We start from the raw sequence: 71,856 nt of genomic DNA on the forward strand, positions 1-71,856 counted from the left end.
ATGAGGACGAGAGATAAATCGATCTGAATGGAGAGGGGTAACTAGTGGTGTTCCCCAAGGGTCAGTCCTAGGACCAATCCTATTCAATTTATTCATAAATGATCTGGAGAAAGGGGTAAACAGTGAGGTGGCAAAGTTTGCAGATGACACTAAACTACTCAAGATAGTTAAGACCAAAGCAGATTGTGAAGAACTTCAAAAAGATCTCACAAAACTAAGTGATTGGGCAACAAAATGGCAAATGAAATTTAATGTGGATAAATGTAAAGTAATGCACATTGGAAAAAATAACCCCAACTATACATACAACATGATGGGGGCTAATTTAGCTACAACGAGTCAGGAAAAAGATCTTGGAGTTATCGTGGATAGTTCTCTGAAGATGTCCACGCAGTGTGCAGAGGCGGTCAAAAAAGCAAACAGGATGTTAGGAATAATTAAAAAGGGGATAGAGAATAAGACTGAGAATATATTATTGCCCTTATATAAATCCATGGTACGCCCACATCTCGAATACTGTGTACAGATGTGGTCTCCTCACCTCAAAAAAGATATTCTAGCACTAGAAAAGGTTCAGAAAAGAGCAACTAAAATGATTAGGGGTTTAGAGAGGGTCCCATATGAGGAAAGATTAAAGAGGCTAGGACTCTTCAGTTTGGAAAGAGGAGACTAAGGGGACATGATAGAGGTATATAAAATCATGAGTGATGTTGAGAAAGTGGATAAGGAAAAGTTATTTACTTATTCCCATAATACAAGAACTAGGGGTCACCAAATGAAATTAATAGGCAGCAGGTTTAAAACAAATAAAAGGAAGTTCTTCTTCACACAGCGCACAGTCAACTTGTGGAACTCCTTACCTGAGGAGGTTGTGAAGGCTAGGACTATAACAATGTTTAAAAGGGGACTGGATAAATTCATGGTGGCTAAGTCCATAAATGGCTATTAGCCAGGATGGGAAAGGAATGGTGTCCCTAGCCTCTGTTCGTCAGAGGATGGAGATGGATGGCAGGAGAGAGATCACTTGATCATTGCCTGTTAGGTTCACTCCCTCAGGGGCACCTGGCATTGGCCACTGTCGGTAGACAGATACTGGGCTAGATGGACCTTTGGTCTGACCCGGTACGGCCTTTCTTATGTTCTTATGTTCTTATGATCTAAGATACTTCGACTTCAGCTACGCTATTCATGTAGCTGAAGTTGTGTATCTTAGCTCGACCCCCCCACCCCAGTGTAGACCAGCCCTGTGAAAGCATGTAAAGAATCCAAGCGCTGGAGGACAGGGTTTGGGTCCAGAGCGACCTAGACAAATTGGAGGGTTGGGCTAAAAGAAATCTGAGGAGGTTCAACAAGGAGAAGTGCAGAGTCCTGCATTTAGGACGGAAGAATCCCAGGCACTGCCACAGACTGGGGACTGACGGAGTGAGGGGGATTTGATAGCAGCCTTCAAGTACCTGAAAGAGCAGCAGTGTGGGCTTTCTCCTGGCCACTTTTGCTGGGCTGGGCAGGCGTCCTGGAGGCCTTTCTAGAAGAGAATTGGGAACGGAGTTAGAAAAACCAATGTGAAAACCAGAACCTCAGGTTTAGACTCATTTATTTATAATATTAAATCTTCAATTCTAGTGTCACAGTCAATACAATTGCTTCAGCCTGATAGTTGCCCAAAGGGAAACTTAACGTCTCTCCAAAGGGAGTGGAGAGAAAGCACTTTTCAGAGTCCAAGAGAGACAAGGCAGGTGAGGGTAAGAGCTTGCAGAGGACCAACCTCTGTTGGTGAAAGAGACAAGCTGTGGAGCTAACCCAGCACCCTTCTTCAGTTCTGTGTAGCCTGGAAGGTCGTCTCCTCCATAACCAGCAGTTAGAACATAAGAACAGCCACACTGAGTCAGACCAGTTCATCTAGCCCACTCTCCCGAAAGGGGCCAATGCCCGGCGCCCCAGAGGACCCCTGGGACCAACATGGATACACCACCACCACAAACAAGGTTAAAAGTCAATGCACATGGGAGAAGGCTCTTGTGTTTCATTCCTTATGTGCTAGTCCCATCATGTGGCCACTTCCTTTCTGTTAAAAGCTTTGGTGTTTTGCACAGAAACATTATTTCCCCAGGAGAGACCCAGGAGTGGGGGCTGAATTCCTGTGCCAAACAGTCACTGGAAGGGGGCAGACAAAGGCCTTTAGGATGAGGCGTCCGTCACTGTCAAAAGATCATCTCCCTCCTGCAGGTCACTGGCAGCCTGAATTTGTTCCTTATCCTCCCAGAGTCTGGGGGGTGGAATCAGCACTACCCAGCCCCTCCGTATGTAGCAGGAACAAACACAAACCTGGTCTTTAAAACAAGCTGTCCCCTTCCTCCTCAGGGAAGATTTTTCTGTGATTGAAGTTGAGCTTCAATTCCCCTCTCCTAGGGGCAGGGCAGGTGTGGGGCCAGCTCCCAGTGAGATCTGTTTTCACCATTGCCCCCTTTCAGTCACTCTGGGATGGTAACTCTGCTCCCAACTGTGCGGCAGCTTCCAGCCCATCCACCCTGCTCACTAACTCTGTGGTCATGTGTCACCCCCTTTGCCAGCACACAGAGCCTGCAGGAAAGCTACTCCTGCCAGATGCATTGGTGGTATAGTGGTGTGTGTAGGTGCCTTCTAAGCCATTGATCTGGGTTTGATTCCAAGCCAATGCAATAATGGCTTTTCTCTTCTGTTGTTTCCTCATCTGGAAGTGGTACAATTTCAGTCACATTGTGTTACAATCACATTATCTATAGAATGAAATAATAAATGTGTCAAAGTCCAGCAGGTCATACAGGATGGAGGCACACAAGGGGCTGGAATGTGTCATCTGAGAAAGACAGAACACTTGGAAACCTGCATCTCCCATCCCCTGGCCTTGCGTGTTATGATTCCAGCTCCGTGAGCTGTTTGTATGATGTTTCTGCATAATGGGGAAATGAAGTTTTGAGTCAGTTTTTGCTCCTGCAGATTCCTTTGCTGTTACAATTATAATGACGTGAACAAAAAGGAGGCAAAATAAACATAAACCCCAAATTGCAATACAGGTGGGGAAGGGGAAGATCACGGTTAAGCCAAACACATCAAAATAAAAATTAATACAAAAAAGGGGAGGGGGGAAGAGATCAGGTATGTGGAGATCCCCTTGATATTTGAACTCAAATTGTTAGAATCAAAGTTCAGACTTGACACTGGAAAACCTGCAGCTCCCCAGCTCTGTGAACACCTGTGATGAGCAAGATGGAGTTGGGACACCTGTTCTGCTTCAATAATTTATTTTCTCTCTTTGTTCTCCCCCCCAATTCCTCATCTCCAATGTATCTGCCTTTCTCCTCTTGCTCCCTCTCCCCTGCCCTTTCCCAGAAACTCACACTCTACAGCATTTAGGAAAAGCCAGAGCTCCCATGTTCTGCACATGAGCCTGTGTCAGAGGACGTGTGACCCAGGTCAGAACCAGTCACCAGAACAATATGACCCTTTATGGGCGACTTCTCTGCCTACTCTGCAATTTACATACACCCCACTGAAGGGGTGGGGTACAGCTGTGACTGAGAGGCCCCACAGGAGAAATTTCAGCCCAAAGACAAATGTGCGTGAAATGTTGAGAAGTGAAGAGCCCCCTTCCCCTCCCCCCAAATCCCCAGAACTCTAGTGTCACCCCCATGGCACCAGCACAGGGAACCCAGTGAGATGGGGTTACAGAATACAAGGGGGAGGCAGCAGGGAGAGAGGTGACAGGGAATCTCTCTCTTTCCTTCTCTCTTCACTTTCTGTTCTTCTCTTTCCTTCCAGGAACTGCAGTCACAGCAGGGAGGGGTTTGTCGCTTTATTAGAGATCCCTCTGTGTCATGGAGGCTGCAAATGTCATAGATTCTGTGACTTCTGCAGTGGCCACTGTGGCTGACTCCGTGGCTGCCCGAGCAGCTGGCCTGGGGACAGCTTGAGCAGTGGTTCCAAGGGTGGCAGGAGCAGCCACAGCTCAGTGGCTCCTGGCACCTGTCCCGAGGTGGCCGGAACAGGGCTGGCCTCTGGGGCTCCCCTCACCTGGCAGCATCTGGAGTGGCCGGGGCAGCTCTAGGAATTTGGCTGCCCCAAGCATGTGCCTGCGGAGGGTCCACTGGTCCCGCGGCTCCGGTGGACCTCCCACAGGCATGACTGTGGAAGGTCCGCTGGAGTTGCCTGCCGCCCTCCCGGCAAAATGCCACCCCACGCGCGCGCTTGGTGCATGGATCCGGCCCTGGGAGTGGCAGTGGGTCCCCAGGGCTTCTCCCCCAGCACATGGTGCCACGGGTCCCCAGGACTCCCTGCGCCCACAGCTGGTGCCACGGACCCCCTGGGCCTCCCTCCCCACGATTCAATGCAGGGTATTTATGGTATAAGTCATGGCCGGGTCATGGGCAATGAGCGTTTGGTTTTTGCCCGTGATCTGTCCATGACATTTACTAAAAATACCTGTGATTAAATCTTCACCTTCCTCATTATCGATCAAATAAATCGAATCGCCTCCACCTGCAAGTGGATTTAGCCCAGGACCCTCAGAGTCAGCAGCTGTTACGCCCCCACTGAGCTCTCTGGTCAGGTGTCCTAGCGCTGGAAGCCTCCTGTTTAGATCCTAAAATAGCGTTTTTGCACCAGGGGGGCTGAAATTTTGGACTGGACTTTATAGCTCCACCGTTATTTTACTGAATTGCTTCAAAACAGCAAGTCAAGAAAGTCTCCTAAGTGCCAGGCTCTCTGCCATGGAAACAGCTGCCCCTGCTCTGCAGGAGTCTGTGCGTTCCACACAGCAACATACACACCTGCTCCGCACTGAAGGGGGGTCAGACAGTGACAGGGTTGGTAACACAAATACTTCAGACTATTAACTCCAGGTCCCTTCCTTTCTTTAACCCAGGATGTGCCAGTCAACTGGTAACCATGGTGTTATCTTCACCTTAAAATACCGCTCAGGACATTTTCAGTGAGCCCTGCACCCCATGCCCTGCCTGCAGCCAGCCCCTGTCTGCAGCCAGCCCTGCACCCTCTGCCCTGCCCGCACCAGCTGCGTCCTCCCTGCCCTGCCTGCAGCCAGCCCCACACCCCCTGCCCACAGCCAGCCCCTGCCACACCCCCTGCCCTGTCTCCAGCTATCTCCTGCCGCACCCCCTGTGGCCCCCCCAAAGCCAGCCAGCGCCCACACACCCCAAGCCATGGACACCCTGCCCTGTCTCCAGCCAACTCCTGCCACACACCCCTGCCTGAAGCCAGCCAGCCTGCCCCACACACCCCTGTCTCCAGCCAGCCCTGCACCCCTTGCCCTGCCTGCAGCCAGACCCTACCTCCAATCAGCCCCTGCCCTGCCTGCAGCCAGCCCCATGGCCACTGGTGCCCTGCAGTTCCCAGGGCAGTAACCCTGCACACCTGCTTCAATGAGGGGGGCAGGGAGCAGCTGGGACCCACACATGTGCACACCCGAGGGTGACCAGACAGCAAGTGTGAAAAATCGGGACAGGGAGTGGGGGGTAATAGGATCCTAGATAAGAAAAAGACCCCAAAATTGGGACTGTCCCTATAAAATTGGGACATCTGGTCACCATAGCACACCCCCAGGACTCCTGGGTTCCATTGCTGGGTTTCCTATTGGTTCCACTGCTGGTTGTTTTCCTTTTCCTGGGGGACTCTGGGCAAGTTGCTCCCCCCTCTAGGGCTCCGTCCCCAGCAGGCAAATGGGGATTTCGTACCTTCCCGCTATTGGAAAGTGCTGGGAGAATCCCCCAGCCAAAGCTGCTCTGACAGCGCTAAGCAGCATCTGACCATTCAAGGTCGGAGCACACTGCCCAAGAGGAGAAGTGTCTGGCTCTGGGGTTTCACTTCAGCCCAGTCTAGAGAGAGGGGCCCAGCCATGGGGTTTGACTCAAGAAGACCAAGTCTCCAATTTGTTAAGGGTGTTTTGAGTTCCAGTCCTGTGCTCCAAAGTGCTTGGTGTCAGTTGCACATTTTAGAACGATACTCTCCACTCCATTTTCCAAATCATCATTCATACTGTTTACCCACCTCCACTAGGCCTGGAACCCTGCCAAAGAAGGAAAGAGGCTGGGTTTGGAATTATTTGTTCTTGACAAATCCATGATCCCTCGTGCTAAGAACCAAATTATCCTGTAGGTGCTGCTGACAAACTGAGTGTTTAAGAATATATTCCACTACCTCTCCAGCTATGGAAGTGAGGCTAGCTAGTCTGTAAGGCCCAGGGGTCTCTTTGTTCCCCTTTGAAATATGTCTTGTTCATGGATGGGAAGATGTTCTTTTTCAGGGATCTCAGACGAGAACTGGGACACAACACCTGGTTTGTTAAGGCCACAAAAATGGAGGCAGGAACCTCTTCTCTCCTGCTGGCAAAGAACCCCAGGTACCTAAATATCCCTGAATCGGCTTTAAGAAAGGCAGTGGTTAAAAAGTTTGGCCCCAACCATTTCTTGTTTCCGCAGACTAGACATTTTAGCAAACTTTAGAATTCCTTGGTGCTAAACACCGTGAAACTCTCCTTTCTCCTTCACAGATGGCTTTATCGCCCCTTATCTCACTCAGGCTCAGGACTGCCCAGAGTTCGAGAACTGTCCCTGTTCCCATTGGACAGATGGGGAGGAGCCTGAGGTATAGAGAAGGGAAGTGACCTGTCACGAGATGGATCAGACTGAACAGGTTTCAGACCTCGAGGAGGCTCTTACCTTCTAAACAGGGATGGCTGTTTTCTAGTAAAATCACTAAAAGGGAAGGAGAAAACTCGGAAGAGGTTCCTCCTGGCGCTCACGTCCGTGAACCCGAACACTCTCCCAGTCCTCAAAGAGAGACCTGGAGAAGGAGACTTGCTGAAGCAAAGCCACAGGGGTCTCTGAGGTTTCCCTGGCCCCTCGCCCCATCCTGCCTGGCTGATGTCAGCATCTCTCTGTGAGGTCACCACCTCCCCACCACCTTGGACCAATAGGCTGAGGTCCTGCAAAAGGCCTTTGTGATGTCACTGCCACACCCCTCCCTTGCTGTGCCAATGTCCTGCCCCTGGCCAGGCACTTTGGAGGTTTGAGCTACTCCCTGTGGATCACCCCACTCAAGGAGCGTTCGTTCTAGACAGCAAGCCGGCTAGGCAGGGAAACATCAGACGCTGCTCCCAAAACACTCAGTTTTTCAGAAATTAGTCAACTTTATGGCCAGAAGAGACCATTAGAGCATCTAATCTGACCCCCTGCGTATCACAGGCCTCCTGTATGACACAAGAGCTACTTTTGGGGCAAACACATTCCAGAAAGGCATCTAGTCTTCATGAAATGACATCAAGAGATGGAGAATCCACCACTTTCCTTGGTAGCTTGTTCCTGTGGTGAATCATCCTCGCTGTTGAATATTTGTGCCTTAGTTGTAATATGAATTTGTCTCTTTTCACCTTCCAGCCATTGGGTGTTGATAGGCCTTTCTCTGCTCGATTCAAGAGCCCTTTAATACCCAATCTTTTCTCTCCATTAAGGCACTTCAACACTTTAATGAAGTCACCTTTCAATCTTCTTTTGATCAGCTAAACAGGTTGAGCTCTTTCAATAGCTCACTAGAAGGCAGTTTTCTCCAGCCCTCAGAACATTTGGTGGCTCTTTGCTGCCCCAGCTCCAATTTCACATCTTTTTCAAAGGAGGACACCAAAACTGGAGGCTATTCCAGTATCAGTCTCACTGATGCCGTGTCACCTCCTGTGACGTTATTGACATAATCTGTAACCGTATAGATCACCGTTGCGACGGCTGTTCTATTTGTAGCCAATACTGTAGAAAGATTGTAGCGTAAGGGGTCTATGGAGAGGTTCTGATTGGCTCATTATAATTATGCTATTTCTAGATGTGTATCATTTTTATAGTTGACGTTATGAATTCCTGCTCATTTCCCCACTGGCTGGAGCATGGCTAGAGTGTGTCTGTGGTTAATGATGTTGCTATAGATTGTTCGTTTCCTGCCTTGGCAATTCAGACAGTCCCTTTTCCCAACATATCTCCAGGACATCATTAGTTCTAATAACAGGGGCAGCTTTTCTCTGGGGCACTGAGATTTTTTGGGGAGTTGGTGGCTCCTTTCTTTCCTCACCCTGGAGTAAACTCATAAGAACATAAGAACATAAGAAAGGCCGTACTGGGTCAGACCAAAGGTCCATCGAGCCCAGTATCTGTCTACCGACAGTGGCCAATGCCAGGTGCCCCAGAGGGAGTGAACCTAACGGGCAACGATCAAGTGATCTCTCTCCTGCCATCCATCTCCATCCTCTGACGAACAGAGGCTAGGGACACCATTCTTACCCATCCTGGCTAATAGCCATTTATGGACTTAGCCACCATGAATTTATCCAGTCCCCTTTTAAACATTGTTATAGTCCTAGCCTTCACAACCTCCTCAGGTAAGGAGTTCCACAAGTTGACTGTGCGCTGCGTGAAGAAGAACTTCCTTTTATTTGTTTTAAACCTGCTGCCTATTAATTTCATTTGGTGACCCCTAGTTCTTGTATTATGGGAATAAGTAAATAACTTTTCCTTATCCACTTTCTCAACATCACTCATGATTTTATATACCTCTATCATAACCCCCCTTATTCTTCTCTTTTCCAACCTTAGTCTTCTCTTTTCCAACTCAGCTTTTTATTCCATGGTTCATGTTTTATGGAATAACAACATCATCATGAAGAAAGAGGAGAGTGAATATCTCACTGCCAGGGCTGAAGGTGGCCACGTCCCCTCTGTTTGACCGTTACCATTGCAGGAGAGAAGGTTTCAATGGAATCGAATGCCCTGGCTCAGACAAGAGACACAGGGAGGTTTTGCTGTTCATGGATCCATGCAAAGGAAATTGTGTCTCTGTGTGAAATGGAGGAGGGACATGAAATGCCCACAGGGTGGCGCAATGCCCTAAGCTAAGGCAGGAGGGTGAAGGAATCGGGCTGAGGAATGACTGAAGTGGACTCACCTGGGATTGAAATGACATTTGTTTCTGACAGGCAGTGAGAAACTGACATTAATTCAGATGCAGGGTTGAGGCTTCTTTAGCTGCTTGTAAACTTGAACTTGATTTCCCAGAAGGGAGAAAGGGAAAGTCTGGGGCGGCCTTGAGTCCCTGGCTGGGGTCTCCTGGGCAGTGGAAAACATCCCTTGTTTGGCCCTGCCAAGGGGATCGTGGAGGCTGAGACGCCCCTCGGCTTGGATCAAAGGGGGAGTTGGATGGAATTTATCACACAACCCTCCCTGCTCCCCAGAGCCCCACGGGGAGAAGCTAGAGAAGGGGGAGTCATTCCTCCCCTATGCTCCCAGAGGAGCTGCTAACAGGGCCGTCCAGAGGTGGGGGCAAGTGGGGCAATTTGCCCCAGGCCCTGGGTCTTGCAGGGGCCCCCACAAGCAGGAGTGTAGCTAGGGGGGAACAGGGGGGCTGCCGCTCCCCCCACTGAGCACATTCCCCCAAAGTGGCGCCTTAGTAGGAATTTGGAATAAGGTGGAAAGATCTGGAATTTCCCCCCACACACCTCCTGGGTTGGCAGGGGGTGCAGGTGGAGGGGGCAGAGCCCAGGGCTGGGGTGGTGGGGGGGGTGTCGGTGGGGAGCAGTGGGGGAAAGGGCAGAGCCAAGAGCTGGGGCAGCATAGGGCATGTGGGGAGAGCCCAGGGCTGGGTTGGCAGGGGGTGCAGGTTGGGAGTGGAGAGCCCAAGGCTGGGATGGCAGGGGGTGTGGGTGGAGGGGGCAGAGCCCAGGGCTGGGGTGGCAGGGAGGTGCAGTGGGGAGCCCAGGGCTTGGGTGGGTGCAGCCAAAATTTCTTTTGCTTGGGACGGCAAAAACCTAGAGCAGCCCTGCCTCCACCCACCGTGAGGTAGGTAGGAGCAGATCATTATTATCCCTACTTGAAAGATGGAGAAGCTAAGGCTGAGAAAGGAGAATTGACTTGTCTGAGGTCACACAGCCAGTCAGTGGCAGAGTTGGGAATAGGACCCAAGAGCCCTGATTTTCAAACTCACCATCGGATCTTGAATTTCAGACATGGAATGACCTGAGTAAAGTGCTCTCAGATGAGCTCCAGACCAACAACAGTGCACAGGAATTATTCAGCAAGTATTTGAGGAGAACTGCAATGTTAGAGAGAATCATGAACTGCTCAGAGACCATTAATGCAGAGAAGCAGCAAAATTCGTCAAACATAGAACTGGTTCTGACTTATTTCCTTGGTCTTGAAAGAGACCAACAAGGACCTGAGTCTCCTCCCTGTCAATAACCCCCTGCTCAGCCAATCAGGGTAGAGACTGAAGACTGGAGGCTGAGGGTTCTCACCAGAGAGCCCAAAGGATGGCCCAGGTCACTGGTGGGGATCAAATAAAATTCAGAATAAAATTCTGCCTCCTTAAGCTCGTGTTTTCCATGCCTAGAATTCAACTGTCACCAGATGGATCAGACTGAACAGGTTTCAAACCTCAAGGAGGCTCTTACCTTCTAAACAGGGACGGCTGTTTTCTAGTAAAATCACTGAAAGGGAAGGAGAAAACTCAAAAGAGGTTCCTCCTGGCGTTCACGTCCGTGAACCCGAATACTCTCTCAATCCTCAGAGAGAGACCTGGAGAAGGAGACTTGCTGAAGCAAAGCCACAGGGGTCTCTGAGGTTTCCCTGGCCCCTCGCCCCTGTCCTGCCTGGCTGATGTCAGCATCTCTCTGTGAGGTCACCACCTCCCCACCACCTTGGACCAATAGTCTGAGGTCCTGCAAAAGGCCTTTGTGATGTCACTGCCACACCCCTCCCTTGCTGTGCCAATGTCCTGCCCCTGGCCAGGCACTTTGGAGGTTTGAGCTACTCCCTGTGGATCACCCCACTCAAGGAGCGTTCGTTCTAGGCAGCAAGCCGGCTAGACAGGGAAACATCAGACGCTGCTCCCAATGCTACACTCAGTTTTTCAGAAATGAGTCGACTTTATGGCCAGAAGAGACCATTAGAGCATCTAATCTGACCCCCTGCGTATCACAGGCCTCCTGTATGACACAAGAGCTACTTTGGGGGCAAACACATTCCAGAAAGGCATCTTGTCTTCATTAAATGACATCAGGAGATGGAGAATCCATCACTTTCCTTGGTAGCTTGTTCCTGTGGTGAATCATCCTTGCTGTTGAATATTTGTGCCTTAATGTAATGTGAATTTGTCTCTTTTCACCTTCCTAAAATCAGAGAATCTCAGGGTTGGAAGGGACCTCAGGAGGTCATCTAGTCCAACCCCCTTCTCAAAGCAGGACCAAACTCAACTAAATCATCCCAGCCAGGGCTTTGTCAAGCCTGACCTTAAAAACCTCTAAGGAAGGAGCCATTGGGTCTTGTTATGCCTTTCTCTATGCTCGATTAAAGAGCCCTTTAATACCCAATCTTTTTTCTCCATTAAGGCACTTCAACACTTCAATGAAGTCACCTTTCAATCTTCTTTTGATCAGCTAAACAGGTTGAACTCTTTCAATAGCTCACTAGAAGGCATTTTTCTCCAGCCCTCAGAACATTTGGTGGCTCTTTGCTGCCCCAGCTCCAATTTCACAACATCTTTTTCAAATGAGGACACCAAAACTGTAGGCAGTATTCCAGTATCAGTCTCACTGATGCCGTGTCACCTCCTGTGATGTTATTGACATAATCTGTAACCGTATAGATCACTGTTGCGACCGCTGTTCTACTTGTAGCCAATATTGTAGAAAGCTTGTCGTGTAAGTGGTCTATGGAGAGGTTCTGATTGGCTGATTATAATTATGCTATTTCTAGATGTATATCATTTTTATAGTTGACATTATGAATTCCTGCCCATTTCCCCACTGGCTGGAGCATGGCTAGAGTGTGTCTGTGGTTAATGATGTTGCTGTAGATTGTTCATTTCGTGCCTGGGCAATTCACACAGTCCCTTTTCCCAACATATCTCCAGCACATCATTAGTTCCAATAACAGGGGCAGCTTTTCTCTGGGGCACTGAGATTTTTGGGGGAGTTTTTTTCTTTCCTCACCCTGGAGTAAACTCAGCTTTTTATTCCATGGTTCATGTTTTATGGAATAACAACATCAGCATGCAGAAAGAGGAGAGGGAATATCTCACTGCCAGGGCTGAAGGTGGCCACGTCCCCGCTGTTTGACCATTACCATTGCAGGAGAGAAGTTGTTAATACAATCGAATGCCCTGGCTCAGACAAGAGACACAGGGAGGTTTTGCTGTTCAGGGATCCATGAAAAGGAAATTGTGTGTCTGTGTGAAACTGAGAAGGGAAATGAAGCGGCCACAGGGTGGCGCAATGCCCTAAGCTAAGGCAGGAGGGTGAAGGAATCGGGCTGAGGAATGACTGAAGTAGACTCATGTGGGATTGAAATGACATTTGTTTGTGTCAGGCAGTGAGAAATTGACATTAATTCAGTTGCAAGGTTGAGGCTTCTTTAGCTCCTTGTAAAACTTTTGAACTTGATTTCCCAGAAGGGAGAAAGGGAAAGTCTGGGGCTGCCTTGAGTCCCTGGCTGGGTCTCCTGGGCAGTGGAAAACATCCCTTGTTTGGCCCTGCCAAGGGGATCGTACAGAGCTGAGATGCCCCTTGGCTTGGATCAAAGGGGGAGTTGGATGGAATTTATCATCCAACCCTCCCTGCTCCCAGGAGCCCCACGGGGAGAAGCTAGAGAAGGGGGGAGTCATTCCTTCCCTGCGCTCCCAGAAGAGCTGCTAGCAGGGCCGCCCAGAGGCGGGGGCAAGTGGGGCAATTTGCCCCAGGCCCTGGGTCTTGCAGGGGCCCCCACAAGCAGGAGCGTAGCTAGGGGGGAGCAGGGGGGGCTACCGCTCCCCCACTGAGCACATACCCCCAAAGTGGCGCCTTAGGAGGAATTTGGAATAAGGTGGAAAGATCTGGAATTTCCCCCCCACACACACCTCCTGAGGTGGCAGGGGGTGCAGGTGGAGGGGGCAGAGCCCAGGTCTGGGGTGGCAGGGAGGTGCAGTGGGGAGCCCAGGGCTGGGGTGGGGGCAGCCAAAATTTCTTTTGCTTGGGACGGCAAAAAACCTAGAGCCGGCCCTGCCTCCACCCACCGTGAGGTAGGTAGGAGCAGATCATTATTATCCCTACTTGAAAGAGGGAGAAGCTAAGGCTGAGAAAGGAGAATTGACTTGTCTGAGGTCACACAACCAGTCAGTGGCAGAGTTGGGAATAGGACCCAAGAGCCCTGATTTTCAAACTAACCATCGGATCTTGAATTTCAGACACTGAATGACCTGAATAAAATGCTCTCAGATGAGCTCCAGACCAACAACAGTGACAGTAATTATTCAGCAAGAATTTGAGGAGAATCATGTTAGAGAGAATTAATGCAGAGAAGCAGCAAAATTCGTCAAACATAGAACTGGTTCTGACTTATTTCCTTGGTCTTGAAAGAGAACAAGGACCTGAGTCTCCTCCCTGTCAATAACCCCCTGCTCAGCCAATCAGGGGTAGAGACTGAGGACGGGAGGCTGAGGGTTCTCACCAGAGAGCCCAAAGGATGGCCCAGGTCACTCGTGGGGATCAAATAAAATTCAGAATAAAATTCTGCCTCCTTAAGCTCGTGTTTTCCATGCCTAGAATTCAACTGTCACCAGATGGATCAGACTGAACAGCTTTCAAACCTCGAGGAGACTCTTACCTTCTAAACAGGGACGGCTGTTTTCTAGTAAAATCACCGAAAGGGAAGGAGAAAACTCGAAAGAGGTTCCTCCTGGCGTTCACGTCCGTGAACCCGAATACTCTCTCAGTCCTCAAAGAGAGACCTGGAGAAGGAGACTTGCTGAAGCAAAGCCACAGGGGTCTCTGAGGTTTCCCTGGCCCCTCGCCCCTGTCCTGCCTGGCTGATGTCAGCATCTCTCTGTGAGGTCACCACCTCCCCACCAATAGTTTGTGGTCCTGCAAAAAACCTTTGTGATGTCACTGCCACACCCCTCCCTCGCTGTGCCAATGTCCTGCCCCAGGCCAGGCACTTTGGAGGTTTGAGCTACTCCCTGTGGATCACCCCACTCAAGGAGCGTTTGTTCTAGGCAGCAAGCCGGCTAGACAGGGAAACAGCAGACGCTGCTCCCAATGCTACACTCAGTTTTTCAGAAATTAGTCGACTTTACGGCCAGAAGAAACCATTAGAGCATCTAATCTGACCCCCTGCATATCACAGGCCTACCACAGAGAAAGGCATAACAAGACCCAATGGCTGGAAGGTGAAAAGAGAGAAATTCATATTACAACTAAGGCACAAAAATTCAACAGCGAGGATGATTCACCACAGGAAGAAGCTACCAAGGAAAGTGGTGGATTCTCCATCTCTTGATGTCAATCAATGAAGACTAGATGCCTTTCTGGAATGTGTTTGCCCCAAAAGTAGCTCTTGTGTCCTACAGGAGGCCTGTGATATGCAGGGGGTCAGATTAGATGCTCTAATGGTCTCTTCTGGCCATAAAGTCGACTAATTTCTGAAAAACTGAGTGTAGCATTGGGAGCAGCGTCTGATGTTTCCCTGTCTAGCCGGCTTGCTGCCTAGAACGAATGCTCCTTGAGTGGGGTGATCCACAGGGAGTAGCTCAAACCTGCAAAGTGCCTGGCCAGAGATGGGACATTAGCCCAGCAAGGGAGGGGTGTGGCAGTGACATCACAAAGGCCTTTTGCAGGACCTCAGCCTATTGGTCCATGGTGGTGGGGAGGTGGTGACCTCACAGAGAGATGCTGACATCAGCCAGGCAGGACAGGGGCGAGGGGCCAGGGAAACCTCAGAGACCCCTGTGGTCTTTTTCTTATCTAGGATCCTATTACCCTGTCCTGATTTTCCACACTCGCTGTCTGGTCACCCTCGGGTGTGCACATGTGGGGTCCCAGCTGCTCCCTGTCCCCCTCATTGAAGCAGGTGTGCAGGGTTACTGCCCTGGGAACTGCAGGGCACCAGCGGCCATGGGGCTGGCTGGAGGCAGGGCAGGGGCTGACTGGAGGTAAGGTCTGGCTGCAGGCAGGGCAAGGGGTGCGGGGCTGGCTGGAGACAGGGGTGTGTGGGGCTGGCTGGCTGAAGGCAGGGCAAGGGGTGTGGGGCTGGCTGGAGACAGGGGTGTGTGGGGCAGACTGGCTGGCTTCAGGCAGGGGGGTGCAGCAGAAGTTGGCTGGAGACAGGGCAGGGTGTGCACGGCTGGGGGGGGTGGGGGCTGGCTGGCTTTGGGCGGGGCCACAGGGGGGTGCGGCAGGAGCTAGCTGGAGACAGGGCAGGGGTGTGGCAGGGCTGGCTGTGAGCAGGGCAGGGGCGTGGGGCTGGCTGCAGGCAGGGGCTGGCTGCAGGCAGGGCAGGGTTGCAGAGCTGGCTGCAGGCAGGGCAAGGGGTGCGGGGCTGGCTGGAGGCAGGGCAGGGGGGTGCAGCAGGGGTTGGCTGGAGCCGGGGCATGAGGGGCTGGCTGGAGACAAGAGCTGGCTGCGGGCAGGGCACGGGGTGCGGGGCTGGCTGGAGGCAGGGCAGGGGGTGTGGCAGAGGCTGGCTGCAGGCAAGGCAGGGGGTGTGGGGCTGGCTGGAGACGGGCTGGCTGCGGGCAGGGCAGGGGGTGCGGGGCTGGCTGCAGGCAGGGCAGGGGGTGCGGGCAGGGCATGGGGTGCAGGGCTGGCTGGAGACAGGGGCTGGCTGCAGGGAGGGCAGGGGGTTGAGGTCACACAGAAAATGTCCTGAGAGGTATTTTAAGGTGAAGATAACGCCATGGTTACCAGGTGACTGGCACATCCTGGGTTAAAGAAAGGAAGGGACCTGGAGTTAATAGTCTGAAGTATTTGTGTTACCAACCCTGTCACTGTCTGACCCCCCTTCAGTGCGGAGCAGGTGTGTACGTTGCTGTGTGGAACGCACAGACTCCTGCAGAGCAGGGGCAGCTGTTTCCATGGCAGAGAGCCTGGCACTTAGGAGACTTTCTACACTTGCTGTTTTGAAGCAATTCAGTAAGATAATGGTGGAGCTACAATGTCCGGTCCAAAATTTCAGCCCCCCTGGTGCAAAAACGCTATTTTAGGATCTAAACAGGAGGCTTCCAGCGCTAGGACACCTGACCAGAGAGCTCCGTGGGGGCGAAACAGCTGCTGACTCTGAGGGTCCTGGGCTAAATCCACTTGTAGGTGGAGGCGTTTCGATTTATGTGATCGATAATGAGGAAGGCGAAGATTTAATCGCAGGTATTTTTAGTAAATGTCATGGACAGATCACGGGCAAAACCCAAAAGCTCATTGCCCATGACCCGGCCATGACTTATACCATAAATACCCCGCATTGAATCATGGGGAGGGAGGCCCAGGGGGTCCGTGGCACCAGCTGTGGGCGCAGGGAGTCCAGGGGGCCCGTGGCACCATGTACTGGGGGAGAAGCCCCAGGGACCCACTGCCACTCCAGATGCTGCCAGGTGAGGGGAGCCCCAGAGGCCAGCCCTGCTCCAGCCACCTCGGGACAGGTGCCAGGAGCCACTGAGCTGTGGCTGCTCCTGCCACCCTTGGAACCACTGCTCAAGCTGCCCCCAGGCCAGCTGCTGGGGCAGCCACGGAGTCAGCCGCAGTGGCCACTGCAGAAGCCACAGAATCTATGACTTTTGCAGTCTCTGTGACACAGAGGGATCCCTAATAAAGAGACAAACCCCTCCCTGCTGTGACTGCAGTTCTTGGAAGGAAAGGGAAGAACAGAAAGTGAAGAGAGAAGGAAAGAGAGATTCCCTGTCACCTCTCTCCCCTGCTCCCTCCCCCTTGTATTCTGTAACCCCATCTCACTGGGTTCCCTGTGCTGGTGCCATGGGGGTGACACTAGAGTTCTCGGGATTTGGGGGGAGGGGAAGAGGGCTCTTCACTTCTCAGCATTTCACACAAATTTGTCTTTGGGCTGAAATTTCTCCTGTGAGGCCTCTCAGTCAGAGCTGTACCCCACCCCCTTCAGTGGGGGGGTGTGTAAATTGCAGAGCAGGCAGAGAAGTCGCCCATAAAGGGTCATATTGATCTGGTGACTGGTTCTGACTGGGGTCCCACGTCCTCTGACACAGGCTCATGTGCAGAACATGGGAGCTCTGGCTTGTCCTAAATGCTGTAGACTGTGAGTTCCTGGGAAAGGGCAGGGGAGAGGGAGCAAGAGGAGAAAGGCAGAGACATTGGAGATGAGGAATTGCGGGGTGAAGGAGAGAACAGAGAGACAATAAATGATTGAAGCAGAACAGGTGTCCCAACTCCATCTTGCTCATCACAGGTGTTCACAGAGCTGGGTAGCTGCGGGTTTTCCAGTGTCAAGTCTGAACTTTGATTCTAACAATGTGCGTTGACATATCAAGGGGATCTCCACATACCTGATCTCTTCCCTCTCCCCTTTTTTGTATTAATTTTTATTTTGACGTGTTTGGCTTAACCGTGATCGTCTCTTTCCCCACTTGTATTGCAATTTGGGGTTTATGTTTATTGTGCCTCCTTTTTGTTCATGTCATTATAATTGTAACAGCAAAGGAACCTGCAGGAGCAAAAACTGACTCAAAACTTCATTTCCCCATCATGCCGGAACATCCTACAAACAGCTCACGCAGCTGGAATCATAACACGCAAGGCCAGGGGATGGGAGATGGAGGTTTCCAAGGGTTCTGTCTTTCTCAGATGACACATTCCAGCCCCTTGTGTGCCTCCATCCTGTATGACCTGCTGGACTTTGACACATTTATTGTCTCATTCTTTAGATAATGTGATTGTAACACAATGTGACTGAAATTAAACCACTTCTAGATGAGGAAACAACAGAAGAGAAAAGCCATTATTGCATTGGCTGGGAATCAAACCCAGATCAACTGCTTGCAAAGCACCTATGCACACCACGATACCACCAATGCGTCTGGCAGGAGTAGCTTTCCTGCAGGCTCTGTGTGCTGGCAAAGGGAGTGACACGTGACCACAGAGTTAGCGAGTAGGGTGGATGTGCTGGAAGCTGCCTGACAGCTGAGAGCAGAGTTAGGATCCCAGAGTGACTGAAAGGGAGCAAAGGTGAAAACAGATCTCACTGGGAGCTGGCCGCACACCCGCCCCACCCTTAGGAGAGGGGAACTGAAGCTCAACTTCAATCACAGAAAAATCTTCCCTGAGAAGGAAGGGGACAGCTTGTTTTAAAGACCAGGTTTGTGTTTGTTCCTGCTACATACGGAGGGGCTGGGTAGTGCTGATTCCAGCCCCCAGACTCTGGGAGGATAAGGAACAAATTCAGACTGCCAGTGACCTGCAGGAGGGAGATGATCTTTTGACAGTGACGGATGCCTAGTCCTAAAGGCCTTTGTCTGCCCCCTTCCAGTGACTGTTTGGTACTGGAATGCAGCCCCCACTCCTGGGTCTCTCCTGGGGAAATAATGTTTCTGTGCAAAACACCAAAGCTTTTAACAGCAAGGAAGAAAAGGAAATGGCCACATGATGGGACTAGGACATAAGGAATGAAACACAAGATCCTTCTCCCCTGTGCATTGACTTTTAACTTTGTTTGTGGTGGTGGTGTATCCATGTTGGTCCCAGGGGTCCTCTGGGGCGCCGGGCATTGGCCACTTTCGGGAGAGTGGGCTAGATGAACTGGTCTGACTCAGTGTGGCTGTTCTTATGTTCTAACTGCTGGTTATGGAAGAGACGACCTTCCAGGCTACACAGAACTGAAGAAGGGTGCTGGGTTAGCTCCACAGCTTGTCTCTTTCACCAACAGAGGTTGGTCCTCTGCAAGCTCTTACCCTCACCCGCCTTGTCTCTCTTGGACTCTGAAAAGTGCTTTCTCCCCACTCCCCTTGGAGAGACGTTAAGTTTCTCTTTGGGCAACTATCAGGCTGAAGCAATTGTATTGACTGTGACACTAGAATTGAAGATTTAATATTATAAATAAATGAGTCTAAACCTGAGGTTCTGGTTTTCACATTGGTTTTTCTAACTCCGTTCCCAGTTCTCTTCTAGAAAGGCCTCCAGGACGCCTGCCCAGCCCAGCAAAAGTGGCAAGGAGAAAGCCCACAATGCTGCTCTTTCAGGTAGTTGAAGGCTGCTATCAAACCCCCCTCACTCAGTCAGTCCCCAGTCTGTGGCAGTGCCTGGGATTCTTCCATCCTAAGTGCAAGACTCTGCACTTCTCCTTGTTGAACCTCCTCAGATTTCTTTTGGCCCAACCCTCCAATTTGTCTAGGTCGCTCTGGACCCAAACCCTGTCCTCCAGCGCTTGGATTCTTTACATGCTTTCACAGAGAAAAGAGCACATGTTCCATGATTTCATAGGGCAGAGTTTTGTGCTATCGGAAGCTTTCCTGTTTGAATTTGACAGGTGGATCAACATAGATGCACATTGTGATCCTTCTCAGGGTGCTGAGGGCTGTGAGTCTCCTTGTTGCCACCTGCCACAAGAAAGAGGGAGTTTTGCATTTGGCAGCTGGATGTTAGTGACCAAACTCACCAGCCTGCTGGAACTCAAGGACCCTCCTCTGAGCTACAGCAGCCACCCTAACCTCTGAGTTCCTTCAATGTGTCCCCCTCTGGGGTCCAGCCCGGATCCCCAGATACTCGGTGAAATCCCAGATCCTGTCTTCCCCAAGTATCCCAGATTACTAGTTTTACTGTGGACCATTGCTACTGTATCTCACACAGCACCTGAGTACAGTTATCGAACAAGCAAAAAATTTATTTCACAAGGGATAGAGATTTAAAGAAACAAACATGAGTGATGGAAACCAACTTTACCAACTAAACAAAGGCAGAAAGTGATAGAATAGAAAGACCAGCACAAAAAACAGAGAGAGGAACAATAAGATACTAAAAGGACAATGGTTGGAACTCTCCATTTCTCTCAGTCTTTGGATTGATGGGTACTAGTGCTGTAGCAACAGTTGAGGAACCAGGGTAAATTAAATCAAATTAACTTTTCAAGATTAGCCATCATTTCCTGTACGACTAACAAAACACAAAAACAAGACAACTTTCAGTTTTCCAAAATAATTCAGATTATCACACAGTCTCTCACTCTTTAACCAATGACTTCCCCTATAATTTCATTTTAATTGGTAACAATAACATATTCAAAGATCACAAATTCTTGTCATATATGTTAGTTTGCTTTAATCCCATTGCCAACAACTGAACCCTGGTTCTTATTGTGGTTTGTCCCAATGTCTGTCCCAACCACTTCTGTGAGTTCATATATCTCAGGATCTTCTGCCATTTGTGTTGGTAGAAGGGGTCTTCTATGTCAGAATGTTTGCATCATGGAGAAAAATACCTCTCTTTTCACACTTTTTAATCTTTCAAAGTAGGAGCAGGTAGAGAAGTAATGTAAATGCATAAAACACAAGAGAAACCTCTCTGGTCTACACTAAAGACATTTATCGGGATAACTATATTGCTTAGGGGTGTGAAAAATCCACACAGCTGAGCAATGTAGTTACACAGCCCTAACCCCGTGTGTAGATAGTGCTACATGAGCAGGAGAGCTTCTCCTCTCAACATAGCCACCGCCGCTTGCGGGGGCTGGACTAATCAAGTCTGATGAGAGAAATCTCTCCCATTGGCTTACAGCATCTGTTATTGCAGTGCTACAGCAGCACAGCTACATTGGTGCAGCTGTGTCATCAGCAGCTTAATTGTGTAGCCACAGCATCAGACACAAAACCATAGAATCAGGACTCAACATGCGTGTATCCGGAAGTCTGAAATTGGAGGCTGACACATTTGTTGCCTCATTGGTTACCATCATTTCTACGGCCTGAAAGTCCTTCTTACCCAACCAGGCAGCCAGTTTGGGATCCACAGGGAAGGACTGTCCTATGAAGCACTCTATCTTTGCATCAAAATAGTGAAGGATGACTGTTCTCAATCTAACCCTGGCATACTTTGGAAGTGTAATCAGTGACACTGAACTAGGAAGTGGAGTTGTACAAACAATTTTCCTTGGGTCACCATAGCTTCCTTTACTGGGGTGGAAACCAAGAACTGGGTGTGGACTTATGGCTTCCTGAAACATGCCCAGCTTTTCTTTAATTCGGTGGCACAGGTCCAGGGAAGGGACTGGATACAGGCCTGGATCAGAATCTTCGTTAGTTACCAGAGCTGGAGATTCTATTAAAAATGGCTATTTTTCTGAAGCTATTACATTTTCAACGGTGGTTTCATTTTATACACATCTTTAGCACCTACAAAGGATAAATTCAACAAACTCCACTTCTATTTCCTCAACATCTGTGTCATGAAGGGCTGCATTTCCCATAGCATAGGATTAGCTAGGAGAGATCTTCTGTAGGGCCTGGGTTACAAATGCTTTGGGAACCAAACACATGGGCATTTTGCCTAGTTCAAAACCACTTACCATGGAATTCTCTTCCCAGATTAGAAAGTGTCAAGTGAAATTCCAGAGCAGGTTACATCTGATTATTCAGAATTGGGACAAGAGCTTCTCCCACCACATTGTCCTCTGATCCATTCAAACCTGCTTCCCTCATCCCTGTCTCAATAGTCAGTTATGTTATTTACAAAATTTTTAGTATCCTAGCATCCCATAATGAGGGAAAAACAGCCACCTTCCCAGAAGTGGCTTTACAATAGATGGAACCTGGGAGTTAAACTCTAAATGATCACACTGTATTTGGGATCCATTTGAATTCCCCTCCCGGGACTTTGACACTTTCATCTCCAGTCATAGCGACTCTGATATAGGATTAAAGAAGTCAAAACATCATCTGCAAGCACAGACAACGGAGAATGCTTCATCACATGACACTTTGAGAAGTGGATGGATAGAATGTGATGAAGATAAACTCTGCTTGGCTCAGTAAAAAGGCAACAGTTCTGCATTGAAGGGGAAGGAGGGAATCTTTGAGTCACCTCATCTCCTTCCAGTGCCACAGAAGCTGAAATTATACTTTTTTCCTGCCCCTGCTCCTCATTTACATATAATTTGAAAAATTCCCAATGTAAATGCTCTTCAGCACAACCCAGAACAATGTGAGAACAACTGGCAAGGATACAATCTGTATCACTGGTGACTCTAACAATAACTTTGCAATACGAGGAATGGTATAACTGTAACGCTCCCTGGTTCCTCATAGGAAGGGCACACTCCAGTTACTTGTGGGACAATAGGAAGAACAAATGGGTCCATCTCAAAAGAGGGTGAACTGCAAAGGGCAAAAATGGGCCACTCATCTGGTGCTGCAAACAGTTCAAAAAGCTTTAAAAGTTACTACGTGGGAATCAGGAAAAGTAAAGTATTGATAGCCCTAGAGATTTTTACAGTGTTGATCTCCCTTGCAGATTTTCTGATGTTTAACATGGGATGAGTGCCAAGAGAAGCTTTTCCCACACTCACTGCATTCATAGGGCCTCTCCCCCGTGTGGATTTTCCGATGTTTAGAAAGGTCTGAGCTGCTAGTGAAGTTTTTCCCACACTCATGGCATTCAAAGGGCCTCTCCCGCATGTGGATTCTCTGATGTTGAGAAAGGTTTGAGCTCCTAGTGAAGCTTTTCCCACACTCATGGCATACATATGACCTCTCTCCTCTGTGGATTGTTTGATGCCTAAGAAGGTGTGAGCTGTGATTGAAGGTTTTCCCACAATCACTGCATTCATAGGCCTCTCCCCCGTGTGGATTCTCCGATGTTTAGAAAGGTCTGAGCTGCTAGTGAAGTTTTTCCCACACTCACGGCATTCATAGGGCCTTTCCCTCGTGTGGATTCTCTGATGTCTAGAAAGGGCTGAGCTCTGAGTGAAGTTTTTCCCACACTCACGGCATTCATAGGGCCTCTCCCCTGTGTGGATTGTTTGATGCCTAATAAGGTGTGAGCTGCAATTGAAGGTTTTCCCACAATCACTGTATTCATAGGGCCTCTCCCCCGTGTGGATTCTCTGATGTTGAGAAAGGTTTGAGCTGCTAGTGAAGCATTTCCCACACTCACGGCATTCATAGGGCCTCTCTCCTCTGTGGATTGTTTGATGCCTAATAAGGTGCGAACTGCAATTGAAGGTTTTCCCACACTCACTGCATTCATAGGGCCTGTCCCCTGTGTGGATTCTCTGATGTACAGAAAGGGCTGAGCTGTGAGAGAAGGTTTTTCCACACTCCCTGCATGTATTTTTTCTCTTTCGCCTGAGGATTTCCTGCTGTGTTGTGGTTTCCATGAGGACCTTCAGAGTTCCCAACAGGAAATAAATTTATCCACTTTCTCCCTGGCTGGTTTCCTTGATCTGTTTTTGGTCTGTGCTGAATCTCCCAGGATTTTCCCTGCTCATGACTCCTGGACACATTCCTTATTGATCTTTGAGATAATGTGTGGTGTCACTGGAAAAGTTATGATTTGCTGAATTTGATTATCCTACCTGTGTGCACATATCATGTTCGTATCTGAAGTTATGGATATTGACTCTGTATCTGTATTTCAAATGTGCTTACTCTGGGTAACACCCACAATGAGCCTTTCAGGTACAACAATGAAGAAGCCAGACAGTTCATGGCTCATCAACAAAGACAATGGACTGTGGAAGAGCTTAGCCTTCCTCTGAATGTTTCAGCCAGCCTGTTAGTCATGGATACTGTGACGCAGCAGGACCTGTGACCAGACCACATGACACTAAACTCCATTTTACTACCTGTATTTTTCCACAAACTGGACTGGGAACTGAGTTTGGAACAAAGGGTTCCTGCCATATGGAAAAGCTACATAAGGTAGGGTGTGACATCATCTCTTGGCCTCATTCCGCACAAAAGAGAACTCCTGGAAACACCTGAGGAACAAAAACTGAAGTGGGGGAAGTGCTGCTCCCAGGGTAAAGGGATTTCTAGCTTGTGTATGGAAACTTGGTGGACTGCTTGTATCATTAGTCAGGGTGAGAAACTGCTAATTCAAATTCTATCCAGCTAGTATGTAAGGCGTAGTTTGAGTTTTGGTTATTTGCTAAATAATCTGCTTTGATGTGTTTGTTATCACTTATAATCACTTAATCTGTCTTTCTGCAGCTAATAAACTTGTTTTATGCTTTATCTTAACCAGCATATTTTGAGTGAAGTGTCTGGGGAAAATCTCAGTTTGGTTAGCACAAGCTTGTGTCCCAGATTGAAGGGAAGGGGAACTATATTAATGAGCTGACATTACAGAGATACCTGTGCACTATAAGATGGTATAATTCTGAATTTATACTACAGCAAGTGTGCAAGGTTGGGGAGCTGGGAAATTGGCTGTTGTCGTCTATCTCTCCTTGAGCGGCTCAGGTAAAGCACTCAGGTAGCTTAGTTGGATGCATGGCGCCACCTGCTGTCGTGTTGGGTGATAACAGGGCCTGGAGAGGCTGGCTGAATCTCCAGCAAAGCAGTGTGAGACGGGCCAGCCCAGCTTGAGGGTTAGAGGGCACAGCGGTTCCCAGAAGCCCCCCAGACTGCCCCCTGCGGGTGACAACCCATGACACCCTAAACTACACTAGTGTCAGCAGCTTTGTCACATCCTGTCCCCTCCCTTTCTCCACCTGAGATATTTCCTGCCTCCTAGCAATTCCCACCCTCCTATGCATTTACTGCTTCTCTCCCTCCAAGCAGAACCCACCACCAGCTCCCTGAGAATCCCTTACCTGAGCCAGCTCCATTGCAGCCATTTCCTTCCCCTTGGGAGGACGGGATGATCTGGAGCAAAACATGGACGTTATTCTGTAGCCTGCTGGGGAGAAAAGGGCAAGGTGTAAGAATTCAGATGGGGCTTTTGTCCATTCCACCAGCCGATTCCCCCCAGCATTGTTCCCTGCTAATGGACATTCTAGGTTCTGCCACACTGTGAAGCACAGAGTGACCTTATTCCAGTACAGGCCGAGCGCCCTCCCACCAGGGTGTAACCCTCTGACACATGGTGAAACCCTCCCAATAACAGTCTTTCTGTTACACTTATCAAGTTTGTGGACAATACCAAGCTGGGAGGGGTTGTAAGTGCTTTGGAGGATTGGATTAAAATTCAAAATGATCTGGACAAACTGGAGAAATGAGCTGAAGGAAAGAGGATGAAATTCAGTAGGGACAAGTGCAAAGTACTCTACTTTGGAAGGAACAATCAGAGACCAGAGAAGAGCAGAATCCAAGGAGTCACTTTGGGGGATTCTCCCTGTCATTGTCCCCAAGGCAGCTCTCTCAGGTTTACAAAGTTGTTTGATGCTCCAGCCTTTATACAGTCTCTCCTGGGAGTGCCCCTTTCATGGGCTGGGCCTAGTTTTAGTTTTCGGTAGTTAACAATCTTGGTTTATTGAATCTCTACCTGAGTTGGCTCCCTGCAGCCATTTCTCTTCCCTGTCCACCAGGCTGGGATGAGCTGGAGCAAGCACATGGACAATCATTCTGCATGTCTGGGGAGAAGGGCAGTTGTGGGCGTCTCACAACCCGGTTTTTAGTTAATTCACATCAAATTCCCAGGTCCCCCTTCCCTGCAGACAGACACCCTAGAGTCTGCCATGCTGGAAATGCTCAGTCTGTTTATTACAATGTAGATCTGGCCCCTCCTGCCAGGCTAAGCCCAGACACATTACAGCCTCCCTTCTCCCTCCCCTCACCCGTAACAAAGTCTCTCTGAACACAAGGCTAGAAAGGCGGGGCAGGAGTCACTGTGAAGTTCCCTCAGACACTGACCCAGCAGCTACACCAGCAGGGGAATATGGAGTCAGGAACTGGCTTTCCCTCTGTCTGATCCTTGTTTTGTTCACTGGAAAGTGGTTCTGCCCTGGGATGCCTGGCCATGTATCTCTGGTGGACTGAAGGCTGGAAATCTCTCCTGCTCATTTCTCCCACACCCCTTTCAGTCTCTCCTTCCCAGTCCTCTCTCCCTGCCCCTCTGGCTGGGACAGTCCACTTCTGGGGCTTTGTCTCCATGGCTGGACTCTCTGGCAATTGCTACTGGGAGGAGAAATGAGGAGAGGGGCTGTTTGTCAGTCACTTTCTTGCCAGACCCCAGCACTTTCCCTGAGGTCTTTGGGTTACCTGGAGGCTTGGCTCAATTTAGTAACAGGACCCAGGGCTGCCCTGGGGGCTAGGACCAACTGGAGAAACTCCCCTGGGCCGGGCAGGAGAAGCAGCTTTAATTCAGGTCACTTCCAGCACAGAACCCCACTGCGGGAGCAGCGGCTGCCAAGCCTGGTCTCCCAGATCACAATGGAGGCTGCGGCCTCCCAGGCCCAGGAAGCTGATTTGTATCCTGAGCAGAGGGACAGGCGTCACAGAACCAGCTTCCCTCCTTTGGCTCTCTGAGGAGGCAGCTAATGAGAGCCCCTCTGGGAGAATTGCTGATCTCATTGCCCACTGTCCATCCCGGAGTCACTCCTTGTCTTTCCTTGGTGACTCCTGGATTAACAGATAAATGAAACCGAGTTCAAGAAAGAATGAGTCAGAATGCTGTGGAAGAGACCATTGTGTGGCAGTGCCAAACCCCTTCCACCTCCTCATCCCCAGATCCAGGACAGGACTGGACAAGTGAAGAAATGGAACTGGAAGTTCCTGCAGTTTCCTCAAGAGGGAGAAGAGCAAAAATCTGTGATTTTACCTCACAGTGTTTGATAAGTGGCTAGAAAGTTATCACAGTGTTTGAGCCTGGCCGAGATGTCGGGCAGTGCTGAGCCAGGATTCCTGGCATAAGCTAATCAGGAGAAAGTAGGGCGCAGCCCCAATTCAGCCATCCCCACAGATATTCCTGGACCCAGCGAGTCCTGGCCCAGTTACCTCGATACCCCTGGAGGCCTGACACACAACCTGAATCTTCATTGCAGGTTAGGAATCCCAAAGGTTCCCACCAAAGACTAACAGCCAGAGACCCCAAAGGACCCCCACTGGGAACTCAGGTCCCTCACTGCCTGCCTAGGATCCCCCGCCCTCCAACAGGATCTGCCCTGCCCTTTGCCTGGCACCCCCTCCTCCCCTGCGGGATCCTGACACTACAGGGGCACCTGGCCAGCCTAGCGCCGGGGATTCTCCCACACACTCTGTGCACTGGGCACAGCAGCGATCCCAGAGGTCTGCGGGAAGCCCAGACAGGAGCCCCTGGCACAGCACCAGGCTCCCTCTAACCCCCTGTCCCGCCTCCCAAAAAGGCCTTACCCGGCTGCTCTGCAGCCAACAGGCCCCCAGCGATACCCACCTCCCAGGACCCACAGCCTCAGGGCTGGGCACATCACAACCACCCCTAGAGCCCCAAATCTCCAGAGACCACCAACCTCACTAGGAGTGCCCCTGCCCAGCCACCCAGAGGCCTCCCCCTGCCAGACTCCCCCTTCAGCGGCAATCTCCCCACACTGCCCCACCCCCACCCAGCAACACTGTTACCTCACCGTGCCTGAGAAGTGGATAGAAAGTGACCACCGCCCCCTGCTGGCCAGTCCCACAGGCAGAGGGGAGCCCTGAGGATAATGTCTGCTTGAACAGGGAGAATGGAAGGCCTGGAGGAGGAGAGAGGACAGGCATGGAGTAAGTAAATGTCCATGGCCTGTCACTGGCAAATAATGGCCACCATGGATCCACACCCAGAGGTGGCTGCATCTTAGCACTGGAGGAAGCAACCCTTCACAGAGGCCATTTGCCATGGGGTTTGGGATACTTCTCAACTTTCACACTGCACTCAGAGTGACCTCCTCATCCACGTTACCAGCTGGAGAAAGAAAAGGGTCAATAACTCTCCCGTTACCAGCTGGGAACCACTGGAGCCCCAAACATGGGAGGGCACCTCTGGCTTTAACGGCTATTAAATATCTGGCTGGTCTCTTTCATGTTAAACATTTTAACAAGAGATAAAGGAGGGAATTAAATGATTCACAAAGGAGTCAGGAAAGATGATCTCTGGAGCAATTTAACCCCTGTGACCTCCAGGATGGGAGAAAGAACTCAGGGCAACAGAGTTCCCTCCCGAAGGAAGAAGTTGCTGGGATTTGAAAACACGGGGAACAGCCCCAAACCAGACAGATTTTTAACTGACATTTGATATCCATGCTGAGATGAAAAGAAAGAGGCAAAACCTGAGCTTTGAGAGCAACGTTCCAGAAATGAAAAGAAGTTCCCAATCTGAGAGATTTTGGATCCATTTTGCAAATTATAGAGAAGAAAGTGGAAAAATCAGAGGATTTTATATCAGTTAGTTGTTGATAGGAGTAAAATCTGAGTGTTTCCACATCAATATTTGATAAATGAATAAAGAGGAAATGGGCAACATTTGCAAACATTTTATATCTAGAGTTCAAGAATCTGAGAAAAGGTGTAAATCTGAGATTTTCTTGGTATTTTATAATTAGAGAAGTGGGGGAAATCTCAGGGCATATTCAACAGAAATAAGACAACGCTACTGAGAGCAGTGGGGCAAATGTTTGGGATTTATTTTTATATGAACCTTTGAGATTTGCACAGAAAATGTGTCACAAACTGCGTATTTGGTAACATGAGAGAAAAACACCAAGATCTGAGAGGGATTTTATATTGCTGTTAACGAACTAGTGGGAAAGGGGGACTGTTGAACTTGGATTTTATCACGACTGTCCAATACATAAACACAAAGTGATGGTTTACCCCACCATTGCCATGGGCAGCAGGAGCCCTGTGTGGGAGCTGATTAAAAGGGCAAGGAGGGGGAGCTGAAAGGTCCTGGATAAGGAAGGGGAGCAGCAGTGGGGGCCAGGCGGGTGACTGGCAACTGATGGTTGGGGGCAACTGTGTTTGGTAGTTGAGGGGGGCAACAACTGGGATTGGGGAAGCGGGGTCTGGGCGGTCCCACGGGGACACGTGCGCCTCCCTTCCAGCGATGAGCTGCTAAAATCTTAACAACCAGTTCCTATAAAAAGTTCTGATTGAAGAGATGTGCCACAGGATGGATTTTTGTACCAATAGGGTTACCATACGTCCGAAAATATTTTCCGGGAGGAATTTTAAAATTTACCACCCAGACAGCGATTTAAGAACCTAAAGCCTGACATCTCTGAGAAAATAGAAACCTGTATGTTAACCCGACCTACAGTTCTTTTTACAAAGATGGGCCTGAACTAGAACTGAGCTCCGTTTCCCATGTGTGGGTGCCGCCACTCCCTGGGGTGTGCTAGGGTGACCAGATGTCCCAATTTTATTGGGACAGTCTCAATTTTGGGGTCTTTTTCTTATCTAGGATCCTATTACCCCTCACCCTCTGTCCTGATTTTTCACACTCGCTGTCTGGTCACCCTCGGGTGGGCACAGGTGTGGGTCCCAGCTGCTCCATGCCCCCCCACCCCATTGAAACAGGTGTGCAGGGTTAGTGCCCTGGGAACTGCAGGGCACCAGTGGACATGGGGCTGGCTGCAGACAGGGGCGTGGGGCAGGGCTAGCTGGAGGCAGGGAGTGTGACACGGGCTGGCTGCAACAGGGGCTGGCTGTGGGCAGGTGGTGCAGACAGGCTGTGGCGGGGAAAGGGGCTGTGTCAGGGGTCGGGGGATGGCAGGGGCTGCGGGCTGGGATTGTGGCAGGAGGTAAGGGGGGTGGCAGGGGCTGTGGCAGGATGGATGGCAGGGGCTGGCTCTGGCCAGGGGGTGCAGACAGGGGCTGGCTGGAGGCGGGGCGGCAGAGGCTGCGGGTGGGGGGAGGTGGCAGGGGGGCAGCTGTGGGCAGGAGGAGGGGGGGTGCAGACACTCACAAAGGGGGAGCAGCTGGGAGCAGGAGGTGGCTGTAGGCAGGGGCTGCGGGGGGTGCAATGGGGTGGCAGGGCAGGGGGTGCAGACAGGGGCTGGCTGTGGGCAGGGGAGGGTGGCAGGGCAGGGGGTGCAGACAGGGGCTGGCTGTGGGCAGGGGAGGGTGGCAGGGCAGGGGGTGCAGACAGGGGCTGGCTGTGGGCAGGGGAGGGTGGCAGGGCAGGGGGTGCAGACAGGGGCTGGCTGTGGGCAGGGGGTGGCATGGCAGGGGGTGCAGACAGGGGGCTGGGGGCAGGGTGACAGGGGCTGGCTGCGGCGGGAGGGTGCTAGAGAAGATTTTAAACTGACGTTTGAGACTCATGGGGAGAACGGGGGAAATCGGGGGAGACAGGAGAGCTGATCATTGGAGGGGATGGGGGGAAATCGCCCCAGATTTTATAGCCCGTGTGAGACACTGAGAGAGAAAAGGGGCAGAACTAGAGAGAATTTGTATCAGGGGCGAGAGGCAAGTGGCACAAACAGGGACAGGATCCAATTAACCCCCCTCCCCCCTGGGAATTTCCTGGCTGCACAGAGACAGTTCAACCCCCGCCCCCCGCAACTCCAGCTTCTCCCCTCCCTGCCTGAGACCCCCCCCATCTACCCCCCCCACCAGGCCCGGCTCTGCACCCCAAATCCCACGGGGGCTGAGGCAGCTCGGAGGCGTCTACCAGGTTCCCGGGGGCCGCGTCACTTTCTGCCCAGCCCCAGTGCCCCGGGTCTCTCACTCCCGGGGGCTGTAGGCAGGGGTGCAATGGGGTTGGCAGGGCAGGGGTTGCAGACAGGGGCTGGGGCAGGGCAGGGGGTGCAATGGGGGTGGCAGGGCAGGGGTTGCAGACAGGGGCTGGGGGCCGGGCGGGGGGTGCAATGGGGGCAGGGCAGGGGTTGCAGACAGGGGCTGGGCAGGGCAGGTGCAATGGGGGTGGCAGGGCAGGGGTTGCAGACAGGGGCTGGGGCAGGGCAGGGGTGCAATGGGGGTGGCAGGGGTTGCAGACAGGGGCTGGGGCAGGGCAGGGGTTGCAATGGGGGTGGCAGGGCAGGGGTCTAGACAGGGGCTGGGGCAGGGCAGGGGTGCAATGGGGTGGCAGGGCAGGGGTGCAGACAGGGGCTGGGGCAGGGGTGCAGACAGGGGCTGGGGGCAGGGCAGGGGTGCAATGGGGTGCAATGGGGGCAGGGCAGGGGTGCAGACAGGGCTGGGCAGGGCAGGGCAGGGGTGCAATGGGGGTGGCAGGGCAGGGGTGCAATGGGGGTGGCAGGGCAGGGGTTGCAGACAGGGGCTGGGGGCAGGGCAGGGGTTGCAATGGGGGCAGGGCAGGGGTTGCAGACAGGGGCTGGGGCAGGGCAGGGGTGCAATGGGGTGGCAGGGCAGGGGTTGCAGACAGGGCTGGGGGCAGGGCAGGGGTGCAATGGGGGTGGCAGGGGTTGCAGACAGGGGCTGGGGCAGGGCAGGGGTTGCAATGGGGGTGGCAGGGCAGGGGTGCAGACAGGGGCTGGGGGCAGGGCAGGGGTGCAATGGGGGTGGCAGGGCAGGGGTGCAGACAGGGGCTGGGGGCAGGGGTGCAGACAGGGGCTGGGGCAGGACAGGGGTGCAATGGGGGTAGGGGTGCAATGGGGGCAGGGCAGGGGTGCAGACAGGGCTGGGGCAGGGCAGGGGTGCAATGGGGGTGGCAGGGCAGGGGTGCAATGGGGGTGGCAGGGCAGGGGTGCAATGGGGCAGGGCAGGGGTGCAAACAGGGGCTGGTGGCAGGGCAGGGGTGCAATGGGGGCAGGGCAGGGGTGCAGACAGGGGCTGTGGGTGGGGTGCAATGGGGGCAGGGCAGGGGTGCAAACAGGGGCTGGGGGCAGGGGTGCAATGGGGTGGCAGGGCAGGAGTGCAGACAGGGCTGGGGCAGGGCAGGGGTGCAGACAGGGGCTGGGGGCAGGGCAGGGGTGCAATGGGTGGCAGGGCAGGGGTGCAGACAGGGGCTGGGGAGGGTGACAGGGGCTGGCTGCAGCGGGGGTGCAGACAGGGGCTGGGGCAGGGCAGGGGTGCAATGGGGGCAGGGCAGGGGTGCAGACAGGGGCTGGGGCAGGGCAGGGGTGCAATGGGGGCAGGGCAGGGGTGCAGACAGGGGCTGGGGCAGGGCAGGGGGTGCAATGGGGGGGCAGGGCAGGGGGTGCAGACAGGGGCTGGGGGAGGGGTTTCAGGGGCTGGCTGCGGCGGGGGGGTGCAGGCAGGGGGCTCTGGGCGGGGGAGGGGCGCAGCCACTCACACGGGGCGGGGAGCAGCAGGAGGCAGCCGGGCACCCACCAGGCAGCAGCAGGAGCCCCAGGGCCAGAGCTCCAAAGAGCAGCAGCAGCAGCAGCAGGGCCAGGAGGCAGCTCACGTGGCTCCTGCAGCGCAGCGCCCCCCGGCGGCCGGGAGGAGGAATTGCACCTTCCCAGCCAGAGCCCATCCAAGCGACCCGGCTCCAGCTCCCCCTGCCCCCTGCCCTGCCCTGGCAGAGACCCGGCACCTCCTAGAATATCAGGGCTGGAAGGGACCTCAGGAGGTGTCTAGCCCAACCCCCTGCTCAAAGCAGGGCCAATCCCCAACTAAATCCCCAAATGGCCCCCGCAAGGAGTCAGCTCCCAGCCCTGGGTTTAGCAGGCCAGTGCTCCAACCACTGAGCCATCCCACCCCCACTCCAGGGGCAGCCATGGGCTGGGGAATGACTCAGGGCAACAATTTCCCACCTACACAAGGACAAATCGCTGCAGATCAAATGGGTGGGAAAATGCCCCTCACTAGAGAAGATTTTAAACTGACGTTTGAGACTCATGGGGAGAACGGGGGAAATCGGGGGAGATGGGAGAGCTGATCATTGGAGGGGATGGGGGGAAATCGCCCCAGATTTTATAGCCCGTGTGAGACACTGAGCGAGAAAAGGGGCAGAACTAGAGAGAATTTGTATCGGGGGCAAGACGCAAGGGGCACAAACAGGGACGGGATCCAATTAACCCCCCTCCCCCCGCCCGCCACTCCCCCCCCCCAGGAATTTCCTGGCTGCCCAGAGACAGTTCAACCCCCGCCCGTGTCCCACCGACCTTCCCCTCCCTACAACTCCAGCTTCTCCCCTCCCTGCCTGACACCCCCCATCTCCCCCCAAACCACAGGGGATCCCCCCACCAGGCCCCGGTCTCTGCCCCCCAAATCCCACTGGGGCTGAGGCAGCTCTGAGGCTTCTCCCAGGTTCCTGGGGCAGAGTCACTTTCCTGCCCAGCCCCAGTGCCCCCCCCGGGGTCTCTCACTCCCCGGGGGCTCCGTGGGAGGCTGGACACCAGGGATGCAGGACGGCAGGAATGGGGGTGACAGGCCTCCTGTTCCTCAGTCTCACGGCGGGACCGAGGGGGTTCGTTACTCTCCGGCTCGGGAGCACTGGGAAGACCCGACCGTGGAGGGGCCGTCGCTGGGGCGGCCCGCGCAGGCGCTGAGCACGTCCTTATATCACTTCTGTGGTGGGAAAAGTGCTGAGGAGATGGAACGCTGAGGGCTGGTTTTGGCGGGAAAAACCGGTTTGGACTGGTTTGAGCCTGTCCCCTGATGGTAAACAAGTCCCCTCTCAGAGATGGAGTCCAGGGGTCAATAGTTCATATGCTCCAGATTGGATCTTATTTTAAAGCCAGTGATTTACTTCATAAACATCTTATTAACCAACTCATTGAACCTGTTGAACAGTTCATACTCCTGACACCTAACAATGAGATAAAAAAAAGAACACAGACAAGCCTTGTCAGTAACAGCTAATGTCCCAACTCTGCGCTTGTTGCAGGGCTGCTGCTCAGGGACGGGAACCTCCTGGCACCCCAGCCTCCACAATCACTCAGGCTGCACTTTCTGCACGACTAGGTGTTGGCTGAGTGGGGCATGAGAATTGGTGGCCTCTGCTGCAGGTGATGGGAATCGCAGGTATTTAAAGCCATGGCCTAGAGGAGGGAAGTGCCTAACTCCAGAGTCTGCAGCTGCCTAGGGCCAGGGCTGAGGATTTAGAGTCCCTAGTGCAGCCATTGCAAGGTTCAAGCAGGCTCAGCCCTGGCATTGCCGCCCCTCCTGCGGCTAGTAGCTGCAGCTGGCTAAGGCTGGCCTCTGGGAACTGGCCCCATGGCTGTAGCCAGAGAAGCTACAAGTGGCTCTGTGACTACTGGGGGCCATTAAGCTAGAGCAGCTAAAGACACTGGAGTTCACCTCAAGGAACAGAGGTCACCAGTAGGACAGGAATGTCAGGGGGAGCAGGGAAAGAGGGAGCAGGTCAGGCTGGCAGAGGGAGCTTCCAGCTGGGTGGGAGCATGTCCAAAGTGGAAAGGAAACAAGCGTGGGGAGAGGTGGTGGTGACCAGGTAGCAGACTAGCATGTAGATGGGAGCAGAGGGAGAGAGGCTGGTGGCTTCAGATTCCCAAGGGCTAAGTCCTGACTTTGGGGAGATGGTGTTTGCAGGTGGCTGGCTCACATGGCAGGATGGCTGCTGAGGGAGGGATCTGTCAGTCCTGATCAGGTGTCTGCTGGCTTTAGAACTCTGAGCTGAGACTAGGATCACATGCGGTGACTGGTGACGTGGGGGGTACTGGAGACATGGCTAGAGAAGGTCTGAATGAGGAAGGAGATAAATTTGTGGGGAGTTTCCTTGATCACTATGAAAGTTCTGCTCACTGTGGACACTGGTAAACCCACATGGGTGTACAGCTAAATAAGAAAACCTGGGGGCTGAGGGAGCTGTGTAGGGCAATGCATATAGTCACGGAGAGGTGTGTGATCAAAATGAAAAATGTCTCTGAGGTTCAGTAGCGGGTATGCTAAGGCACCAATGGCACTGCCCCACCAGGCCCACACTCAGAGCCCACAGTGACTATATAGGGGCCTACAAATATGTTTGGTGCTGAGGCCCACAAAAGGTTAATCTGGCCCTGACTGCCTGAGCACTATTTCAGCCCCACATTTTTGGATGGATCTCCCACAGTGGGAGCTGCAGAGCACTCCCCCCGCCACACCCACCCACCCATCCACCCCCTGGTGTTGGGAGGGGAACAGGAGAAAGGACAAAAGAAGCAAGAGACAAAGAGAAAGGAGGGAGGGAGGGAGGAAAAGGTGAAACAAAAAGGACAAACCCTAATGTCTCCAGTGATTCTGAGGGACAAAATCTCAGGTGCACAATAAAATTCTGCTTCCTTAAGCTCGTGTTTTCCATGCCTAGAATTCAACTGTCACCACATGGATCAGACTGAACAGGTTTCAAACTTCCAGGAGGCTCTTACCTTCTAAACAGGGACGGCTGTTTTCTAGTAAAATCACTACAAGGGAAGGAGAAAACTTGGAAGAGGTTCCTCCTGGTGCTCACGTCCATGAACCCGAATACTCTCTCGGTCCTCAAAGAGAGACCTGGAGAAGGAGACTTGCTGGAGCAAAGCCACAGGGGTCTCTGAGGTTTCCCTGGCCCCTCACCCCTGTCCTGCCTGGCTGATGTCAGCATCTCTCTGTGAGGTCACCACCTCCCCACCGCCTTTGACCAATAGTCTGAAGTCCTGCAAAAGGCCTTTGTGATGTCACTGCCACACCCCTCCCTTGCTGTGCCAATGTCCTGCCCCTGGCCAGGCACTTTGCAGGTTTGAGCTACTCCCTGTGGATCACCCCACTCAAGGAGCGTTCGTTCTAGGCAGCAAGCCGGCTAGACAGGGAAACATCAGACGCTGCTCCCAATGCTACACTCAGTTTTTCAGAAATTACTCGACTTTATGGCCAGAAGAGACCATTAGAGCATCTAATTTGACCCCCTGCATATCACAGGCCTCCTGTAGGACACAATAGCTACTTTTGGGGCAAACACATTCCAGAAAGGCATCTAGTCTTCATTAAATGACATCAAGAGATGGAGAATCCACCACTTTCCTTGGTAGCTTGTTCCTGTGGTGAATCATCCTCGCTGTTGAATATTTTTGCCTTAGTTGAAATATGAATTTGTCTCTTTTCACCTTCCAGCCACGGGGTCTTGTTATGCCTTTCTCTGCTAGATTAAAGAGCCCCTTAATAGCCAATATTTTCTCTCCCTGAAGGCACTTCAACACTTCAATGAAGTCACCTTTCAACCTTCTTTTGATAAGCTAAACAGGTTGAGCTCTTTCAATAGCTCACTAGAAGACATTTTTCTCCAGCCCTCAGGACATTTGGTGGCTCTTTGCTGCCCCAGCTCCAGTTTCACAACATGTTTTTCAACTGAGGACACCAAAACTGGAGGCAGTATTCCAGTATCAGTCTCACTGATGCCGTGTCACCTCCTGTGACGTTATTGACATAATCTGTAACTGTATAGATCACCGTTGCGACCGCTGTTCTATATTTGAAGCCAATATTATAGAAAGGTTGTCGTGTAAGGGGTCTATGGAGAGGTTCTGATTGGCTGATTATAATGATGCCATCTCTAGATTTGTATCATTTTTGTAGTTGATGTTATAAGTATTGGCTCTGTTCTGTCATTATTTCAAACTTGTGATCTGCTTCCGGGGAACACCCCAGACAAGTTGGTGTCAGTTCTGCCTAGCCTGCTTGATGGCCCATTAAGGACCATCAGCTACACAATCGACCCACTGAGAGAAGGCAGATACGCCTTGTGACTCAGCAAAGTATGCAGGGACCTGCCTATGGAGAGAACGCTAAGGTTTTTCTATGCCACGTGCTGGATAGAGTGTCCTTGGGACAAAGAAAGCAAAGACCACATGGCAAGAGACTATAAAAGGCTGATACCTCATCTCCATCTTGTCTTCAATCCTGCTTCATACCTCTGGAGGGACTTTGCTACAAACTGAAGCTCTAGACAAAGGACTGAATGGCCCATCCCAGCGGGGGATGTACTCCAAAGACTTGATTTGAACCTGCAGTTTATTCCATCATTGCTACAAGCCTGAACCAAGAACTTTCCCATTACTGTATGTGAAGGGTTAAAATCCATGTGCATTTTATATAACAACCTGGTCTATGGATTGTGCCAGCTCTTTTCCAGACCCGAAGTCCAGACTATGGTCTAGCCCACTATGACTCTTTTGATGGTTTAAATTACACTCACAGGCACTGATGATAGAGTTACTGAAAGTTTGGGAGTTAGGAGCTGATAGGTCAGTGGTCCAGTCCTCTCACAGATGACCCCGACCCTCTGGGACAGGGGCAGGTCTGAGCTCACACCAAATGCCTCATTGTGGCTGCCAGAATCTATGGGCGGCTCATTTAGTTTACACTGAGGGTTGAGTCCTGCTTCGTGCACCATGTGTGAGAATGAAAATCCTAAACCGCCCTTTGAAATAACAAAAGCAGCAGGACATGTTATTGTCCCTGCCCCAAAGCAGACAGACTGATGGAGAAATGCCATTGAGACCAGGGTAATACTCCACTGCCGTTCTACCTTTTTTACTTGCTAAACTCCCTCCCAGCCTTGTGGGGTCTCAGAGCCCGGTACTGAGCCTGAGCCGAGATGTCTACACTGCAAATTTACCACCCCACAGCCCAAGCCCTGGGAGCCTGAGCTGGTATGGGGCAGCCCTGGGTGTTACATTGCAGTGTGGACATAAGCCTATTGTGTTTCATTTCTTAGGTTCTGCTGCCATCGTGTGGCCATTTCCTTCCCCTCCTTTCTGTCCAAAGCACAGAGCCCAGTTCCTCCAGAGGGAGAAGGACATCTTTCTTCTTTCCTTCCTCAACAGCCCCCTTCCTTGGAGAGCCCTTTGCTGGGGTCTGGGTGGGGAACAGCCGTTTCTGAGGATTAATTTCATATTAATGGTGTTGATCTATAGATTTTACAGCCAGACTAGATCACTAGGTACCTCTGCTCTGACCTGATTCAGAACAGAGTCCAGAGAATTTTACCCAATGACTCCTACATCCACCCCAAGATCTTCTGGCTGAACGAGGAGGGTTCATTCAGAAAGTCATCGTGTTTGGGTGTAAAGGTGTGAAATGATGGGGAAATTGGCTCCTCTCTCAAGTTTAAATGTTGTCACTTCTACATCTAGACCGGGGTGGCCAACCTGAGCCTGAGAAGGAGCCAGAATTTCCCAGTGTAACTGCCAAACGTGCACCTTTGTATGCAACTACTGAGTCAATTGTGAACTTTCCCATCATTGTCCTTTGCTCTTAATCCTGAGGCTATTGCCCCATCATGGGGCCATTTCCTGCCTCTCTTTCATACAGAAGCACAATTTTCTTTGCACAGACACAGGAACAGCAAGATCTTTCTCTGTCCCTTGTGCAAAGCAGGGGGGCAAATTCCATGGAAACAATGGACAAGCAGGGGGCTATGGGCACATCCAGCCCTGTCCGTGAGATGTTCCCTCCCCTCTTTCTTTATGCCCCTGTTGTTATTTCATGGATTGTCTGGGATGGGGAAAAAGCTGAGATCACTCCAGGTGGAGGGGAAAAGAACCCTGAAAATCTCAGGACCCAACCCTGCTACCGGGATCACTGAGGTGCTGGGAATCTGCCTGGGAAAGGGACTGTGTGAATTGTCAAGGTGGGGAATGAATAACAATCTACAACTAGATCCACCTCATTAACCACCGACACAGGCTAATCCTGCTGCCGATAGAAGGGAAACTGGGAGCCATTCTTTGCTGTTCAGCCATGGAAACAGTGACCCAATTGCACCGCAGTGAATGTGCTGGGGAAAGCTAGAGTTTACAGGCAGGTGGAAATAGCAGATCCTAGAAACACCTGGAGCTCCGCACACCACTTCTGCCACCAGGGTGAGGTGTTGAGCTGCTCACAGCATCCCCCACCATGACCTTGCAGCAGGGGATTGCCACCCCGCCAACCCAATGCAGGGGAGATGGCTGAGTGTATCTCTGCACCCTGAGACCAGGGCAACCACTCTCTCTCCCCCACACATAGAATCTGGCCCTGCTGAAAAGTGACCCCTATGAACAAGTCACCTCCAGGAGAGCAGGATTGGTCCTCAGAGAGGGGAATGGGCTTCTCGTGAAGCTTATAGGTCACTGGATGCTATGGAAACAGGAGGGCTCTGAGTGTAACCCATAGCACACACAACCCGCTAGGGGATATAGCTCAGTGGTTGAGCATATGCTTTGCATGTATAAGGCCCTGGGTTCAATCCCCAGCATCTCCATGATCCTTTTTTTCACCCTGCTGCTTTGCTCATGCCCAGAGGGGATGTGGCCCACCAGTCTCCCTGCAGGAGTTTCAGTCCTGCTCAGTGAGGGGCAAGTGACAATTGCATGGAAGGTCTGGGGGGGTTCTGCTCCTAAGTCACCTCGGTACGTTTAAGATTCCCACCTGCTGTGCTGCTTGGGACAATGGTAGATGAGAAGGGCGAATCCTCCAGCACTGGAGGGAAAGGTCCCATCTGCACAGACTGAGAGGCAAGGAAACAGAGGGGCAGGGTTGAGAGAGGTCAGTGATTTACTCCCAGCAGGGGACACTGTCTTTTTGAGTATCAGAGGGGTGGCCGTGATAGTCTGGATCTGTAAAAGGCGACAGAGTCCTGTGGCGCCTTCTAAACTAACAGACGTATTGGCGCATGAGCTTTCGTGGGTGAATCCCCACTCCGTCAGATGAATGGAGTGGGAATTCTGTGCCTGGCTAGCCAACTACAAAAGCAGTTTCTCCTCCCTTGGTGATCACACCTCAACTGCTAGAAGAGGGTCTCATCCTCCCTGATTGAACTAACCTCGTTATCTCTAGACTGGTTCTTGCCTGCATACTTATACCTGCCCCTGCAAATTTCCACTACATTCATCTGACGAAGTGGCATTCACCCACGGAAGCTTGTGCTCCAATACGTCTGTTAGTCTGTAAGGTGCCACAGGACTCTGTCTTTTTGAGGCGAGTGCTGCTGGCTTGAAATGGTGCTGACGATGGATAGAAAAAAGGCTGGAGTCAGTGACAGAGGGGACCACAGAAGGGGAAGGGGAATGGCAGCCCCACAGAAGGTCCTGGGTGCTCAGATGCCCCCAGTTATTGCACCCAGGCCTGTCCTAGAGAGAGAAAAGACACCGAGGGACCCAGCCCCCCTACAGTGATCCCATGGACAAGAACCTGGTTAGGAGTGGGGTGAAGGTTCCCTCTGGGCAAAGGGGAGCTGAAATCCCTCCGTGTCCTGGAATTTAAGCAATGAAAGCTTCAAACCCTGCATGGGTGTGGGCTGAGGTGCATCAGCAGAAGGTTGGGCTGGACAGGTGTGGCAGGTTTGTATCATTTTTGGTGGTGCCCAGAATGGGACCAAGTCCTGCCCCACCTGCCACACACACCTGCCTAAGGCTCTGGGAGAGTTTGGGTGCAGGGTCTGGGCTCAGTCAGAGGGTTGTGGCGAAGGAAGCAGTGTGGGGGGCAGGCTCTTGGAGGGAGTTTGGGTGCAGGTGTGGGGTCTGGGCTGGGGCAGGGGTTGCAGGAGAGGGTGAGGGGTGCAGCATTTACCTCGGGCATCTCCCGAAAGCAACCCGCAGCCCCTAAGCTGGAGGGCGGGGGCGTCTCTGCGCACTGCTGCCCGCAGACTCCACCCCTGCAGCTCCCATTGCCACAGTTGGCAGTTGTGGCGGGGGCAGCATGTGGAGACCCCACCACCCCCACAGTTGTTCTTCTCACAGCTGGCTGATGGGGGGCAGCAGGGGAGCTCCCAAATCTGGGGGGATCTTTCTGTGCCCCACTGTTAGTTCTCCATCCTATCTCCCCCTAACCACGCACACCACTCCCCTCCCCATTATCAGTGTTTTAGAGAGACCCCTCCCTCCCTTTATGGGATACAGACTCTCTGTGACAGAGACTGACTAGGGATCCTCTCTGCATGGCCCCAGTGGGGAAGGAAAGAGACTGGGGGAGGGGGAGAAGATGGGCAGAAGGAGTCTAATGGGGCAAAGCCAGAATAGAGGAGATTTTCTTCCTGTTAAAATGTACTGGAGTCTCATCGCTGAAAAGCCGCATCTTGAGTTAAGTTTGAACCAGCAGCCTTTCAATTACCAGGCAAAGGTGTGAACCACAGAGACTGATAACTGCCTGCTTCCCAAATGTGTTTAAAAAACACCTACAGGGGTGCAACTGGTTAGTGCAGAGGGGCCATCTGTTGGGGTTATGAGTTCAAGCTTTCTCTCAAGCCCTTGTTTCTCTTACCTGTGTAGTTTGTTTTGCCTAATTCATACACAAAGTGCTATAGTAGAAAAAGGAGAGTAAGTTCTAAAATGTAGAGGTGGGTGCATACTTTAGAAACATCGCCCCTATGCTGCCATTAGTTCCATTAGATTGTTTACTGGAAGGGCAAATTGATTTCCTTGCTACTGAGAAAGATGCCAGGACAGGTCTGTGGGCACCAGAGCTCTCTGCTTCTTCCAGCTCCTTCCTGCTCCAGTCACTGCTGTAGGAGGATCCTATATGCACTGAGCCTAAACATTTTCCTGGGCCTTCTTAGCATAGTTGGCAGCATGTCAGTCTCATACTCAGTAGGTCCTGAGCTCACACCTCAGAAAAGACAATGGTTTTCTGCTCTCTGCTTCAGATTTTCTAAAGGAAATCAGACAAAAGAAGCTATAGGAGAGTGGTTCCTAGACACTCTAACACACACAGATTTTTCTAAGGCATTAACTTTTCCTTCTCTGTGGAGTTTGTATTCTCCATAGAGCAAAATAAAACAAAAACATGCAAGTCTAAGACTAATACAGTATGAAACTCAATACAGATAAAATCTCACCCTCAGAGATCTTCCAATAAGCTTCTTTTGCAGACTAGACTTATTTCTTGTCTGGGCCCAATCTTTTCACCTGGTATAGTCCTTGTTCCAGCTCAGGTGGTAGCTAGGGGATTTCTCATGACCTCAGCCACCTTTCTTCTGTTCCACCCCCTTATACAGCTTTGGTACAAGGCAGGAATCTTTTGTCTCGCTCCTGGGGAAAAGCCCCAGGTTTAAGATGGATTCCTGTACCAGGTGACATGGCCACATGTCCTGTGAGACCCCAAGCCTTCATTGTTCCTGGCCTGACTCACAGATGGTGCAGGACAGAGCCATCTCCAGTCAATTGTCCTGGTTAATGGGAGCCATCAAGAGTCCAAACCACTATTAATGGCCCACACTTTGCATCATTACAACAGGACCTCAGAGTTATAGTTCATATTTCTAGCTTCAGATACAGGAATGATCGGTTCATACAAAAAGGCTGAACACACACAGTAGATAATAAGCTTTGTAATGATACTGCACAAGAGACCTTTTGCATGAAGCATGTTCCAGTTACATTATATTCACACTCAGCATATTTTCATAAAATCATCAACATCAAAGCAGGGAAAGGGTTTTACTGCGGCACCTGGGAGCAGTTGAGTTTCATGTCCAGGCTGTGCTATGAGTTCCTCCAGGTTTCCCATGAGCACACAGGGCCCTTAGCGGGTACTCTCGATACAGGAATGGCCCAAATACAATGAAGTGATGGGAATTGCATTTTCCTTTTTAATTTTTGAATTTCCAATGACATTTCTGTTTGTGATTTCGTTTTGCTTCGTATAACTGTGTTTTCTCAAGGACTTGATATTTACCAGGCTAACTAACAGCTAATAACGGGAGACTTCCAAGCAGGGTGTGGGCGAGCGGAAAAGAACTGTAAGAGACGCTGGTTTTCGACCTTGTGTTAGATAAGAATAGAATGCAGATTGTAGCAGAAATTGCTGAGAGAAGTAAGCTATCAGAAAGGAATATGTACAAACAAAATGCAGTTGTTGCTCCTCAGTGTATGTCGCAAAAGGTATAAATGCTTGCCTTAATTGTTTATCTAACCGAGACCTACCTCGGGAGGGGAAACTCTGCCTGTCTGTACTCTCCCGAATAACTGCAGTTGCTCGAAATAAACGGCATAATATAACAACATTTAACATCCCTGTGGTGGGAAGAACATCTCAACAGCCCAATGCTGTGGCATTTAATTTCAAAAGGGAACTATACAAAAATGAGGGGGTTAGTTAAACAGAAATTAAAAGGTACAGTGACTGAAGTGAAATTCCTGTAAGCTGCATGGACACTTTAATGACACCATAATAGAGGCCCAACTTACATGTATACCCCAATTTAAGAAGCACAGTAAAAGAACTAAAAGAGAGCCACCGGGGCTTAACAACCATGTAAAAGAAGCAGTGAAAGAGAAAAAGTCTTCCTTTAAAAAGCGGAAGTCAAATCCTAGAAAGGAGCATAAACATTGCCAAATTGTAGGTGACAAATCTGAGGAACTGTCACAGACTGAAGTGTCACTAGAGCAGGTTTGGGAATTAATTGATAAACTCAACATTAACAAGTCACCAGGACCAGATGGCATTCACCCAAGAGTTCTGAAAGAACTCAAATGTGAAGTTGCGGAACTATTAACTATGGTTTGTAACCTGTCCTTTGAATCGGCTTCGGAACCCAATGACTGGAAGTTAGCTAATGTAACGCCAATATTTAAAAAGGACTCTAGAGGTGATCCCGGCAATTACAGACCAGTAAGTCTAACATCGGTACCGGGCAAATTAGTTGAAACAATAGTAAAGAATAAAATTGTCAGACACATAGAAGAACATAAATTGTTGGGCAAAAGTCAACACGGTTTCCGTAAAGGGAAATCGTGTCTTACTAATCTATTAGAGTTCTTTGAGGGGGTCAACAAACATGTGGACAAGAGGGATCCAGTGGACATAGTGTACTTAGATTTCCAGAAAGCCTCACCAAAGGCTCTTACATAAATTAAGTTGTCATGGGATAAAAGGGAAGGTCCTTTCATGGATTGAGAACTGGTTAAAAGACAGGGAACAAAGGGTAGGAATTAATGGTAAATTCTCAGAATGGAGAGGGGTAACTAGTGGTGTTCCCCAAGGGTCAGTCCTAGGACCAATCCTATTCACCTTATTCATAAACGATCTGGAGAAAGGGGTAAAAAGTGAGGTGGCAAAGTTTGCAGATGATACTAAACTGCTCAAGATAGTTAAGACCAAAGCAGATTGTGAAGAACTTAAAAAAGAGCTCACAAAACCAAGTGATTGGGCAACAAAATGGCAAATGAAATTTAATGTGGATAAATGTAAAGTAATGCATATTGGAAAAAATAACTCCAATTATACATAAAATATGATGGGGACTAATTTAGTTACAACAAATCAGGAAAAAGATCTTGGAGTCATTGTGGGTAGTTTTCTGAAGATGCCCACGCAGTGTGCAGAGGCGGTCAAAAAAGCAAACAGGATGTTAGGAATCATTAAAAAGGGGATAGAGAATAAGACTGACTATATTATTACCCTTATATAACTCCATGGTACGCCCACATCTTGAATACTATGTACAGATGTGGTCGTCTCATCTCAAAAAAGATATACTGGCATTAGAAAAGGTTCAGAGAAGGGCAATTAAAATGATTAGGGGTTTGGAGAGGGTCCCATATGAGGAGAGATTAAAGAGGCTAGGGCTTTTCAGCTTGGAAAAGAGGAGACTAAGAGGGAATATGATATAGGTATATAAAATCATGAGTGATGTGGAGAAAGTAGATAAGGAAAAGTTATTTACTTACTCTCATAATACAAGAACTAGAGGCCACCAAATGAAATTAATAGGCAGCAGGTTTAAAACAAATAAAAGGAAGTTCTTCTTCACACAGCGCACCGTTAACCTGTAGAACTCACCTGAGGAGGGTGTGAAGGCTAGGACTATAACAAGGTTTAAAAGAAAACTGGATAAATTCATGGAGGTTAAGTCCATTAATGGCTATTAGCCAGGATGGGTAAGGAATGGTGTCCCTAGCCTCTGTTTGTCAGAGGATGGAGATGGATGGCAGGAGAGAGATCACTTGATCATTGTCTGTTCGGTTCATTGCCTGGGCTGCTTCTGTTCTACAACTATAATTGTATTTTTACACCAAAATCACTAACTTGAGCAGCCAATTCCATGTACAGTCCTAGTGGATGTAAGGCACAGGTAACCCTCTCTCCCCCACCTGGAGCTGATGAAATTCCTGGCTGGAAGGACACATGCTCCTACAAGTCAAAAGAAAGGAGCTGATAGAAAAGATCACAGGACTGACCCCAAAGAAGGGTGAACTGCAAAAGTCAGAAGCAGGCAACTCATCCGGCAGAGCTGAGAGACCACAGTGAAGATGGTGCAAAGATCACTAAATTGGAATTAGCAAATGTGATTTTTTTTAAAACAAATTTTTGGGAAGCCCTAATAAAGGCATTTCTTACAGTTCTCTCCCATTTGGATTTTCTGATATCTAATAGGGAATGATATCTGATTGAAGCTTTTCCCAAATGCAGAGCATGTGTAGGGTCTCTCCACTGTGGATTCTACAATGTCTGACAAAGTCTGAGGGTATGGCTACACTTGCAAATTTGCAGCGCTGCAGCAGGGTGTGAAAAACACCCTCTGCAGCGCTGCAAATTGCGCGCTAAAGCGCCAGTGTAGTCAAAGCCCCAGCGCTGGGAGCGCGGCTCCCAGCACTGTCCGTTATTCCCCACAGGGAGGTGGAGTACGGACAGCGCTGGGAGAGCTTTCTCCCAGCGCTGGTGCTTTGACTACACTTAGCGCTTCAAAGCGCTGCCGCGGCAGCGCTTTGAAGCGCTAATGTAGCCATAGCCTGAGTGCTCAATGAAACTTTTCCCGCACTCAGAGCATGTGGAGGGGCTCTCTCACGTGTGAATTCTCTGATGTGTGATAAGGTGTGAGCGCTGACTGAAGCTTTTCCCACACTCAGAGCATGTGTAGGGCTTCTCCCCTGCGTGGATTCTCTGATGTGTGATAAGGTTTGAGCGCTGGCTGAAGCTTTTCCCGCACACAGAGCACGTGTACGGTGTCTCTCCTGTGTGGATTATCTGATGTATGATAAGGTTTGAGCGCCGACTGAAGATTTTCCCGCACTCAGAGCATGTGTAGGGCGTCTCTCCTGTGTGGATTCTCTCATGTGTGATAAGGCTTGAGCGCCGACTGAAGCTTTTCCCGCACTCAGAGCACGTGTACGGCGTCTCTCCTGTGTGGATTCTCTGATGTGTGATAAGGTGTGAGCGCCGACTGAAGCTTTTCCCGCACTCAGCGCATGTGTAGGGCATCTCCCCTGTGTGGATTCTCTGATGTGTGATAAGGTGTGAGCGCCGATTGAAGCTTTTCCCGCACTCAGCGCATGTGTAAGGCGTCTCTCCGGTGTGGATTCTCTGATGTCTGATAAGGTGTGAGCACCGATTGAAGCTTTTCCCGCACTCAGAGCACGTATAGGGCGTCTCCTGTGTGGATTCTCTGATGTCTGATAAGGTTTGAGCGCAGACTGAAGCTTTTCCCGCACTCTGAGCACGTGTAGGGCGTCTCTCCTTTGTGGATTTTCTCATGTGTGATAAGGCTTGAGCGCTGACTGAAGCTTTTCCCGCACTCAGAGCACGTGTAGGGCTTCTCACCGGTGTGGATTCTCTGATGTGTGATAAGGTTTGAGCGCTGACTGAAGCTTTTCCCGCACTCAGCGCATGTGTAGGGCTTCTCTCCTGTGTGGATTTTCTCATGTGTGATAAGGCTTGAGCGCTGACTTAAGCTTTTCCCGCACTCAGAGCACGTGTAGGGCTTCTCACCGGTGTGGATTCTCTGATGTGTGATAAGGTGTGAGCGCTGACTGAAGCTTTCCCTGCACTTGTGGCATGTGTATTTTGTCTCTTCCAAGTTGATTCTCTCATGTGTAATAAGGTCTGAGAGGCTACTGAAGTTCTCCTCTGGCCTCTGCTGAGTCTCAGAGGCTTTTACTGTTTCTCGGAGTTCACAACTCCTGGAAACATTCCCTTTGGGTCTTCCTGATAACGTCCCATGTGGTGCTCCTTGCTCAGCATCTTCCTGCTGGGGTTTCTGCTCCTCATTCTCACGCACCATCCTATCACCTGATGGGAGACAGAGAGAATCCAGACATAGATCACTACCTGCACTCCCTGTGCCTGAGAGGAAGGAAATCTCAGAGGGCTTGGCTACACTTACAAATTTGCAGCGCTGCAGCAGGGTGTGAAAACACACCCTCTCCAGCGCAGCAAATTGCAAAGTGTAGTCAAAGCCCCAGCGCTGGGAGCGCGGCTCCCAGCACTGTCCGTTATATTCCCCACAGGGAGGTGGAGTACGGACAGTGCTGGGAGAGCTCTCTCCCAGCGCTGGCGCTTTGACTACACTTAGCGCTTTAAGTGCTGCCGCGGCAGCGCTTTGAAGTGCTAAGTGTAACCACAGCCAGAGACAGGAATTTTAAAACGGATGAACAAACCAAAATATGTGCAGGAGAGATCAAACCTATCGGGAGCTGATTTTCCCCAGAGGAGAGAGGAAGGGATCAGTTTTGGTCTGCATTTCACCAGAACTTGCAGGGGAAAGTGGGATCAGGTAGGGATCTGCTGCCAGTTGTTAGTCAGGATAGGTGGGAAGCCATGAGTAACATCTGCCTAATTATTCCACATCTGCAGGGAACAATCCTGAACTTGGAGAGCTCACAAGGTCTTTGTAGGGCATCCCGAATGTTTTCTGTATTCACGGACAGTTTTTGACTTGCTTTAACCAAGTCCTCACCTGTGCAGGCAGCTCTCGGGAGCACTTCTTTCTCAGAACCCTGGAGGTCCAGGACCCACGGCTCTTCCCCTCGTTCCAGCTGTGAGACCACATCAGGTTTGGAATTTAGAAACCCTATGCCAGGCAAAGAAAACAAGGGAGGTCAGTGGAATTTGTGGGATACTTGTCACAAAGAATAGTCCATGGTTTTAAGCTCAGATCATTTTTAAGCAGTAACATCCCAAGACCAGCTTCCTTGGCTCAAAGTGGCAGGAGAGTTATTATTATTATTAATCATACACATTACCTTAGTGCCTAAGGACCAACTAACAGTGTGTCTCCGTTGTGCTAGGCACAGTACAAATGCAGAATAGTAGATGGCCCATGCTCTGAAGAATTTACAGTCTAAATAGACAAGACAGACACAGCATGGGGGAAGGGGTAGAACCCTCTGTTAGAATGGCGATATTCAGGCCTGCCTGCAAAGCCTATATTTTAAGAACTTAGGTGTATTTTTATCACTTAGCTAGTTACAGGAGTATGAAAACAAAGAATCAAAATCACAGTCTGCCTGTGTCTGGGCCTTCTCTTACTGTGACCGTCTGAGGCCTTGTTCTTAGGCTAAGGCCTTTGGCTAAGCAGCAGGGGCAGCCATAAGCTGGGAAGCGAAGGGTCACATCCTCACATCCCAAACCAGTCACACTGAAATAAGGTGCTATTGGGCTGTTAGGAAGACAGTCCTGTCTGGATCTTAAGATCTGTTAAAGAAACCTTAATTTGACAGCATTCTGTCTGGCAAGAAATCACTTATCAATGGTTGTGGTTGTGAAACCCTCATTTCTGTATTGCTTTATCTTTATGGCCACCACTTTTACATTGTTAATCAGTCTGATTCTCTAATTGTTTCTCTCTCCTGTATAATTAATGTTGCCAGGTGTAAGTTAATTAGGGTACTGGTTTATAATTGGTTAGAGCAGGAGTAGGCAACCTATGGCGGCACACGAGCTGATTTTCAGTGGCACTCACACGGCCCAGGTCCTGGCCACTGGCCCAGAAGGCTCTGCATTTTTAATTAATTTTAAATGAAGCTTCTTAAACATTTTAAAAACCTTACTGACTTTACATACAATAGTTCAATTATGTATTATAGACTTATAGAAAGAGACTTTCTAAAAACGTTAAAATGTATTATTGGCACATGAAATCTTAAATTAGAGTGAATAAATGAAGACTCAGCACACCACTTCTGAAAGGTGGCCGACGCCTGGGTTAGAGAATTATGTCACAATATGTTAGAATTGGTTAGTTAAATTTCAGCACAATTATTGGTTAAGATATAGCTGAGAATATTACTCTATAAATGGGGTCAAACTGGAGGGAGGAAGGAAATTGGAACAACAGAATATCAGGGTTGGAAGGGACCTCAGGAGGTATCTAGTCCCACCCCTGCTCAAAGCAGGACCAATCCCCAACTAAATCATCCCAGCCAAGGCTTTGTCAAGCCTGATCTTAAAAACCTCTAAGGAAGGAGATTCCACCACCTCCGTGGGGAATTCATCCCAGGGCTTCACCACCCTCTTAGTGAAATAGTGTTTCCTAATATCCAACCTAAACCTCCCCCATTGCAACTTGAAATCATTACTCTTTGTTCTGTCATCTGCTACCACCGAGAACAGTCTAGGCCTGGTCTACACTGGGGGGGAGGGGGGGGAAGTTCGATCTAAGGTACGCAACTTCAGCTACGCGAATAGCGTAGCTGAAGTCGAATACCTTAGTTCGAATTACTTACCCGTCCTCACGCCGCGGGATCGACGTCCGCGGCTCCCCCATCGACTCCGCCACCACCGTTCGCGGTGGTGGAGTTCCGGAGTCGACAGGAGCGCGTTCGGAGTTCAATATATCGCATCTAGATGAGACGCGATATATCGAACTCCGAGAAATCGATTGTTACCCGCCGATCCGGCGGGTAGTGAAGACGTACCCCTAGATCCATCCTCTTTGGAGCCCCCTTTCAGATAGTTGAAAACAGCTATCAAATCCCCCCTCATTCTTCTCTTCTGCAGACTAAACAATCCCAGTTCCCTCAGCCTCTCCTCAGAAGTCATGTGTTTCAGTCCCCTAACCATTTTTGTTGCCCCCCGCTGGATGCTTTCCAATTTTTCCACATCCTAGTGTTGGGCCCAAAACTGGACACAGTGCTCCAGATGAGGCCCCATGAATGTTGAATGTTGGTTAGGGGGAGAACGGGAACAGGGACACAGGCAAGGCTCTGCAGCATCAGAGCTGGGAAGGGAACAGACTGTATCGGCGTATAGAGATAAGCCCGACTGGTGTGAAGGGCTTCAGAATATGTAATCTTATAGGTGTAAAAATTGTACAGACTATACCACCCTGTGACATCATCGACGAAGTGCCCATTTGTGCCTGGGTAGGGGCCCTGCTCTGGGAGGGAGGATGCAACAAGGACTCAAGATCGGTGGCCGGGGTCGCTGTGCATAGGAGATGGGAAGGTTATGTGAAGAGGGGGGTAATGATTGGGAGAGGGAGGTCAAGAGTTAAAATAATAATATTTGGGGAAAAAAATGTATAATAAAGTGAAACTGAACAGAAATAAAACTGGAGTGGAGGCTCTAAAGCAACAAGGCTTGGTAGGGATTTGGGGTTAAAGGTCTGGGATCCCCACAGCTTCAGATCCACAAACCTCTCCTCCTCCCACTGACCCACCCAGCCCACTTCCTGGGTGCCCTTCCTCCACACTCCTCCGCTTCTTCCCATTACTCTCAGCCAGCACCACCTCCCGGCACCTTGAGAACTTCTTGTATTTTCTCCTCGTCTCTCACAGCCTCCTACCTCCTGCTGCTTCTTAGCTCTAACCCTGCACACACGCCCCATGTCCTGGCATATCTACTACCCCCATCTCCATCCCTCCCACGGCTCGCTTATCCCTTCACCCATGGGATCCTGAACGGCAACATTACATGCTCTCCTAAAGAGCTCATCTGACTGTCACACAAGCCATGCAGGAGTCACACAGCTATTTAGTCAATTTAGAATTCTACAGGCAGCATATTTTCCTCTTAAAAGGAGGAAAAGGCATGAAAGCTCCAGGGATTAATGTAGTTATGAATGTAGCCAATAAGGATACATTCAATGCAATTTTAAAATGACTGACGGCACCAAAAGGCACATGTCCAAAAATGGTACTAGTGGGTGGGAGATAAGGCAAAAAGGGGGCAAGGAAACTTGTCAAAACTTGTATGAGGAATAAAGGTATAAAGTTATTACTACTCAGGTTCTTCAGAGACTCCACAGCTTCTAATAACCCAGGGACAGGACTCCTTACCCAGCGAGGTCACCGTCTCATAGTTCTCCTGCATGACATCCCTGTAGAGGGCTCTCTGAACAGGGTCCAGCAGTGCCCATTCCCCCTTGGTGAAGTACACAGCCACCTCCTCGAAGGTCACCGGCCCCTGAAAGAGCAAGAGTCCAACACTCAGTACCTGCTGCCCCACTCACAGCCCCACTATTCACGGAACAGCAGCACCAGGTACATGGAAGCCCCGGGAGGCACATGTTAACAGAGTTCCACCCCACCTTGCCTAGAACAGACAGGCGGCATCAGAGGGTAGAAAGAGAGAACCTTTGTGTCTCCCAGCTGACAGACAGAGGCAGGGTCTTCACATTTATCACATACCCACTAGCCAGAGCTTAATATAGGAGATGGGGCTGGCTCTGGACCCTACTAATGGCTCCCTGGTAGGAAACACTCTCCAAATAAAATATAAGAAAGAAAAGGGAAGTCAGTAGTAAAGAATATTAGTTAGAACAGGGGTAGGCAACCTATGGCACAAGAGCTGAAGGCGGCATGCAAGCTGATTTTCCGTGGCACTCACAATGCCGGGTCCTGGCCACCAGTCCGGGGCTCTGCATTTTAATTTAATTTTAAATGAAGTTTCTTAAATATTTTAAAGCCTTATTTACTTTACATACAACAATAGTTTAGTTATATATTATAGACAGAGAAAGATCTTCTAAAAATGTTAAAATGTATTACTGGCACTCAAAACCTTAAATTAGAGTGAATAAATGAAGACTTCTGAAAGGTTGCTCACCCCTGAGTTAGAAAGTCAGAATTGTAGAAAATTGGTAAGGGAAGTGTGACATTATTGATATAAATTGGGACCATATAGAACATGGGTTGCAACCAAGGTCCTGTAGTGGCACCAAATCTAATGTAAAGGGGGTCATATGAGGTGGCTAAGACCAGGTTATGGGTTGCTGGTTATGATTATGCTGTCTGTATGTATGTATGTATCATTTTGTAGTTGAAGTTATGAATATTGGCTCTATACTGTCTGTATTTCAAGCTGGTGCTGTGCTTCTGGGAGATATCGCAGACAAGTTGGTGTTAGCTCTGCCTAGCCTGCTTGATGGCCCATTAAGGACCATCAGCTACACAATTGACCCATGGAGAGAAGGCAGACACGCCTTGTGACTCAGCAAAGTATGCAGGGACTGGCCCATGTGACCCCAGACTCCATTTTGCTGTAATTTTCCACAGTAAGGACAAAGAGGTTCTTACACCTGGAAAAGCCTATATAAGGCTGATGCCTCATCTCCATCTTATCTTCAATCCTGCTTCTACCTCTGGAGGGACTTTGCTACATGCTGAAGCTCTACACAAGGGACTGATGACCCATCCCAGCGGGGGATGTTCTCCAGAGACTTGATTTGAACCTGCAGTTTATGCCATCACTGCTACAAGCCTGAACTAAGAACTTTGCCATTACTGTATGTAATTGATTCCATTTAACCAATTCTAGCTCTCATCTCTACCTTTTTCCTTTTATGAATATACCTTCAGATTTTAGATTCTAAAGGATTGGCAACAGCGTGATTTGTGGGTAAGATCTGATGTGTATATTGACCTGGGTCTGGGGCTTGATTCTCTGGAATTGAAAGAACCTTTTTCTTTTATTGGGGTGTTGGTTTTCATAACCATTCCTCCCCGGGACGTGTGGCACTGGTGGTGATACCGGGAGACTGGAGTGTCTAAGGAAATTGCTCGTGTGACTTGTGGTTAGCCAGCGGGGTGAGACCAAAGTCCTTTTTGTCTGGCTGGTTTCGTTTGCCTTAGAGGTGGAAAAACCCCAGCCTAGGGCTGTGACTGCCCCCTGTTTGAGCAAGTGGTCCTGAATTGGCACTCTCAGTTGGGTCCCGCCAGAACCGCCTCGTCACAGGAAGCTATCAGAAATCAATGACCAATCAATGAAAATAAGAAGGAAGTTTTGAAAATTATATTAATCCTAACAATGGTAGTGATAAATTACTAGACGGAAATGCCAGAATTATCAAAAATAATGCAGAAGAGGTAAAAGTGTTCAATAAGTGTTCTCTCCTGGATTTGGAGAAAAACAGATGCTGTACTCGTATCGTAAGATGTTGACGACACTCCTTCCATTCCAACAAGAACTCACAAGGACATTAAACAGCAGCTATTACAGTTAGACATGTTTAAATAAGCAGGTCCAGATAACTTGTATCCAAGAGTTTTAAAGTCCTGGTGGAGGAGCATGGTGGACTATTAATGTTGATTGTAATTAGGACTTGGAACACTGGGGAAATTCCAGAAGACTGGAATTAAGCTAATGCTGTGCCAATACTAAAAAGTGTAAAAGAGATGACCCAGCTAATTATAAGAGTGTCAGTCTGATATCAATACTGAGCAAAATAATGGAGCAGTCGATACTGGATTTCGTTAATAAAGAATTAAAGGAAGGTAATATAATTAGTACCCATTAACAAAGGTTTAGAGAAAATAGATCCTATCAAACTAACTGGATATCCTTATTAGATGAGATCAAAAGTTTGGTTGCAGCTAATATTATTGATGTAATATATCTAGACTTCTGTAAGGCATATGACTTGATTCAGCACAATATTTTGACTAAAAAACTAGAATGATACAAAATAAACACAGCATACATTAAATAAATTAAAAACTGGCATTGTAAATGGGGAACCATGGTCAAGTGGAGTTATTTCTAGCAGGTTCCCACAAGGATTGCTTTTTGCCCATGTGCTATTTAACATTCTTATCAATGACCTAGAACAGAATATAAAATCATCATGGATAAAGTTTGCAGTATCACAAAGATAATGGTGGTGGTAACTAATGAAGTGGCAGTAGATTCAGGCTCCAGCACTGGGAGTCTGGGAAGTTGTTCCAGCCCTGGCTGGACGGTTATTTCCTGTTCCACAAAGAGGAGAAGTTCCATTCCCAAATCCTGTGCCTTGAAATTAGACCCTATCTGAAACTACACCCCATATTCAGCATAGTGGTATGGTTATAATATGATTAGGACATAATTATGATGCATTTTGTGCAAGATGCGTCATGTGCTGAATATGATTATCCTATTTGTGTGCATGGATCATGTTTGTATCTAAAGTTATGGATATTGACTCTGTATCTGTATTTCAAATGTGCTTACTCTGGGTAACACCCACAATGAGCCTTTCAGGTACAACAATGAAGAAGTCAGACAGAGCTGATGGCTTATCAACAAAGACAATGGACTGTGGAAGAGCTTAGCCTTCCTGTGATTGTTTCAGCCAACCTATGAGTCATGGCTATGACTCAGCAGGACATGCTAGGACATGTGACTAGACCACATGACAACGAACTCCATTTTGGTACCTGTATTTTTCCACAAACTGGACTGGGAACTGAGTTTGGAACAAAGGGTTCCCGCCATATGGAAAAGCTACATAAGGTGGGTGTGACATCATCTCTTGGCCTCATTCCCCACACAAGAGAACTCCTGGAAACATTTGAGGAACAAAGACTGAACTGGGGGAACTGCTGGTTCCAGGGTAAAGGGATTTCTAGCTTGTGTATGGACACTTGGGGGACTGCTTGTAGCATCAGTCAGGGTGAGAAATTGCTAATTCAAATTCTATCCATCTAGTATGTTAGGCTTAGTTTGAGTTTTTGGTTATCTGCTAAGTAATCGGCTTTGATCTGTTTGCTATCACTTAGAATTGTTGGGATACGTTAGGGTTCAGTAAAACAGCTGGGAAGCTGCTAATGTGCTGACATGCATTGGGGACAAAGGCATAAGCAGGCAGTAATTCTTTGCTTAACAAATAAGTTGCCATATTTTTCCTTTCTCTGTTGCTTGTAAGAATTGACATTGATGCAGCTGCATGAGAAGTGTAGTTGCTGGAATGAATGTCCTTTGTGTGAAAGAAAGTAAAAGAAATGTTATCTCCCCCTCCCTTCCTTTCCCAGCTACATAAACAAGCCCTGGCTTATGGCCCCTTCCTCCCTCCCGAGAACTGCTCATTGACCCTTCCCCATACCCTGAGAACTGCTGTTTAGGAAATTTGTGGCAACACGTTATTGCAAAGAACGGTATTTTCAAGGTAAAAATGCCTCTATGAGATGTGTAATACTGTGACAGTGGATAGGGGTGGGTATACTAATTGTATGAGCGTTTCTACTACTTAATAAGGGGTTTTGGGGTGTTGTAACGGATGTGGGTGTTTACATACAAACTTAGATAAAAGGCATGTGATGTAAGTAATCCAGTGCTTACTCGATAGTTGGGTCAAGGGGAAGAAGTAACGCAATAAAGAAGCCTGTATTCATATCCGCCTATGGATCAACCGGCTCCTTTTTTGTTCTAACAATAATTACTTCAAATCTACCTTTCTGCCATTAATAAACTTGTTTTATGCTTTATCTTAATCACTCAAAATGCACTGAAGTGTTTGGGGAAAAGCTGAGCTTGGTTAGCACAGGCTTGTTGTGCACATCTTTCCCATATCGAGGGGAAGGTGAACTATATTAATGAGCTTACATGATACAGATCCCTGTGCACTATAAGATGGGATAATTCTGAATTTATACTACAGCAAGTGTGCAAGGTTGGGGAGCTGGGAAACTGGCTGTTGTCTCTATCTGTCCTTGAGTGGCTCAGGCAAAGCACTCAGGTAGCTCAGTTGGATGCATGGCGCCACCTGCTGTCATGTTGGGTGATAACAGGCCCTGGAGAGGCTGGCGGAATCTTCAGCAAAGCCGTGAGAGAAGGGCCAGCCCAGCTTGAGGGTTAGAGGGCACAGCGGTTCCCAGAAGCCCTCCCAGACTGCCCCCTGGGGGTGACAACCCATCACACCCTAGAGTACACAAGTCTCAGCAGGTTTGTCATATCCTGTCCCCTCCCTTTCTCCACCCGAGATATTTCCTGCCTCCCACCACCTGCAGCAGCTCCTACCCTCCTATGCATTTACTGCTCCTCTCCCTCCAAGCAGAACCCACCACCAGCTCCCTGGTAATCCCTTACCTGAGCCAGCTCCATTGCAGCCATTTCCTTCCCTTTGGGAGGATGAAATGATCTGGAGCAAAACGTGGACATTAATCTGTAGCCTGCCAGGACGAGAAGGGCAATGTGAGAGAATGCAGAGGGGGCTTTTGTCCATTCCACATGCTGATTCCTCCCGGATTTTTCCCTGCTAATGGACACTCTAGGTTCTGCCACACTGTGAAGCACAGAGTAACCTTATTCCAGTACAGGCCTAGCCCCCTCTCACCAGGGTGTAACCCTCCCAGTAACATCCTGTGAAGCACAGAGTAACCTTATTCCAGTACAGGCCTAGCCCCCTCTCACCAGGGTGTAACCCTCCCAGTAACATCCTGTGAAGCACAGAGTAACCTTATTCCAGTACAGGCCTAGCCCCCTCTCACCAGGGTGTAACCCTCCCAGTAACATCCTCTGTTATACTTACCAAATTTGCAGACAATACCAAACTGGGAGGGGTTGCAAGTGCTTTAGAGGATAGGCCAGGGAAGGAGAGCTCAGTGGTTTGAGCATCGGCCTGCTAAACCCAAGGCTGTGAGTTCAATCCTTGAGGGGGCCATTTAGGGATTTGGGGAAAAAATCTGTCTGGGGATTTGTCCTGCTTTGAGCAGGGGATTGGACTAGATACCTCCTATGGTCCCTTCCAACCCTGATATTCTATGATTAAAATTCAAAATGATCTGGAGAAAAGGACTGAAGTAAATAGGATGAAATTCAATTAGGACAAATGCAAAGTGCTTCATTTAGGGAGGAACAATCAGGTGCACACGTACAAAATGGGAAATTCCTGCCCAGGAAGGAGCACTGCGGAAAGGGAGCTGGGGGCCATAGTGGATCACAAGCTAAGTATAAGTCAACAGTGCAAAAGGGCAAACATCATTCTGGGATGTATTTGAGGGGGTACTGTAAGCAAGACACAAGTAGTAATTCTTCCACTCCACTCTGTGCGGATTAGGCCACAACTGGAGTACTGTGTCCATCTGTGGGTGCCACATATGAGGAAAGATGTGGACAAATTGGAGAAAGTCCAGAGAAGAGCAACAAAAATGATTAAAGGTCTAGAAAGCATGACCTATGAGGGAAGATTGAAAAAATTGGGTTTGTTTAGTCTGGAGTAGAGAGGACATGATAATAGTTTTGAAGTACATAAAAGGTTGTTACAGGGATGTGGAATAAAAAATTGTTCTTAACCTCTGAGGATAGGACAAGAAGTAATGGCCTTAAATTGCAGCAAGGGCAATTTAGGATGGAGATTAGGAAAAAACTTCCTGTCAGAGTGGTTAAACTCCAGAACAAATAGCGTAGGGAAGTTGTGGAATCTCCATCATGGGGGATTTTTAAGAGCAGGCTGGACAAACACCTCAGGGATGGTCTAGATAATACTTAGTCCTGCCTTGAGTGCAGGGGACTGGCCTAGATGACCTCCCAAAGTCCCTTCCAGTTCTATGATTCTATGAAAAAAGGCCAGAGAAGAGCAGAATCAAAGGAGTCACTCTGAGGGATTCTCCCTGTCACTGTCCCCAAGGCAGCTCTCTCAGGGTAACTAAGTTGTTTGATGCTTTAGCCTTTATCCAGTCTCTCCTGGGAGTGCCCCTTTCATGGGCTGGGCCTAGTTTTAGCTTTTGGGAAGCGTGACCCCGGGGGCTCTGAGACTGGGCCTTCTTGCCTCAGCACATCTTGTTTCTTTCTGTGGCTCCCCAGTGAGTCCCAATGAGTAGATACTCCTCATACAGACTGTGAACATAAGACAGGCCCACTGCCTCAGACCAATGGTCCATCTAGCTCAGTGGCTAATGCCAGGTGCTTCAGAGGGAAAGAACAGAACAGGGAATCATCAACTGACCATCCTGTCAACCATTCCCAGCTTCTGGAAACAGAGGCTAGAGACACCATCCCTGCCCAGCCTGCCTGTGACACTGGCAGATGAGGTGTTAGCTCTTGCAAAAGCCCCCATGTCTTCATTGAACATGGACAAACGCACAGTGGAATCAGTCTGACTCACCTGTGTTTGTATTCTTAAAACAGGTATTAGGATTATAAGAACATTTTTAGACTTCATTAAATGCTTGTGAGTTGCTGCCTGGGTTAATATCTGACTAGTTGCATTGTGAGCCTCTGTGGCTCTGTAAATCACCACACAGGAGGGAGACTTTACCTAGGTGAAGTGCTGATTGGCAACCGAATGCATTACACCCTGCCTGGCAGGAAAGGTCCATCAACACCAGAGAGACTATTATGGGACATTAAAGAAGACACAAGACTGTTGTTGTGCTCTTGACTTTCCATTAGCTGAGTTTCCAGGACAGAGCACATGGCAGGAAGGGGATGAAAAGCCCCACACAGAAGGAACTGATGATCTGTATGCTGCTTGGACTCTGGGGAGCAAAGTTTTTACGCATCAGCAAGAGATCCCCAGCTGCCTAGCCGGGGTTAGTCCTAAAGAATATGCAGAGCTTGCTTATTATAGAAGCTTCTATTACCATTTGAAATTTCAGACTGTAACTCATCTGCATCTATAGGATTACCTGCTTTAACTTTGTAAACAACTCTCCTTTCCTTTTAAATAAATATTAATACAGGTTATGACAGGACTGGCTACAAGTGTTGTCTTTGTTGGGAGATCTAAGAGTCATTTGACCTAAGGAAGTGACTGGTCCTTTGGGACTGGCAGTAACCTGAACATTGCTGTGATTCATAGAATCATAGAATCTCACGGTTGGGAGGGACCTCAGGAGGTCATCTAGTCCAACCCCCTGCTCAAAGCAGGACCAAACCCAACTAAATCATCCCAGCCAGGGCTTAGTCAAGCCTGACCTTAAAAACCTCTAAAGAAGGAGATTCCACCACCTCCTAGGTAACCCATTCCAGTTCTTCACCACCCTGCTAGTGAAAAGTTTTTCCTAATGTCCAACCTAAACCTCCCCCTCTGCAACTTGAGACCATTACTCCTTGTTCTGTCATCTTCTACCACTGAGAACAGTCTAGATCCATCCTCTTTGGAACCCCCTTTCAGGTAGTTGAAAGCAGCTATCAAATCCCCCCTCATTCTTCTCTTCTGCAGGCTAAACAATCCCAGTTCCCTCAGCCTCTCCTCAGAAGTCATGTGCTCCAGCCCCCTAATCATTTTTGTTGCCCTCCGCTGGACTCTCTCCAATTTCTCCACATCCGTCTTGTAGTGTGGGGCCCAAAACTGGACACAGTACTCCAGATGAGGCCTCACCAGTGCTGAGTAGAGGGGAATGATCACATCCCTCGATCTGCTGGAAATGCCCCTACTTATACAACCCAAAATGCCATTAGCTTTCTTGGCAACAAGGGCACACTGTTGACTCATATTCAGCTTTTCGTCCACCGTAACCCCTAGGTCCTTTTCTGCAGAACTGCTGCCCAGCCATTCGGTCCCTAGTCTATAGCATGGGATTCTGCCATCCTAAGTGCAGGACTCTGCACTTGTCCTTGTTGAACCTCATCATATTTCTTTTGGCCCAATCCTCTAATTTGTCTAGGTTCCACACTGGCCACAGGAGTCGACTAGTTCTCCCTCCCCAGACTGCCGAGGGCAGCCATGGATAATTAGTGGGTTATGGGAATTAGAAGATGAAAATTCACTAAGAACAATGATATTTGTGTGTTTATTATTAAATCCCCAGACACCCACCAATCCCCGTCCTCCTTCCGATGAGCTATTAATATCTAAGGGACTCAGCTACTGATCCTGCAGTCAGTTCCTGCCCTTCTCCACTTTCTAAAGCGGCACTTTTAAGAACAGGGCAGGGAAACATGTAAATACTTTGAACCAAATTCCAGAAGCTGCTGAGCATGGAGAAGTTAAAATGAAACCAAGGTTCTGTCTCTCCAAGGACCTGGCCCTAGTGCAAAATAACAGACACTCCCCAAAAATCTGAAATGGCCACTTCATAGCTGATAAAATGTTATTAATCTGTTCACTTCTGGGAATTACCACTAAGAGAAACAACCCAGTGACGGTGATATCCTGAGGAAAAGATCTCATGTGTCTTTAGATCATACCGATTTGTAAACTGGAACGATATACACTAAAATGCCTAATTCGTGGCCCTACGGCAATTGCCTGGTGTCACTACAGGGCAGAATTAAGGTTGGTGCCTTAGTTGTGAATTTCCATCCCCTAGCATATTGCAATTGCTGTTAAGTGGGTTTGACAAAATTCATTGTGTCTATTTCTTTCTTTTAATTTCAACAGATAGCAATATTTATTTTTAAGCCATTTTTTCAATGTTTACAATTTTAATGTTCAGAGCTGTGGGAAGTTATGGGGGTCGTCAGACAACAATTATTTAATAACAGTAACTATTGAGAGTCCGAAAGCCAAATCATATAACTGTTCAAAGAGAAATTGTCAATGTCACACCCAAAATATACAGTGTTATTTACATCATAATGCCACTGGCTTCAGCAGAGCTCCCAGACAGGAGCTACATCACGAGGGGGTTACGGTACTGAGAGTGAAATACATCACAGGGAGGGTGTGATTCTCCTGAAGTGAAACATTCCATTAAACACTCCTTAAATCAAACTCCACTTTCTCCAGAAGCATTTCTGTATATTACCTATATAAATATTTTTTCATCTGTGTGTGTGTGTGTACAGTGAAATTAACATTTACTGCAATTTATTCATAAAAAACCAATCCTGTCAAGTGTAATTTTAAGTAATGAAGTACTTGAATTCTTTCACTTCCTAGACTGGAATGTTTCACTTCAGGAGAATCACACCCTCCCTGTGATGTATTTCACTCTCAGTACCGTAACCCCCTCGTGATGTAGCTCCTGTCTGGGAGCTCTGCTGAAGCCAGTGGCATTATGATCAGGTGACACTGACATGAGCAGAGACACACGGGGAGGGTGGAGGATGAGGTAACATGGAGGCTACCAGAGTTGAATGTGGCCGTAGAGCAAACGCTCTCTCAGCCTCTCCTCTCTCCCACCTCCCAGAGTCAGTAATTCTGAGAAATCGTTCCCTGAAATCTAAATAGCCCCAGTATGAGAGACAGTGATTAACGCAGGTACCTTAGGGGCTGCAGCGCCAACCCCCTGCCTGGATGAGGAGGGTGAAGAATTGCAGTAGAAATGGGTTAGGTTGGGAGAGGGCACAGCCAGTGATGAGCTGCCAAAATCATAAGAACCGGTTCCCTTCTCACCCCAGGAGGGGTCATGGCCCACCCCACAGTACTCCTGCCCCATCCAACCCCTGCGTTCCTTGACGCCCCACCCAGGGACCCCTGCCCCATCCACCCCCTTCTCTTTGTCCCCTGACTGCCCCTGGATCCCTTGCCCCTGACTGCCTCCCACCGCCCCATCCAACCCCTGATACGTTCTGTCTGCCCCACCAGGACCCTTGCCCCTATTCAATCCCCCTGTTCCCTGCCCTCTGACCCCCCAACCCCGATACACCCCCGCCACCCCAGAACAACCCGGCCCACGCTCCAACACCCCCTCCCTGCCCCCTTACCACGCTGCCTGGACGTGGCTGGCGGCGCTACAATCTGGCTGCGGCTGGAGCCGGAAGCCCGGGGACGCAGGGCCGGGGCAGGAGTCGCGCGGCCGGAGGATGTGGTGGGAGCCGGGTGACCGGAGCCAGGCGGCTAGCCAGCCAGAGCCAGGGAGGGCCGCGGCCAGAGCCACTCAGCTGGAGCTGGAGCCGGGCACAGCTGGGGCTGCCGCCGCGCCCGGACCCGCACTGCCGGAGCCCGGCCGCGTGGCAAAACAGCAGGAGCCAGGCAACTGGAGCCACGGGGCCAGGCAGTGTCCAGAGCCGGGCATCCGGGTAGGTGGGGCTGCCGCCGCCGCAGTGCCCAGACCTGCACTACCGGAGCCGGGTGGCCGGGCCAGGAGTCGCGCGGCCGGGGCTGGGGGGCAGGGGCCGGGGGGGGGGTGGTCGCGGCCGGGAACGCGGGGCCGGGGAGGGACGCGGATGGAGACCAGCCAGGGCGCACGGCCCTCCTCGTTCCCTCTACCCCTACGTCGGCGGCGTCTTCCTGGGCCTGAGCGGGAAGCCTGCTTGATTCTCAGCCCTCCCATGCTCACAGCTGATTCGCAGGAGCAGGGGGGAGGAGAAGCAGGGAGCAGCATTCATGGGAGGCGGTGGAGGCAGAGCTGAGGTGAGCTGAGGCCGCAGCAGGGAGCGCTTGTTAAATTTAGAAGCCCTTTTAGAACCGGTTGTCCCACGTGTGACAACCGGTTCTAAAAGGGCTTCTAAATTTAACAACTGGTTCCCGCGAACCGGTGCAAACCGGCTGCAGCTCAGCACTGGGCACAGCTGATGTGGGACTGGGAGCTGAGTTGACCAAGAGGCCAGAACTCATGGAGGGTTGGGAGAAGAAGTCAACAGGACTGGGTAGAGGCACTTCTGTGTATTTTCCCCATTAACCATTCTGCCATGTATTTAATTTAGAAATTTTTCATTCCCATCTAAACACCTTGGAGCTAAGCTGGGTTGATGCATTTCCACTTACAGTGGTACAGTTGTAATTAGGTGCTTAATCAGATGCTCATGCAGCACAAAGCAGTCAATAATGGGTGTGCTTTCATTCATTAACTTGATTGTGTGCTGTGCATCGCTTTGAAAAAAAGATGCTGTGAGGGAGTGTCAAAATTTTAGGCATTAAGAAATGGTAAGTAGGTGTCAGTTCATTTCTCATGCGTTTCTCTCCTAATTTTAATGTCAGTTTTGAATCAGTATTAATACCATGTTGTTTTAACAGCAGTAGGATCCATTTGTATAATTGTTTGCAAGATTTCATTGGATATTGTGACCCAGCCGTCTTCACCTTTTATTTTCAGATTCCTAAATACACCCCAGCACACCTCTCCTGACAGACTGCAGGCCCTGGCTGGTGACATGTTCCTTAGAGAGCAAACACCTGACGAGCCCTTTCGCCCTCAAACGTGCATCTGGCTCTTTGACGTTGCTTTATCCGCCCCACCAGAAAACGCTGTAGGGAACCTGGTCATTACAGCCGACCGCACTAGGTACCGTTCTACCAGCTCTGGGCCAACATTCAAATGGTTCTGTTTGTTTATCTTTCATTCAGCTTCACAATTCTTAGATCCCATTTAAAAACTGGAAGTGAAATAACCGAAGCAAGTTAAGAAGGGAGCGGCACCTGGCACAGGCGGGGGTAAAACAATAAATGGAAAGAACTGACTATGCAAAAAGGAACATCGCAAACTATCAGAGCCTCAGACCCCTGCCCAACTGAACCCACCCCAGCCAGGCATATCAAGCTGGGTCCCTGAAAAATCGCCCAGCCCGTCTGGCAGTGAACGCTGCGTGTTCCAGGCAGAGCTACGGTGTGTGCGTCTACTCTGCTGACATACTGCTTTGGTACGGAACGAGCCACGGCCACAGGGAGCAGAGACATGGACTCCTACAAAACACAATCCCAGATACACCTCCAATGCCGCATCCCCCCCCCCACCCCACAGTCTACCAACCCCACCCCAACCACCCCATGGCCAATCGCAGCCGACAGCTAACACATACTCCCAGCCGTCAGCACAATAAATAAATAAAACATGGTGTTACAAAAGGTACAAAACCTGATCTGGACGTCAGTGAGGCTTTTGATACAGTTCCACATGGGAAACTATTCGTTAAATTGGAGAAGACGGGGATTAATATGAGAACCAAAAGGTCAATAAAGGATTAGTTAAAGGGGAGTCTACAAGGGGGTCATATTGAAGGGTGAGTTGTCAGGCTGGAGGGAGTTACTAGTGCAGTTCCTCAGATCAGTCTTGGGACCAATCTTATTCAACCCTTTTATTAGTGATCTTGGCACAAGAAGTGGGAGTGGGACACAGAGCTGGGAGGGATTCCCAATATGGAGGAGGACAGGAAAATCATACATGAAAATCTGCATGTCCTTGAAAGTTGGAGTAATAGAAATGGGATGAAAATTAATAGTGCACAAATTCTAGTTGTTAGTCCCCAAGTGCATAATTTTGCAATACGCTGGGGATTTATCAACTGGAACTGACAGAGGAGGAGAAAGACCTGGCTGTATTGGTTGATCACAGGATAATTATGAGCTGTCAACGTGATGCGGCCGTGAAATAGGTTAATGCAGTCCTAGGATACATTAGGTGAGGTATTTCCAGCAGACACATGAAAGGGCTAGTACTGTTATACAAGGCACCGATGAGACCTCATCTGAAATACACCTCTACCTTCTGCCCTTAAAGTCTGTGAGTCTATCAACTGTGCCTTGCATTGCACAGACACTGATGGAGATCAGGGCCCCATCGTGCAGCACATGGCAGAGAACCTGACTGAGATCAGCACCCCATTCTGCTGGGCACTGCACAGACAGAGAGGGACAGTCCTTGCCCCAAAGAGATCACAATCCAAGTAGACAATGGGTAGGAGGAAAACAGAGAGGGGCTGTGACTTCCCCCAGGACACCAAGCAGGTCAGGGACAGAGCCAGGAACAGACCCCGTTAATGCCAGAGCCACATCACCCGCAGCTTGGAAAGGTCCCCAGACCCCACTGTATTAGGCTGCAGGAAGAGGTGGTTTGTCCATGGATGCACAGGCTGTCTTGGCAGGCAGCTCAGCTGCGGTCCCTGCACACAGCTGGGGGTGGGTGTCCTGGGTCAGGAGAAGTCAGTGTCCAGCCCTGTGGGGCTGTGCTCCTGGCTCATACCTGCAGCACTCACTGCTGCCCCTCCCTGACCAGCTGCACTGTTCAGCCAGTCCCAGGCCTCAGGGAGGTCACTGCCCCCCGTCCCCCATCTCCTGCAAGCCTTCAAACAGGGACATGGTGCACCAGTACCAGAGTGCACTAGTGTAAATTCTGTCTGTACTAAGGGTTTGCACCAGTGCCTAAAACACCAGGGTGGCAGAGACCTTCAGAAACAGCAGTACGGTGGCACTAGAACCTATTTCTAGCTCGGTCACGGACAGCCTGGGTGACCTTGGACACGTCAATGTTTCTCCTCCCAACTTTAGTCTCTTTACCCAGCTGCCACTCACTGGGGTCTCCTCTCTCTCCAGAGCTGCTCACCACTACAGTCTGTGTGGGTGTCCCCAGAGCTAAGGCAGGTCAGCTCGGGAATAGTCTTACAAGGGGGGCTGGGGAGTCTCTTTCCCTGGAAGTTTTTAAGAACAAGTAGGACAAAGCTCTGTCAGAGACAATCTACATATACTTGGTCCTGCCTCGGCAGAGAGAGCTGGACATGACAACATCTTGAGGTCCTGTCCAGCTCTACATTTCTATGATGTTATGCAATATAGATACATAAAAAACAACAAGATGAAACCAAATAAAAACGTGGTGTCAGGCCATTCAAAAAACAACAACAAAAAACTACACTGCACAGCATAAAATGACACAATACTAAGGAGAAGAAAGCAACGCAAAGCAAACTAACACACCTTAGGACAAAAGTACACAATGCAAAATAGGTCCACTCAAATCAACACAACACAGACACCGAACAAGCTGAGGCAAAACAATGCACCATAAAACTATGCAACACAACATGGGGCAATCCCAGTTCCAAATGGCACCATGCAAAACAGCTCAGCGTAGAACAGGACACAGCACAAAAGAGAATTATTTCAATGTAGGCCTGGAAGGGATCTTGAGAGGTCGTCTACTCCAGCCCCCTGTGCTGAGGCAGAACCAAGTGTTAGGATATAGATATTCAGGCCTGTCTGCAAAGGCCTGTACTTTAAGAATGTAGGTGTATTCTTATCACTTAGCTAGTTATAGAGGTATAATTGAAGGAATCAAAGATCACTGTCTGTGGAATGGCCTTCTCTTGCTGTGACAGGCTAAGGCCTTCAGCCAGTACAGTGGTGCGATGTGATCTGGGTCGGGGTCAGTGCAGTGCCAGACCCAACGGGCACACAGATCTCAGTCGAGGTCTCTGAAGTGCCCAGCACAGTGGAGGCAGCGGTTTGGGTCGCAGTCGTTCGCTGCCTGCGACAAGGGGGACCGTGATCTCGGTCCAGGTCTCAGTTTTACCTGGCACAACAGTGGGGTCTGATCTCACCTGGGGTCTCTTCAGTGCCTGGCAGAACAGGGCCCAGATCTCAGTTGGGGTCTCTGCAGCACCTGGCAGAACAGGGCCACGCTCAGTACGATAAGAGCCCTGATCTCAGTCACACACCTGGAGAGAAAAGCGGGAAGATTTTTGAGCATTAGATATCAATATTTCAGAACTGAGGAGAAAATGGGGCACAAACTAAATATTTGCCAATATAAAAGAGAAGCACCAGCAGCTGGGAGATTTTGTGTCACCATTTAAAGGCTCAAGAGAAAAGATGGGAAATTGGAGGGGATTATACAAGGATATTGAATCAACAACAAAATGGGATGGATTCTTCTTGCCCCACACTCACATGGCCGGCAGGGAGCCCTGGGTGATGTCTTTTCACAGGGGACAGGAGTGGGGCTGGAGTGAGAAAGTCACTATCAGTGGGGAGGGCCTGGCAGTGGGGTCTGGGAATGTGACTAGCAAGTGGTGGGGGGTGCAGTGTATATTGGAAAAGGGGTAAAAGAAATGCAAACAAAACATGGTACTTAATTAAAATCCTGTTAGGGCTCCAAAAGGAGCATAGTAGATTGTGCTGCTTTTTCCGATCTTTGGAGCAGTGTTTTGGAGCAGAAGATGAAAGTGAACAGTAATAAGAACCCTGGTGGAAGTGAAATGTGTCCCTTTTGAAACAGTCTCTGAGCTGCTGATAGCTTTGAATCCAGAGACAACCCAAGAAAGACTCTGTCTGGATGCAATACCCAGCTGATGGGGGAAGGAGGAAACTGACATTTGCAGCACAAAGAACCTGAGAATAATGAATGCATCTGGTCAGCAAACAAGCTACTAGAAGACTCAGATTATGGCCCTCCAGAAAAGGGAGGTGAAAAAACAAGTCAAGCCTGAACATAAGGGGAACAGGTTAACCCTAAGGAGAGAGAGAGAGAGAGAGAGAGAGTGTGTGTACAGAGCAGAAATTTGAAGCTGTGGGAAACTGAGGCATAAATTTCCTCATAAATTTCATAAATGATCAGTGAGTGGGGTAATTCACTAGCCTGACTATAGAACAAAATAAGGACAGCTTGAAGGTAATTCTTCTGTTCTTCCTGCAATTAGCAAGGAAATTTGAAAAAGGAATTGGTATTATTATTAAGAAATAATCTGTCCCCACCAGGGGGGTGGAAATAGTTTCTTTTGTTTTTCAGACACTCTACAACCATGCTGGCGCCAGCGGAAGAATAACCCAGAATACAATGGATCTATGTTTTGTGGTGTTTGTCTGTAGTGTTGGTCTTGCTGCTAGCATGAGGTGGGTGGGGGATGGCTTCAAAAGGCTGACCTGGGGGGAGAGGAAGAGGTGTGTGGGAATGCAAAATGCTCAACTGGGAGGCCAGCACCTGGGTAATGGCTACTATGGTGCCTGGAAATAGAACGGCAGCTAAGGTGGGCCCCACAAGCCCCATGGGAATAATGAGAAGGGGAGGAGCTCACTGGGAATCAATGGAGGGGTGTGAAAAATGGTGCACATCAAAGGAAATGTTTGGCCGTGCCCCTCTCCTATGACTATGCAGGAGCAGGATCAATGGCCTATGGCAAGGGGTGGACAATTGGGCGTACTGTGTAGGAGGGGTTTTGCTGGAAATGTACATATTTCTGGGGGCACAATTACACCAGCCCCAACCAAACTACACACATACACATGCTGCTATCTGGACTTTGGTGCACAAATGGATCTGTAAATCTTATTGCTGTGAATAACTGAACCAGGGCATACGGCCTGATTCCATACCAAGTGGTTACGTTGGTTTGGACAATAACCCATTTCTCTGTGGACATTCAATGGACTTATAATATGGACAAAAGCACGTAAAACCTGCAGGGGCAACTTGCTGCAGCTGCCAGCAACGGGACACATTAAGATCCTGACCCTGTCGAAGGAGGAGAGGCAGTGTTTCGGTCGTGGTTCGGACGTGGGACCATACTGCAGTGGTCAGGACTCGGTGTTGCTGTGCATTGTATATTGTTAACAGCACTTGTGTCACGCTGCATGTGCAGATAACCTATAAGTAACGTAGTGAGCCCTTCCCACCCCGCAGTGTGCAAGACAACCCGGGCCCAATCTAATGGGAAGTCTGGGACACTAATTGGACTAGGTGTGGTATGCCCCTACGAGAGAAGGTGCAGGGCACGGTACTACACAAGGGGCAGTGGGACAAATGGAATATCGACACCTTCCACCTTGATGCCTGGCCCGACGAGGAAATGTGTCGCCCTCTGTCCTGTGCTTTTCCAGGGGTACCTGGGCAGGAGGCTCCCAAAAGAAAAAGAAAAAAAAAAGGGGGGGGGGGTGGAGTGTTAGGCTAGAGCTAGTCAGGCCTGTCTGCAAAGGCCTGGACTGTAAGAATGTAGGTGTATTCTTATCACTTCGCTAGTTACAGAGATATAAAAGAAGGGATCAAAGATCACTGTCTGTGGAATGGCCTTCTCTTACTGCGACAGGCTAAGGCCTTCAGCCAAGATGTAGTTAGGCAGCCATATGCTGGGAAGTGTCTGGTCACATCCTCACATTCCAAACTAGTCACATTGAAATAAGGTGCTATTGGGGTGTTAGGAATACAATCCTGCCCTGATATTCCTGTCACCTCCAGAGAAAGAGAAGAGCCTAGAAGATGTAAAAGGAAACCTGGTTTGATAGCGTCCTGTCTGGCAAGAACTCACTTATCAATAGACACAGCTGGAAAACCCTTATGTCTGTATAAATGTAGTGGTGAAATCCTCACTTCTGTATTGTTTTGTATGTTTATTTGCATGGTCTCTGTCTGGTTCTGTGATTGTTTCTGTCTGCTGTACAATTAATTTTGTTGGGTGTAAACCAATCAAGGTGGTGGAATATACCGTAATTGGTTAAATAACCATGTTACAATATGTTAGCACTGGATAGTTAAATTTCAGTAAAATGACTGGTTAAGAAATAGCTAAGCAAAACTCAGGTTTTACTATATAGTCTGCAGTCAATCAGGAAGTAAATGGGGGAGAATGGGAACAGGGACTGGGGGAACTGGGATCATGTTTTGCTAAAGGGGGAAATGGGAACAGCGGATGGGAACAGGGACACAGGCAAGGCTCTGTGGTGTCAGAGCTGAGAAGGGGGACAGTAAGGAAGGAAACTGGAATCATGATTCCTGGAAGTTCACCCCAATAAACATCGAATTGTTTGCGCCTTTGGACTTCGGGTACTGCTGCTCTCTGTTCATGTGAGAAGGACCAGGGAAGTGAGAGGGTGAAGGAATAAGCCCCCTAACACCAAATATCCCTAGACATTCCCAGACTGGTGTATCTCTAATCTGGTCTTAAAAACCTCCAGTGAAGGAAATTCCACAGCCTCCCTTGGAAGCCAATGCAAGGCAAACACTGACCAAAACAACGCTGCACACACACACGCTGGGCTTGGGGTTAAGAGGAGAGGCAAGAATTCAAACAATCTGGGTTCAGTTCCCAGTTTTGCCCCAAATTCTCCATGCAAACTTGAGCAAATTACTTCAGCTCTCTGAGCTTCAGGGTATGGCTACACTGGCGATTTGCAGCGCTGGAAAGCCTCCACCAGCGCTGCAATTAGTAAGTGGCCACACCTGCAGGGCACTTCCAGCGCTGCAACTCCCTGGCTGCAGCGCTGGCCGTACACCTCACTCAGCATGGGGAATAAGGATTCCAGCGCTGGTGCTGCAGCGCTGGTCATCAAGTGTGGCCACACACCAGCGCTGTGATTGGCCTCCAGGGTATAAGGATGTATCCCAGAATGCTTTTATAAATTACTCTCTTTGTTTTGTTATGCAGCCTCTCTTTGTTTTGTTGTGAACGAGCTCCGCGGAGCTCCGTTGCCATTGCTGCTTATCTAAAAAACAAACAGAGCTCCTGTTTGCTGTGATCATCTGTACCTGGCTGTAAACAATCAAATGAGAGGTGGGCAGGGAGCGAATGAAACAGCGGGGAGTCGTGTTGGCTGCAGGCTGTTTGCAATAAAGAGTTAAGACTAAGGGGTCCGAAAAATGTTCTGATTTTTCAAGGAAGGAAGCTAAACACACAGTGTTGGCTCCAAAAATCCACTCTCTTTCTCCCCCCGCTCCCTGTCACACTAGACCCCACTCCACCCCCTCTTTTGAAAAGCACGTTGCAGCCACTTGAATGCTGGGATAGCTGCCCATAATGCATCACTCCCAACAGCGCTGCTAATGTGGCCACACACCAGTGCTGGTAGCTGTGAGTGTGGCCACACACCAGCGCTGCTCCTACACAGCTGGATGACCAGCGCTGCAAACCATAAGTGTAGCCATACCCTCAGTTTCCCCATCTGTAAAATGGAGAGTCGCCTCCCACCATTGGCCTATTTAGCCTTTCAGCTTTTTGTGGCAAGGCCTCTCTGTCCCTGTGGGCATGTCCACACTGCAGTCAGACACCGGCGGCTGGCCCGTGCCCGCTGACTTGGGCTCACACGGCTCAGGCTGTGGGGCTGTTTAATTGTGGTGTCCATGTTCCGGCTGGGGCTGCAGCCCAAGATCTGGCCCCCTCCCACCTCGCAGGGTCCTACAGCCTGGCCCCAGCCCGAGCCCAGACACCTACACTGCAATTAAACAGCCCCTTCGCCTGAGCCCTGAGAGCCTGAGTCACCTGGCATGGGCCAGCTGGGGGTTTTAATGGCAGGGTAGAGATACCCTTTGTGTCTGTTCAGCACCTGTCACAATGGGGACCCTGATCTTGATCAGTGTCTGTGCAGAGCCCTGCACAACAGGGGCCTTATCTCAGTCGGGGGCTCTGCAACTCCCAGCATTACAGGATCCCGGATTTTGTTTAGGGGCCCTGCAGCATCTGGCAAAATGTGGGGGCAGGATCTCTATCAGAATCTGTGCAGTGCCCAGTATAGTGGTGCGACATGATCTGGGTCGGGTCAGTGCAGTGCCAGACTCAACGGGACACAGATCTCAGTTGAGATCTCTGAAGTGCCCAGCACAAGGGAGGCAGTGGTTTGGGTCGCAGTCGTTCGCTACCTGCGACAAGGGGGGGCTGTGATCTCGGTCCAGGTCTCAGTTTTACCTGGCACAACAGTGGGGTCTGATCTCACCTGCGGTCTCTTCAGCGCCTGGCAGAACAGGGCCCAGATCTCAGTTGGGGTCTCTGCAGCAGCTGTCAGAACAGGGCCACGCTCAGTACAATAAGAGCCCCGATCTCAGTCACACACCTGGGGAGAAAAGCGGGAAGATTTTTGAGCATTAGATATCAGTATTTCAGAACTGAGGAGAAAATGGGGCACAAACTAAATATTTGCCAATATAAGAGGAAGCACCAACATCTGGGAGATTTTGTGTCACCATTTAACAGTTGAAGAGAAAAGATAGGAAATTGGAGGGGATTATACAAGGATATTGATTCAACAACAGAATGGGATGGATTCTTCTTGCCTCACACTCACATGGCCGGCAGGGAGCCCTGGGCGATGTCTTTTCACAGGGAAAGGAGGGGGCTGGAGGAGAAAGTCACTATCAGTGGGGAGGGGCTGGCAGTGGGGTCTGGGAATGTGACTAGCAAGTGGGGGGGGGGGGTTGCTGGGTGGGGCAGGGTGGGGGAGGGGAAGTAGCTGGGACTGGGAAACCTGGGGCTGGGCCGTCTCCATGGGGGACACTTGCTCCTCCCTCCCCTTCCTGGCCCTTCCCAGGCCCCCTTGCCAGCAGAGAGTGGCCCCCCCAGCCCAGCCCAGAGGTGTCCCTGTCTCAGGCCCCCCCAGCCTCTGCCCATTCACCCTCTGCCCAGCTCAGGAATCCTCGGGAACCATTTCCCACCCGCACAAGGACAAATCCTGCAGGTGGAAATGGGGAAACCCCCAAACCTGAGACCTGAACTGGCCACTGGCGAAGGGGAGAGAAAATGGGGCACAATCGGGGGACGACAGGGAACTTCTCAGGGGTTGGGGAGGGGGTCACCCTGGGCGCTGCTCGTGGCTCTCTAGGAGAAAGGGGGCAGGACGGGGAGGAGGGGGTCCCACGGGAGGGGCAGCGGTAAATCCGAGGGGATCTCAGCCCCCTTTCTCTGCCTGCTCTTCGGGGTCACCTGCCCCCAGCCATGTCCGGGCTGCACAGACATTTCCCGCCCGGCCCGGTCTCACCCCTGGCCCCGCCCCACGCAGGGACCCCAGTGGGGCCGGGCCCTCCCCGGCACCCCGCGGGGCCCCAGGGCAGAGCCTGGCCGGGCCCGGGGCGCTGGGCCCTGCGGGGCAGCAGCCTGAGCCCCGCGGGCGCT

At 49.9% G+C, this 71,856-nt stretch overlaps 1 non-coding gene and 1 pseudogene across 1 annotated transcript; one reads left to right on the forward strand and one right to left on the reverse strand.

Moving 5' to 3' along the window:
* Positions 1-22,458: 22,458 nt before the first annotated feature.
* Positions 22,459-46,420, reverse strand: LOC120381936 (annotated as a pseudogene).
* On the forward strand, positions 38,726-38,797 carry TRNAA-UGC. Its single transcript has one exon. It is a non-coding gene; the product is annotated as a tRNA-Ala (tRNA).
* Positions 46,421-71,856: the final 25,436 nt, after the last annotated feature.

The sequence above is a fragment of the Mauremys reevesii genome, linkage group 14 (genome assembly GCF_016161935.1).
Source record: "Mauremys reevesii isolate NIE-2019 linkage group 14, ASM1616193v1, whole genome shotgun sequence".
In the NCBI taxonomy this organism is placed as follows: domain Eukaryota; kingdom Metazoa; phylum Chordata; order Testudines; family Geoemydidae; genus Mauremys; species Mauremys reevesii.